The sequence below is a fragment of the Bombina bombina genome, chromosome 4 (genome assembly GCF_027579735.1).
Source record: "Bombina bombina isolate aBomBom1 chromosome 4, aBomBom1.pri, whole genome shotgun sequence".
Taxonomy (NCBI): Eukaryota; Metazoa; Chordata; class Amphibia; order Anura; family Bombinatoridae; genus Bombina; species Bombina bombina.
In genome coordinates, this window is record NC_069502.1 from 697720471 (window position 1) to 697792559 (window position 72089).

The window sequence follows — 72089 nt, forward strand, 5'->3', positions numbered from 1 at the left end:
TGTGGGGCAAACATGTCATAGTATGAACAGACATTATACCATTTTATAAGTATGTAGTTGCCTCTGCATATGTAAATAGAAACATACCACCCTTTTGGTCTATAATAGTGAACTGTAGACTTACTAGCAAGTTTTTGGTTGTACTATATAAACATAGAATATTCGTCCAACCTTAAAATATAACGTAACTACAGGTATAAAATGACATAAGAGAATAAGGACTTGGCGATGTCATGTATATTATATTTTGTAATACTATTGTCCAGTATACAATAGGAATACATGAAAAGATACATGGAAACAGATTAACTACTAATCTTAGTTATGACAAGATTATGTCCAATAATAAACTATTAATCAGATTCAGTGTTCAGCTAGAGGCCATAATATAATTGTAAACTGAATAATAAGGTTCTCACCAATACCTATATAGGGAGTCTAAGAAGGTAAAAACAATTGCTTATTATACTAACTAAGCCCTGTGTTAAATTCTGACTATGTACAACAACCAGGCAGATTAGGCTATTACTCAGTATTTAAGACTACTTTTTTTTTTTTTTTTTAATAAAAGGGCAACATGCCTCGTGTTTAAACTTAGAAGCTAGAGAAATCAATGCTAGGAGGTTATGTTATCATGCATATGAAAATCGTGGTTCACAAGAGTCTCTTAGTTTATCAGGAGAAACTTTGTCATTGTAAAAAAGCTCTGGATCAGATTCCATAGCATGTTATATTACCAATCTTGATAATTGTGCTGTCGTTAGCCATATTGAATGAGTACATAGTTAAGAACAAACCTGCTCAACGGATCGCCCCTGGGGTAAATTATAAATAACTCTTAAAAATGGGATATGGGCACTATAAGGAGAAAGGGTGTATGGTTAGTCTCCAAATTGAGAAAAGATGTCTTCAATATTAGGTTTCAGGTGGCAACCATTGTTCCCAGTGTGTCTGCACACGCACCCACAATGAGTAAAAGTCCAGAGAGAGAACATGAAAATAGCGCTCCAAGCCCAAAAAATAAGTTAAAAGTTCAGCTTTATTTTAATGTTTGTTAAAAACATACAAAAAATGTATAAAAAGTGGTCAGCACAATAGTGCAAAATACAAGTAAGAGAACAGGTGCAAAAAAGCAGCAAACGTTTCGTGCTCCACGCACTTGGTCACTGCTAATTGTTGCACCTGTTCTATTCTCCTTTTATTCTCACAGTACTTAAAGTGACATTACATGTAGGAAAAACTTGTAAATTGCTGTTTTTAGTAAGGGAGCCTATGACAAGCCCCTGAAGTAAGCGACCATCATGGCCGCCGCCCGGAAGTATCCCCCCACATTTGCCACTTTTGCTATATATATATATATATATATATATATATATATATATATATATATTATGTATATAAGATATTGAATAACACAACTCTGTTATAGTGGGACGTTATGTTGACAACTAATCTGTATTTTCCATAAATATTTACCTAATACATGCCCCTGTACCTTAAAGGTTTTGAAAAATGTTTTTACCAATCAGAACCTGGAGAGGGGTTTTAAAGTTTAGCATGTCAGCATGTTTTTAAGGACTATGACTATGGCACTTTGCCGAAACGCGTCAGTCTTGTCTGTCTAAGGGGTACTGTCCCTCTATATTTTAATATGAAAAAATAAAAGTTATTTTTACAAATTACTGGCGATTCTTCTCTTTTTTGAAATTGTACATTATATTTTTGTCCAAAAAAAAAAATTAAGAAAAAGTTGTTGAAATTGAATCTGAATCAGGAGTTGTATATTTCCTACTAATAATGCTAATCTGCTGATAAGGACAATGCCCATAGTGCAATTGGTGGGGAGGGATATGCCTCTGCAAGCCTAGGAAATTTTTGATACATTCAGGACCGTAACACGCATTTCATTTTTTTATCTGTAATACATTTTAAAATGCTCTCTTTATGATTAAAGAAAGAAACCAATTTACTATATTGTAAATTAATTTTACAGTAATTGTAATTTGGGGATTACCTTATCAGTAAAGAGGGGGTACACTTAATTAAAATGAAAGTGCTAACTGAATTCATTCTGGTTCAGATACGTATACTATTCACTTTGAAGATGCAGAAAAAAATACACTCAAGGCCCGCACTATGGCCCCAAGCCTTAGGTTGGATGAGTCTGCTTTATATTGAGCAGTTAAAATTTTAACAGCTTGTCTCCCTACAAAAAACAGTATTGCCAATGTGAAATAAATACAGCAAGTATTTAGCAGATAAACAATAAAGGCCAGATTATGAGTGGAGCGCTGTTACGTGCAAGTGATAATGGGTTTATTGCGGGTGTTTGTGAATTAGTTTGACCTCAGAGCTCTGGTTAACAATTATGCTCAAATAAAAAGTGTCACAATAACACTGTCTGATAAAAATGCATTTTGTGCAAGCGGTAACCCAAAAAGTGCAAAAATCCTAATTTAAATTATTGTGTGCTCGTGCATATATTCCCCAATAGAAATCAATGGTGAATAAAGTAGAAAAATAACATCCCGACTATCGCGCAAACATGATCCCATTTTCGCATTCCCCATAGGAGTCAATGGAGAGAAAAAAATTGTTGAAAAAAAACACCCATCGCTCAAACAACATAGCATATTCGCATTAGCAAATGTAAAATATTTACAGTAAATACACAGGTAAAATCTTTATTAAATATGAATATTGCATATATATGCTTTGTTATGTTTTCATCTACTTAATGGCAAAGGGCTCTAATGCACTTATATATATATATATGTTTATATGTGTGTGCATATATATATATATATGTTTTTATATGTGTATATATGACTGTAAATACATATACACATATAAATACAATAATATATATGTACACATATATAGACAAATCTATATACATACAAATACATCTTTAGAAATTGCGGCTTTTTTTTTATAACACCCACGATCTCATATCTTTGAGCCCTTATTTCTTTTTTGTCCAATTTTTTTGAAAATTATTTTTATTAGATGCATAACTTATTATCAGTGAAACTGTACTTTGTAATATATTTTTGATATGTTTTGTGCCACTTTTTAGTTTCAGAATACAGTTAACAGCTCTGAGATCGCGGTAAGGATTTAAGCGCAAATCGTGATTGCTCTAGCGCAATCACGATTTCACTCAACTTGTAATATCAGCACAATGAAAAATGCTTGCGAAAAGACAATATCACTTGCGCAAAACAGTTTGCGCCTCACATGTAATCTGGCCCTAAATAAATAAAGTTTTAGATACCTAGAAATCACCAAGATTCCTTGTTTAACCTCTTAGGACATTTTCCGTCATAAAACAATTGAGCAAACTGAAAGCTGTGTCCTTAAAGGGTTAAAAAAAAAAAGAAAAGAAACAGAAGCCCCACTTTAAAATAAAGCCCTATACAAGTTTAATAACCAGTAGATCACTTAAAGGGATAACCTGACAGGAATAAATGTAAATTTATTTGAATAGAGGCTAATGGGATCCTCTATGTGTAGGGCAGTGTTACATAACTTTACCAAAAGGCTCTTATATATATGAGGAAAATTCCTTTTAATTATAGCATTTAGGGAAAAACAAACACACACTATTGTTTATAACACTGTTTATTCAAATTTGAATAAAAAAAAAAAAAATTCACACATTATGTTGCAGGTTTCTCACATCATGAAATGTTCATAAAATAATAGTTTAGTTTAAATCTGCTGGGTTTGCTGAAAAAAAGAAGATATACTGTATGTGTCAGTTTCTCACTGAAAAAATGTCCTATAGTAGGGCAGCATCTACAAACTGCAAAACAGCTCAGCACATGGGTGGAAAGGGTGCAGCAGTTAAATGGCTAAAGTCACTTACTTTGATTTTGCAGCTATTGGTATTCCTACAGATTAATTTCACATTCATTTTTGGTGTGTTTAGGACTCACACTTATATATATTTTTTTATCAACCTCACAAATACATGTATTTTTTTTAATTCTAAAACTAATACAGTCTCATATAATACACCAATATAATATTTTTGTTACATCACTGCTGATTTAACCTTTTGGTTGCAGCACTTTGAATAACAATGCATTGCAGCTACATCTAGTATGTAATAAGTTAAAGGGGCAGTCTACTTGAAAATATTTATCATTAAAATATATAGATAATCCTTATATTACACATTCCACAATTTTGCTCAACGAACACTGTTATATTAATACACTTTTTACCTATGTGATTACCTTGTATCTAAGCCTCTGCAGACTGCCCTCTTTTCTCAGTTCTTTTGACAGAAATACATTTTAGAAAATCAATGCTGACTCATAAATAACTTCATGGAGTGAGCAAAATGTTATCTATATGGCACCCATGAACTAGTAGCGTCTAACAGTGAAAAACTTTCAAAATGCAGAGATAAGAAGCAACCTTCAACAGCTTAGAAATCAGTTTATGAGCCTACCTAGGTTTAGCTTTCAACAAAGAATACCAAGAAAACAAAGCAAATTTGATAACATTTTTTCCCCATCCGATACAGAGAGAGCCACTCTGTGGCCCTCTCTGCACCTGACATCGATGGCCGCAATCGTTGGTGGGTGGGAGCCGACGTGGGAGGCGGGTGGGCGGCCATCGATGGCTTTCTGTCTGCAGAGGTGGGCGGGATCATGGGTGGGGTAGCCGGGGGCATGCACGGACACGTGCACGGGGGAGGCAGGCGGGCGCGTGCACGGGGAGGGAGCGGATGGGAACCATTACACTATGGAACAATTTTTTTTAAATTAAGTGGGAGAGAGGGGGAATACATTTTTTTAAAATTAATAATCTAAGTGATCTGGGAGGGGGTTTAGTCTTGGGGGGGAAGCTACACTACAAATATATGGAAAAAAAATAAAAAAATATATATTTTTTTGTAAACTGGGTACTGGCAGACAGCTGCCAGTACCCAAGATGGCTCCCAATAATGTAGAGGAGGAGGGTTAGAGAGCTGTTTGGGGGGGGATCAGGGATGTTTGGGGCTAAGGGGGATCCTACACAGCAGCGTATGTAAATATGCTAAAAAAATATATACCTTTTATTTTAGTACTGGCAGACTTTCTGCCAGTACTTAAGATGGCGGGACAATTGTGGGGTGGGGGAGGAAAGAGAGCTGTTTGGGAGGGAAGGGATCAAGGGGTCTGATGTGGGAGGCTGATCTCTACACTAAAGCTAAAATTAACCCTGCAAGCTCCCTACAAGCTCCCTAATTAACCCCTTCACTGCTAGACATAATACACGTGTGATGTGCAGCGGCATTTAACGGCCTTCTAATTACCAAAAATCCAAAGCCATATATGTCTGCTATTTCTGAACAAAGGGGGTCCCAGAGAAGCATTTACAAACATTTGTGCCATAATTGCACAAGCTGTTTGTAAATAATTTCAGTGAGAAACCTAAAATTGCGAAAAATTTAACGTTTTTATTTAATTTGATCGCATTTGGCGGTGAAATGGTGGCATTAAATATACCAAAATGGGCCTAGATCAATACTTGGGGTTGTCTACTACACTACACTAAAGCTAAAATGAACTCTACCAGCTCCCTACATGCTCCCTAATTAACCCCTTCACTGCTGGGCATAATAAACGTGTGGTGCGCAGTGGCATTTAGCAGCCTTCTAATTACCAAAAAGCAACGCCAAAGCCATATACATCTGCTATTTCTGAACAAAGGGGATTCCAGAGAACCATTTATTCCATAATTGCACAAGTTGTTTGTAAATTATTTCTGTGAGAAACCTAAAGTTTGTGAAAAAATTTGTGAAAAAGTGAATGATTTTTGTTATTTGATCGCATTTGGCGGTGAAATGATGGCATGAAATATACCAAAATGGGCCTAGATCAATACTTTGGGATATCTTCTAAAAAAATATATATACATGTCAAGGAATATTAAGGGATTCCTGAAAGATATCAGTGTTCCAATGTAACTAGCGCTAATTTTGAAAAAAAGTGGTTTGGAAATAGCAAAGTGCTACTTGTATTTATTGCCCTATAACTTGCAAAAAAAGCAAAAAACATGTTAACATTGGGTATTTCTAAACTCAGGACAAAATTTAGAAACTATTTAGCATGGTTGTTTTTTGGTGGTTGTAGATGTGTAACAGATTTTGGGGGTCAAAGTTAGAAAAAGTGTGTTTTTTTCCATTATTTCCTCATATTTAAAAAAATTTGTATAGTAAATTATAAGATAGAATGAAAATAATGGTATTGTTAGAAAGCCCATTTAATGGTGAGAAAAACGGTATATAATATGTGTGTGTACAGTAAATGAATAAGAGGAAAATTACAGCTAAACACAAACACAGCAGAAATGTAAAAATAGCCCTGGTCCTTAAGGGAAGGAAATTGAAAAATGGCCTTGTCCTTAAGGGGTTAACTTAACGGACCACAGTAAGTTCAACTTATTGCGCTTTTTTTTTTGCTTTTTTAAACCTTTATAAACATATTTGTCATAGGATGTATTTATGTCTTTCCTACCTGATCGCTGCAATCCGATTTCTAAAAAATTTGTTTCCGAACCCACTCCGTGGGTAGCTGACGCTCCTAGCCAATCCAGTGTGCAAACCGCAGTTTGAAGATGGCGGCCACAATTTCAATTGCGCATGCACAAGATTGTGCAACGTCATCCACAACAATAGCATCGATTGCTATTGACAATGTGCATGCGTTATTTCCTATGATGTATAAAATGATAGGTAGCGCAAAAGAATTGCTGTTCCTAAATTGCTGTTCCTAAATTTGTTTTAATGTGTGCTAGTTTCCTACTCTGATTTTGACAGTCATATATTCTTTTATTCATTTGAACTAGGGGTAAAAATACAAAACTGTAAAGATACGCTTGATAAAAATTGTTCCAAAGATATATTTAAAACTAGACAACAGGAGATAATTAAAAACTTGGAGGAACTTAAAGCGGAAGTACTTGAGAATAAATGGAAAAAATACAGTAGAGATTTGGAAGATTATCAACCACTCAAAGACACTGAGGATGATTTGAATACCAATAAAGTGTGCAATATGTATTTATTTAGTAAGAAACAGCGAAACACAACTGATAACCTACAACACAAAATGAATGGAGGACAACAGAGAGAACAACAAACGAACACAGGGAGCCACATAGAAGGCTTTGAAAGGAACATAGATAGACACAACAACACTCAGAAAAATGAAAGGCACACAAGACACTTTGGGAATTACAGATATAGAAGACAGGGTGAAGTATCATATGAAGGAGAAAATGGTTATTCAAATAGTAACAGGAACAATTGGAATCCATAAAGGAATGGAAGAAACTGGCAATATAGAAATAGAGGAAGCCGAACCTGATAATCACGCCAGCTGATTGCTGGTCTAACAGAAGGGGAGACAACTACATACCCGGGATACGAAGCGTGTAAACATACGCTCACTCAGGAAGTGTGGAGGATCTATCTCTGACCCAGGAAGAGAACAAAGATTGAGACCTGGGACTTAGAAAAGAACAAAGAAACCATCTGGTAACTTGACAGTTATAATTCCAGCGGTCCGACAAGGTAACCAGAAAATCATCCAGTTCACCCACAGGAAAAGAGGACATCTCGACAACAGTGCACTGTTGAACGGTTTGAAACATCATCAAGGAGAGCGATATTACTCTTTATCCACTTAAGGTACTATTAGGCCACACAGGCTGAAGATTCACGTAAGTCACACGTGTTTTACCTTTAGGAAATCATTTGAACTTATAGCGAAAATCAGCTACAAATACATATATCTATAAGCCCAATTGATAACATCACAAATAAGACTGGTTTTCAGATATATCCACCAGTCCATAAAATTGGATTACAATTTGTGGTTACTGCACATACCAAGCCTGATCACCTATAGGTTTGATACAAAGTATCTAAAAGTGACTACTAGTATCTTCATTTTAATTATATCGGTTTTTAGATATTTAGCATTAGAAATGCTTAGGTAAGACACCTGTATCTGTTTTATACTGTTTTATATTGTTTCAGTATGTCATTTTATTTTATCTGTTTGAAAATACATTGATATAGAATCAACGGGTATGACTCAAGTGTATAGTAATAAATAAATATTGATTTGATACAAACATATATATATATTTTGTGTTTTTATGGTGCTAAGCAACATTGCATATCCTACTTAGATATCAAAGATATTTTATGATATATGAACACACTAAATTACATTTGATTACGTATGTGTTTTTATTTTTACAATTTAGGAACAGCAATTCTTTTGCACCACCTATCATTTTATAAATATTTTAGTTTTAGTTTCCTACTCTGATTTTGACAGTCATATATTCTTTTATTCTATATTCCCTACGATGTCCAGTAAGACACAATGCGCAAGCGCTATTTTGTCCCGGTTTCGTGCGCATGCGATTGTCTACAAATTATTATAATTACATGCAGAAGCGGCGAAAATGATTGGTTGATTGTTATATACAGATAGGGGCTAAAAAAGTTGGCTGGATTAAATGACGTTATAGACGAAAATTTAAAAACGGGTTTAAAAGTTTATGAGGCTTCGTTTTGAAAGAGTTTGAGGTTGGTCATTTTTATTTCATCAAAGTAATATGAAATATGTGTTTTAATAAAAAAAAAACAATAAAAGTTTGTAATCCTTTAAATTCCTCAATCCCCTGATTAATTTTGTAGCACTTGTCTGAAGTTTTTCCAGTTCTGCAATGATATATATATATTTTTTTTTAAAAGGTTATGACAACTATTATTTATACTAAAGGTAGATGCTTATAAGATATTTATTTAGGGCAAAATAATATATTTAGTGAAACTCATTGTTAATGAATATAGGAACAATGGAGATTGTAGAAGGATGCTTTGTAATCCCATTTTTTACTCTAGGAAGAAAGTTTAATTTTAATTTGACTGTCCCTTTAAGAAATATTTAAAATAATGCACATGTAGCTTTTAAAAATATCCAAAAAAGTAAAATTTGCTTTGCTTTTAAATTAATTAGATGACTAGAAAGATAGCTTAATATTATATTAACCAAAACAGTTGTGTCTTCTATAAATTTGTACTGGAATTAGGTTATGTTGCAATTGAAAATGATATCAACATTAAGATAACTCTTTTGAAAAGTGTTTGTAGGGGAAAAGAATCCTTGTCATGTTGAGAGCAGCATTTTCTCAGCACATATCTGAAGGGCAATTTATTTAAATACATTGAAATACTTTAGTTACTTTCATGTAGATTTGGCATCTTTGCTGCCAAAGAACGCTATAACACTGAATATAGATTTATTGCAGCAGCAGTAGAGCCGGCTGCCTTGAGAAATGGACACATTTTGAGTGAGTTCTTTAAACCCAGTCTTTATAAAGGTCATTATTAACCACTTCAGGGACACCATAGAGCAATTATAAACAGTTTGCTACACTACACAAGTGCACATTCTCCATCTTTGATCAGGTCACTTCCATTTAGTCAACTGCTGAGAGTAAAAATAATTGAGAAGGATGACAAATTGGCTGCAGGAAATAGGGGATAGATTTGTAGAGAGGGGCTATCCATGTACAATGATTGAACAAGCAATCATTGTACATGGATTTTTGTCTCTAAATATAATGATTTTAGTCCATGGATACAGAAATTAATGAGAAAACACTGGCACATTCTAAGAGAGTATAACCTTGGAGTTGAATTATTTAAGCAGTTACCTATGCCAGCCTATACTAGATTACCAAGTCTAAGAGACCAACTTATTAGGGCTGATGTAGGGAGTCAGAAAAATATTAAACAGGGCTTTATTAGCTCTAAAAGCAATGGTTGCTTCCAATGTTTGAATTGTTCAAACTGCAATAACATGATCAAAGGGGATACTTTCTTGCACACACAGGACAGAAATTTAAAATCAAGGGATACTTTAATTGTAAGGCCACATTTGTTATTTATTTAATTAAGTGCCCATGCGGCATAATTTATATAGGTGAGACGACACAAAGGGTCCATGATAGGATCCTGCAACACAAATCCAATCATGTTTTGCAAAAAGGTCATACAATTTAACAATTTAGGTATCAGATTATAGATTATATTCCAATTCCTAGACGTGGGGGCAATAGAAAGCTAATCCTGAAAAACATGAGGCATTTTGGATTTATAAATTAGAATCACTAATCCCAAAGGGAATGAATAGGGGATTGGAGATGAATGTGTTCATTCAATAGTTGATGGCTTAGACATATTACTTCTGTGAGGATATAATGTTATAAGGAGAGATGTATATGCCATGCCTGTATTCATCATGCTTGGATAAGGACTGCTTCTTTGTCTGTATTGCTGTATTTTACATTGTAAAATACAGCAATAATGTTGTGTAATTTTAGAGATTGTACACAAGGTGGCACTATTGCAAAAGATTTGGACACATAGCTGTTTCTCAGGTGTTAATTAAGGGGGAGTGGTTTACCTGGCCACAGGTATATAAGTAAGCAGATTGAACACACAATGTATTAAACATGACTAAGGGTGTATAACCCGAAATGTAGTTCATTTGTACCTGCTCCTGTTTCAATGATGAAATAAAGGAATGAAAAGATACCGGTGGTTGGGCTGTTCCCTTGTTTGCTGTTTATGACTTTGAAGTTTTGAAGTAGCACTATTTCAGCTAGCACACTATCCTGAGTTTGATTGTGCTAGATATACTTTGTATTTGTGCAATTATAAATACCCAGCTGCTTTAGAAATAGCCAATACATGAACATACAGCCTTGGACACCAGGAAGGCTCATGTGATCGTATCTTAACTTCTGAAAAACAATGCAGTGAGCGAAATGCTATTGGAGCCAGTGGACTTTCTTCAGCCATCATTGTCCTCCCCTCCTTTTATGTGAGGTCTGGTTGAGAAACCATCAGAGTGATCCTTACTCTGGAAGTCAGGGAGTGCCAGGTGTGGTTTCATGCTGCAAGGGATGACACCTTAAGTCAGAGCATTCTTCCCTTCTCGACTGTACTGCTTAGTTGGAACAGCATCAGAGTAGCCCGGCTCCCTTACAGGATTGGCATTGATTTTGGCTTACCTTGCTCATATGGCCTAACTGGAGTCCATAAGACCTGCATAGATGTCTGCATCCTTCACAGGAGCAGCGCCAAAATAATAAGCAGATGCTCCAGCCATCAAAGCAACATATTATCGCTATAGTGTCACTCACATATAGCGGCTGAGGATCAAATAATTGGCACACCATGTCAGTTGGTTATATAGTCCTGGGATCTTAAAAGGAGAAGGGCACTTACTGTTTATTTATACTAACTCATTTACAACTTTAACTTGGGAGCTAAGTTTACAATACAGGCCTTCATCCCTCCTAATTACTTAAGAGTCTGATTAGAGTGCATGTTAACTCCGTAGCATTCATCTCATTTTCAAATGTACTCCACTGTTAGTAATATTACACATCAGTCACTTTAAATGGTGATCTTTAATCTTTTTATGCTATTGCTAGATAACTAAATTTGTATATAGAGACATAATCATAGCGCTACTGTTGGAGAATTCTAAATTCAACTATAGGATATTTCCCTCCCTTTGTATACCAGGGACTTCTTGAATCCACATTATTGTGCTATGTTGCAATATCATTGAACAAGTCATATACCCACTATATCACTATTTGGTATTCCACCTGGTATTACACTTTTGCTGTAGCTTCTGTTCTCTACTTGTTTGATCCTATTATCTCTTGGCTACTGCTCAGATAAGTCACCTAAGAAGACATACAAAAGTTAAAGGATATAGAAATAGAAATAAAAAACAAAATTAGGATTCAACTATATTACACTAAAATCAGTTAAATGCCAATGACAACACATTTAAAACCATAGAAAAATAAAGGGCATATGCTATACAAGGGAAGCTATAACATCTCTTGCTTCCTTGCCAAATAAATTAATGTGGTCATCATCCTAATTCATAACTCGGTTCCTTTTCAGTTACATCAGGTGGGCCAGGACTCTAAGGGCAGGTATTTGGGTGCATGAGGTTTACTGTTTGGGTACACAGTCACTTATAAATGTATACTCCCCAAATACGTACCATGCACCATTTATTCGTAAAATCCCAGTTTTGAATCTTTTATTTATTAAACGTACTTTAATATTAGCAAGAGACTTAAATCTTCCATTAGACTCCAATGTAGATAGCTCTAATATCCAAACCCAAATAGCAAAACGTGCGTATAAGTACATATAGAATGACCTGCATCTATTGGGTCTACATGAATCTTGGCGGTACTTACATCCTCAGGTTCGAGAAAATACTTTTTTGTTCTAAGCCCAATCACAAATACTTCCAAATTGAAAATATTTTCATAGACCACATTAGTCCTTTAAAAAGGTCAATAATCCTCTAAATTGTATGCTCAGACCATTCTTTATACAGTAGCACTGTATATTGGCCCCTAGCACCCTTTAAACGTTTTTGCTGGTGCTTGGACGACACTATGTTATCAGATAGAAATTTTTTTCAAACAAACAAACAAATGTGACCCTAGTTGCTGATCCCTGTACTTCCATTTCAATATTCATAAGGAAGATGATCCATGCTCCATTAAACAACTATTGCCAATTCCCCATTATGTTTTCTGAGGCCATTGATTTAGTTTCTGAAAACAGTGGGGTCTGTCCTCTACATGCAATGCACTTGAGTTGTCAGTAATAGTAACTGTATTCCAGATATTACTATTGTTCTGTCTAAATGACATTACTTCCTAGTTGTTGCGGGAGGTTAATGGCTTTTATAAAGCATCTAGCACAGTAGAAAGCAGGTTTTCTAGCTTCATGAAGTAACTGTGTAGCATCTTCATAACTTTCTGCTCCCGCCGATCCATTGCAGCCATGATGGATCTGCCCATGTTGCGGAACACTGTACCTTAGAATGAGATGTTTTAATACTATTTAAAAAGCCCACCCTTAATGCAAAGTTAATGATATGAAATACTAGGTCAGAAGAAAAAGATGGGAGCCTAATGCAATGCTTGAAATGACAGTCTAACCACGTCTGCATTAACCGGATGACTGGAAGGGTGGGTTGCTGAGATCTCTTGTTCTGGAACAGGGCTCAATGGTCATTTATATAGAACATAAAGTATTAATCAAATCTTAGGCTTATAATACAACTGCAAGTAAAGTTTATTCTAGTGGATGCTGTTTTATTACTGTGATAAGTCACAGATTAAAAAAGTAGAAAAAAGGAAAGCACAACAGATAAATAGGGATGCAATTCTGTCAGAGACTCCAAACCAAGGCCCCTATTTATCAAGGTCTGGCGGACCTGATCCGATAGTGCGGATCAGGTTCCGCCAGACCTCGCTGAATACGGTGAGCAATACGCTCGCCATATTCAGCATTGCACCAGCAGCTCACAAGAGCTGCTGGTGCAACACCGCCCCCTGCAGACTCGCAGCCAATAGGCCGCCAGCACGGGGGTGTCAATGAACCTGACCGTACTCGATTTCCGGTGATGTCTGTCCGCCTGCTCAAAACAGGTGGGAGCAGACGGACAGGTTATGAAGCAGCGGTCTTTGTGACTGCTGCTTCATAACTGCTGTTTCTGGCGAGCCTGCAGGCTCGCCAGAAACACGGGGCATCAAGCTCCAATCGGAGCTTGATACATATGCCCCCAAGTCTCTAAAAAAAAGTCCAAATCCAATGAGACAGCAGCACTCACCACTTACTTAAGCATATATATGTTTATTGGAGACACCAAGGTGCACAAAAAAGACAATGTTTCGGTCCTCTAGTCCTTAGTCATGTCATGTTTAGTTAGTGCATAATGAAAGAACTTTGCAATATATTCTCAGAAATTCAAATGTACCCTTCTGACTTCTCTATCTCAAATGCACCCTTCTGACTGATATCTCTATAGAGGAATCAGTTTCTGATATCGCTCTGTCTACATATATGTAGACATATGTACCAGTATGCCAGGTCATTCAAATATGTGAGAATTGTATACCTCAGAGTGTACATACAAATCAGCTGCCACCATCCACTTCCCAGAGGGAAGTTTGCCCTGTACTTGTCACTTAGGGGGAAATTATTGATTTTACTCCCGAAGCTAAAAATAACATGTACAAAATAGTGACAGTTTTTTAGCGGCTGTCCCCAAATAATCTAGGGATTTAACTCAGTCTCCTGAGGTATATGTGCTAAATAATTCTTGTGCTGATAACCTAATAGTTCAGATTTGATAATATCCTGTATGCAGGTGTTTTGTTCAAGGACCTTTAGGCAGCTGTACACCACAGCACATTCTAATGTGATCTACAGTTTACCCAATTTACTATAATATATGCAATTATATATTGTACTGAACATAATGACACATGGTCCAATTATCATTTCTTACAACGATCTGAGCTAATAATACTTATTAATGAGTCAATAAAGCATTGTACTCCCATCATTGCCAGGGGATGTAAACAGATATATTTTTTTTATGTCTGTCTGCATTTTATATACTCTTTTACTTTGTATGCTCTTTAAAATATTATTTGCAGTAATGTACCTCACATAGATTATGAACACTATTACAATATACAAATTGCTAGAAGCTGTTTATGTTCATTGCATGTTCAGCAGCACACGTAATGATTTTACATTGGCAGAACTATTTGTCTCTCTAGATATTCAAGACATTATACAGTATATCTTATGCTATTAGTGTACACCATTCTATCGTATATTCCCCTATAGTTATATAACTTTAATGCATTATACTCTGCATAGGTACTTTCAAATTAATTTGTGCAGGATTTTTCTGTATTTTAGTACAACAGTGGAGATCCCTTAGAGATAAAATCTATTGGTATCTCTTTTATACCTATGTCATGTGTTATATATTTCTCTTCACAAACGTTCTATCATGCAGATACTAAACATTGATTATGAATATTTTCACTATCAGTAAAGATCCTTTAGATTTAAGATCTATTGGTATCTCTTTTATACCATTGTATGAGTTATTTACTTGTATGCACATACATTTATCATGCACTGAACATCAATCATGAATATTTTTACATTGTGTATTAATTTGTAAGTATATACAGTCTTTGCTTATTCTGGACATGTATTTACAAGGAGAGAGAGAGTTTTTATTTGTTCTTGATAAGTTTTGTCCTGAAGTATTCAAAATGTGTTTAGCAAAAGTTTGATATTTCCCAAGCCTTTCCCCTGCATCACATTTCTTTTTCGTTGCTCATTTTCCTCACTTACTTCAAACTCTCATAGCTTTACCTAACTTTTCCAACATTTCCTTAGTGGACATTCCTGCCATAACTGTCTATAGTTTAATGAGGTTCAGAATACATTATATCTTGGACATCAAACAAGAACTGCTAGCAACATGAATAAACAATTAGGATTGCAAAACGGTTTATGCAAATGTGTGTAATTGTAAATATTCACATGTCTATTTTGTTATGATTAAATAGTCATGTCGGATAGAATGGTGTCTAGGTTTTTTCCCCCTGTATGTATTGAAAGTTTATTATCTCCAGACAGATAGCCTAGAAGAACAATCGGCTAGATTACGAGTTTTGCTTTATGAGGGGTGCAGTGCTAACTTGCATGTTATTGTCACCGCTCACTTACCTACAGCGCAGGCAAGAAGTGAGCGTAGAGCAAAATTGTGCTCCATACCGCACTCCAATACCAGCGCTGCTTAAGTCAGCGGTGAGCTGGTTTTACGTTCTCATGAACGATTTCCCCATTGACATCAATGAGGAGAGCCGGCTGCTAAAAAGCCTAACACCTGCAATAAAGCAGCGTAAAGCTCCATAACGCAGCCCCATTGATTTCTATGGGGAAACTAAATTTATGTTTACACCTAACACCCTAACATAAACCCTGAGTCTAAACACCCCTAATCTTACACTTATTAACCCCTTATCTGCCGCCCCCGACATCACCACCACCTACATTATACTTATTAACCCCTAATCTCCTGCCGCCAATGTCGCTGCAACCTATCTACACTTATTAACCCCTAATCTGCTGCTCCGGACACCGCCGCCACTATAATAAACATATTAACGTGTAAACCGCCGCACTCCAGCATTGCAAACACTAGTTAAATATTATTAACCCCTAATCTGCTGTCCCTAACCTCACCGCAACCTACATTACTGTTATTAACCCCTAATCTGCTGTCCCTAACATCGCCGCCACTATACTAAAGTTATTAACGCCTAAACCTAACCCTAAGTCTAACTCTAACACCCACTAACTTTAATGTAATTAAAATAAATCTAAATAAAACCTACTATTAATAACTAAATAATTCCTATTTAAAACTAAATACTTACCTGTAAAATAAACCCTAAACTAGCTACAATATAACTAATAGTTACATTGTAGCTAGCTTAGGGTTTATTTTTATTTTACAGGCAAGTTTTTTTATTTTAACTAGGTAGAATAGTTACTAAATAGTTATTAACTATTTACTAACTACCTAGTTAAAATAAATGCAAATGTACCTGTAAAATAAGACCTAATCTGTTTTACACTAACACCTAACCTTACACTACAATTAAATAAATTAAATTAATTAAATACAATTACCTAAATTATAAAAATACCCCACTAAATTACACAAAATAAAAAACAAATTATCAGATATTTAAACTAATGATATCTAATCTAATAGCCCTATCAAAATAAAAAAGCCCCCCCAAAATAAAAAAAAACCCCTAGCCTAAACTAAACTACCAATAGCCCTTAAAAGGGCCTTTTGCGGGGCATTGCCCCCAAAAAATCAGCTCTTTTACCTGTAATTTGGGGGGTTGGTTGTGTGGGTGGTGGGTTTTATTGTTGGGGGGTTGTTTGTATTTTTTTTTAGAGGTAAAAGAGCTGATTTCTTTTGGGCAATGCCCCGCAAAAGGCCATTTTAAGGGCTATTGGTAGTTTAGTTTAGGCTAGGGTTTTTTTTATTTTGGGGGGCTTTTTTATTTTGATAGGGCTATTAGATTAGGTGTAATTAGTTTAAATATCTGATCATTTGTTTTTTATTTTGTGCAATTTAGTGTTTTTTTTGTAATTTAGGTAATTGTATTTATTTTATTTTATTTATTTAATTGTAGTGTAAGGTTAGGTGTAGTGTAAGACAGCTTAGGTTTTATTTTACAGGTACATTTGTATTTATTTTAACTAGGTAGTTAGTAAATAGTTAATAACTATTTAGTAACTATTCTACCTAGTTAAAATAAATACAAACTTGCCTGTAAAATAAAAATAAACCCTAAGCTAGCTACAATGTAACTATTAGTAATATTGTAGCTAGCTTAGGGTTTATTTTACAGGTAAGTATTTAATTTTAAATAGGAATTATTTAGGTAATGATAGGAATTATTTAGGTAATGATAGGATTTTTTATTTAGATTTATTTTAATTATATTTAAGTTAGGAGGTGTTAGGGTTAAGGTTAGGTTTAGGGGTTAATAAATTTAGTATAGTGGCGGCGACGTTGGGGGCGGCAGATTAGGGGTTAATAAATGTAGGTAGGTGGCGGCGATGTTAGGGGCGACAGATTAGGGGTTAATAATATTTAACTAGTGTTTGCGAGGCGGGAGTGCGGCGGTTTAGGGGTTAATATGTTTATTATAGCGGCGGCAATATCCGGAGTGGCAGATTAGGGGTTAATAATTTTTTTTTAGTGTTTGCGATGCGGGAGGACCTCGGTTTAGGGGTTAATAGGTAGTTTATGGGTGTTAGTGTACTTTTTAGCACTTTAGATATGAGTTTTATGCTACAGCTTTGTAGCGTAAAACTCATAACTACTGACTTTAGAACGTGTTACGAATCTTGCGGGATAGGTTGTACCGCTCACTTTTTGGCCTCCCAGAAAAAGCTGGTAATATCGGCGCTATGAAAGTCCCATTGAAAAAAGACTTTACGCAAATTGCGTATGTTAATTTGCATTAAGGCCAAAAAAGTGTGCAGGACAGCTGTACCTACAAGACTCGTAATAGCAGCGGTAGTGAAAAAGCAGCGTTATTACCCATAACGCTGCTTTTTTACTCATAACGCAAAACTCGTAATCTAGCCAATAGTTATTTAAGGGGAGACAAATGAGGTAGGATAGGAAAATAGAAAATAAATAAGGTAAGGAAGAGAGGAAAGAAAAAAATAAGCAGTAGTAGAGAAAAGGAAATGTGAGAGAGAAGAGAGAGATTTTTGATGCAATGGATATTTACATGGGTTTATTTAGATATATGTGGATTCTTTTGCTTAATGCTCAAATGTTTGATATTTTTGAGAGAAATATAGCTAGGTTATGTATTATTTTATAAGGCACAAATAATTGATATTTGTGTGATAATTCAAATTGAAGAGGTGGGGGAAAATAGTAGACGATAAAGAAGTGATAAGACATCTTGATATATTAATTTTATTATTTTAGTGTTGTTTCTTCTTTTGCCTTAAAGATAGTCTGTCTTTTCTCTAATATTTATTACTAATTTATTACTAATTTATATAATTGTTAAAAAAAAGAGCATTAGCGGTTCACATGATATTTGTTAATTATGGATTAATGATGAATGATTTTTATCTTCATGTTTTGTTTCTGATAGTCAATAATATGAATTATATTGTTTGTGGTGTAAATCTTCTCTATGTATATATAAAAAAACAATGTTATCTAGGGGTTGGCCATAAGTGTTCTTGAGGTGTGATCTGAATGTTTCACCTACATCTTGCCCAATATGTAGAATTCATAAAGATTCTATCACCCCAGTAAAGTACTCTTGAAGTCTTGCAGTTGTGCCTCACTATTTCAAAACCGAAGAAGTTTTCTCATTATTTATTTTTCTTTATCTTTTTCCAAGTTTTATTGAAGGTGTATTTCTTCCTGTTTTAGTTAGTTTATTTTGAAGATGTTTTTTTTTTTAAAGCTTGCATCCTTCACAGTGGAATTCATATTATGATGAGAGTTGTGAACGCTTATCTGCTTCATTGATTTTAATAGAGCTGAATTCACAACTCATGGCTCTGATAAGGGTTGGATACTAATCTTTATACATTTTGCAGCATTTGAATTGTGATGTTGAGCAAGTTTTTCAGTGACATATTAGTTTCATAAACTAGTTTTTAATGAAAATAGGCCTAGGTGGGAAATGACCAAATAGGGTTGCAGTGAAAAACAAATATAGAACAAACCAGAATATACAAACCATGTGAAATTCATGAAAAATATGATCAGATTCAAACATCATACCAGTTTTAAAGGGACAGTAAACACCTTGTACTTAAACAACATTTCTGTTGTGTTGCTATAAATTAACATGTCAGTCAATAACCAAACTCCACTCACCATTTGCCTTATTTTGAAAAGCTAATTAGTGCTTTAGTCTGCAGACAAGGCTAGTCACTGTCATACATTTAGTATAAAATGACTGTTTTACAGTTGCTGTCTGAAAATGTCAATTGGGGACATATATTTGGTAGAGTAAGCCTTGATAATTCAGAAGGGTGCATTTGAATTTCTGAGAATATATTGCAAAGTTCTTTTATTATGCACTAACTAAACATTTTATATAAAACTCTCAAGGCGTTTACTGTTCCTTTAACATATATGTAGTTTTTTTTAAATATAGGAAATGTAGAGCAGAATCTGTTGGCGGTCTACAAATAACCGAGAATAATAATTATAATAATAATAATGAGGAAAATACATTTAATGAAAGTTTGATGGAAACCTTAAATGTTGCATCCACAATTTAACTTAACTAGCATTTAATTTTAGTACGCTCTCGGCATTTATCATTGCACCAGCAGTTCTGGTGAACTGCTGGTGCAATACCACCCCCTGCAGATTCGCGGCCAATTGGCCGCTAGCAGGGGGTGTCAATTAACCCGATCTTATTGGATTGGGTTGATTTCCGGTAGCAGGCGGACAGATTATGGAGCAGCAGTCTTTAGACCGCTGCTTCATAACTTGTATTTTTGGCGAGCCTGAAGGCTCGCCAGAAACACAGGGCATCAAGCTCCATACGGAGCTTGATAAATAGGCCCCTTTGTATTTATTTCCTCCCCTTGGTTTCACAGTGGCTATATCAATCATTTTTATGATCATATTAGCTACATTGGTGAGGTGAAAACTGTTAACATGAATAGCCACTGCAGATTCCTTGATGTAATTTTTCACCTCTCTTACACATCTTTTTTTAACTTCTCTAGTCGTTTTTCCTACATATTGACATTTACATAGATTGCATGTTAGAAGGGATATTGCAAATGTGGTTCCACAGTTTGCATAGAAATTGTTGTCAAAAATAACAGAAGGAAATTGATGTTAAAACACTGGTTTCTAGACCCTGAAAGAAAGTAGTTTCTTAGTAGCATGTGCCCACATTTGAAATGACCCTTTTTGTTTATACAATTCAATTATATTTTTCTGGGAAATTCTAGCAAGAAAGCTAGGGGATAGAGGCTGTGCTAAAGTCTTAGGGGGATATCTATCAAGTCGTCAACTTTGTTGCATTCAACGGCACCAATGCGCTTGCCTAACATTGCCTAACATCGCGGCCGCCGACCTGAATACAATCTCCATATTTATAAAAAAAAAGCCGGCAAAAATTCGCGCACCAAGTACGGGGCGATGAGCATCGGATTGTTGTTAACTAACAGTCATCGATCTCGCATCTATTTGGCTTTTTACCAACTTTATTTATACCCTGTCACTAAACGCTGCCACTATACTAAAATGTTTAACCCCTATTCCGCCGCTCCTGGACCCCACTGCAACTAAATAAAGTTATTAACCCTTATTCCTCCGCTCCCAGACCACACCGCAACTAAATAAAGTTATTAACCCCTATTCCGCCACTCCCGGACCCCACCGCAACTAAATAAAGTTATTAACCCCTATTCCGCCGCTCCCGGACCCGGCCGCATCTAAATAAATGTTTTAACCCCTAAACCAGGGGTCAGCAACCTTCGGCTCCCAGATGTTTTGGAACTACATTTCCCACGATGCTGAGACACTCTTTAGGCTATCTGAGCATCGTGGGAAATGTAGTTCCAAAACATCTGGGAGCCGAAGGATGCTGACCCCTGCCCTAAACCACCAGCCCCCACATCGCCATAATCCGGGTCAATAACTTTATTTAGTTGCGATGGGGTCCGGGAGCAACGGAATAGGGGTTAATAACTTTATTTGGTGGCGGCGGTGGCGGGGCGGCAGATTAGGGGTGTTTAGACTCGGGGCTTATTTTAGGGTGTTAGGTGTAAATGTTACTGGTTTTCAACCATAGAAATCAATGGGATATTTGGCAGCATCGAACATAAGCTTTCGCTGCTTTTAGACTCCCATTGATTCTTATGGCATCCGCAGCTTCCAGGGTGGTGGATTGAAAACCATGTACGCTGGGCCGGAATAGCCGCGAGAGTACCGGTTAACTATTTGATAACTTTGAAAAAGTGTCAAATAGTGCCGAATGTGTATTTGGAACATCTGTAATGACGTAAGCATCGATCTGTGTCGGATTGAGACTGGCGGATCGTATGTTTCGTCACAGATTTCAAGTTTTGCCGGTCTGTAGGCTTTGATAACTAGGTCGAATGAAGCTTGCCACAATTACGCTGCAGAATTCCAGCGTATTTGCGGTTGACGGCTTGATAAATATCCCCCTTAGGCTTTTTTGATACAAATCTGCAGTTTCTAACAAAGGGCTTTAAAACCTCATCACCATTCAGTATATGAATGTGCTTTTTTTCAAGATTTTTACAATGCTCTCATATTGTTGGGTATCTGTAGTAAAACTATTGCATTGTCAAAATCACAAGATGGTGCTGTATTCTTTTTGTTCTTGTATTTGAGCCAAACATCCGATGTTTTAATCTCTTTACAGCAATTTTCTAATTCCTTAAAATTGTAACCCCTGCTTACCAGCCTATCTCTTAATTCACTAGATGGTTGTTCATAAATCTCGTCCGATTTTGTGTTTCTCCTCAATCTGATGAACTGTCCTTTTGGTATGGCCTTAATTAGGTGTTGAGAACCTTCATGTCATTTACCGGCTATGGGTTTTCTGAAGGTTTTAGTTACTATATTATTATCTATCACCTAAATTATGAGTTTTGCACTTATCAGGGTGCGAAACTAATGCCAAAAAAGTTGTGTTATTTCACTCTCCGTAGCGCTGCTGTTATGAGTTACTGAAAAGCCTACTTGTGCGTGCGATATGGTGGCGTTAAGCTCCATACCGCACACAATCCAAGGGCTGCTGTGACGTGCGCATGCACACTTTATCCCATAGACATCAATGGGGAGAGCGTGTTAGAAAAAAAAACCTAACACCTGAAGTGCGGAATAAAAAATCTCTGTAACGCAACCCCATTGATGTCTATGGGGAAAAAAAGTTACGTTTAAACCTCTAGTCTAAACATCCCTAATTTGGATTTCAGTAGCTCTCATCCTATTGGCTGTTTTGAACAGTCAATAGGATTTCATAAGCTCTCATCCTATTGGCTGATTTGAATTTGAAGAATCAAATTAGCCAACAGGAATGCAAGGTACACTATTTTAAAATCGCTGCCTTGCATTCAACTTCAGTGTACAGTGGTGACCGTATAAAGAGAAGGTTCTGCGCAGGATGGGACCGGCTTCCAGGATTGCTCCGCTCCGTGCCGCCTGGATGAAGATAGAAGATGCCCCCGGGATGGATGAAGATATCGCCGCCTGGGTGGAGATGGTTATTCGGACTTCAGGAACCGTGAGTAGATATTCTGGGGTTAGTGTTAGTTTTTTTTTTTTTTAAATTAGGGCTTTGGGCTTTTGTAAAAGAACTGAATGCCCTTTTTATGGCAGTGAAAAAGAGCTGAATGCCCAATGGGTAGCTTAAGGTTTTTTTAGAGTTAGGTTATTATTTTGGGGAGTTGGTTGTGTGGTGTGTTTACTGTTGGATGGACATTGTATTTTTTTACAGGTAAAAGAGCTGTTTAACTTAAGGCAAAGCCCTACAAAAGTTTATTGTAGGCTAGGGGTGTTTTTATTTTGGCGGCCTTTTTTATTTTTATAGGGCTATTATATTAGGTGTAATTGTTTTTATTTTTGATAATTTTGTTTATTATTTTTGTAAGCTTAGTATTTTTTATTTTTCGTAATTTAGTGTTTATTATTTTTGTTAATTTTAGATTTTTTTATTTTTTTCGTAGTGATAGGTTTTTGAAAATTTGTTATTTAGAATTTTTAATTGGTAGTATTTTTTTTATTTTATTAGAATAGTAATGTTAGTTTAATTTATAGTTTAATTTTAGGTTTATTTTTATTTCACAGGTAATTTATTTAAATATAGTTATATTGTAATTTGAATTTAAAGTTAGGGGGGTGTTAGGTTTAGGGGTTAATAGTTTAATTTAGTGTTTTGCGATGTGGAGGGCCAGCGGTTTAGAGGTTAATAGGTTTATTTAGTGGCGGCGATGTGGGAGGCCGGAGGTTTAGGTGTTAATAGGTTTATTTAGTGTGGGCGATGTGGGAGGCAGTAGGTTTAGGGGTTAATACATTTATTATAGTGGCAGCGATGTGGGAGGCCGGAGGTTTATGGGTTAATAACTTTATTATAGTGGCGGCGATGTCGTGGGTGGCTGATTAGGGGTTTCTAGGTTTATTTAATAGTCACAATGTGGGTGGGCGGCTGATTAGGGGTTAATAGCTTTATTATAGTGTTTGTGATGCAGGAGGGCTGCGGTTTAGGGGTTAATAGGTAGTTTCTGGTTGTTAGTTTACTTTGTAACACTTTAGTTCTGAGTTTTGTGAAACATATTTGTTTTGCAAAATCCATAACTACTGGTCTCAGATGGCGGTATGGATCGTGTCGGTATAGGCTGTAACACAAGCTTTTTAGCCTCAACGCACAACCTGTAATATCAGCGCTATGAAAATCCCACACAAAACCATCATTTTTTTGAGTGCAGAATGGACGTTGCGTTATAGGCTAAAATGCTTGCATTATAGCTATACCGACACGACTCGTAATATGCTCTCCTGGCCATTACGCTGGAATGGCCATTTTTGCAGCGTTAAAAGCCGTACTGCAACACTTGTAATCTAGCTGTAAATTAGTTAGTGTTAAATCTAAATAATCCACTATTTCTTGACTATATGTACCTTTATGGACCTGTAAACGATAAACCTAATTTATTGTTGTTTAGATAATCCATAAACACCTGAAAATCAGAATCATTCAATGGTTTTTTGATTATAAATAACAAGTCGTCAATGTAGCGTCCAAAAAACACAATATCATCTCGCCATGGATTCAGCAAACTATAAACATATGTAAGTTCCCAAAAGGAAACAAATATATTTGCAGAGACAGGGTCAAATTTAGCCCCCATGACTGTGCCGCAGGTTTGTTGGTAGTATTTGAGAAAGGAGAAATGTAAGTACATCTCTGTAAAATGTTTAATGATTGTGTCTAATCCCAATTCTCTGTCTAAAAAGAATTCTACTGCTTCTATTCCCTACTACTCGGAGGAGAGGCAATGTCTTTGTGAACTTTTGAAACATGATAAAAAATGGGAATGCTTGGGTATTCTGGTATTAGATTTTTGAGGTCCCTCTGTTCAAAAACTCCTATTGCTCTAAAACCAATTGATGTAATTTTTCTTTAAATTTACTTATTGGATTATTCAGTAAAACGTTATATGTTTTTGGTATTCCTGAAAGTAATATTCTTTATTCATGATGACTATGCTTCCTACTTATCCAAACTCTTCATAACAATATCCTTGTTTTTTTGTAAAGATTTAATGGACATACATTCTTTATAATTCAGGTTAAAGGAGGGAGCATCAGCATGTACTTCATCATTTAACTTAAGGATGTCTTCCTGTACAGCTTTCTGATAAGCACTGATAATGGGACCCTTGAAATGGATAGGATAAAAATCTGATTTTACTTTCTGTGGTTTCTTTAAATCACTTGGTGCAGTATGTATTCTTTCACCACTATAAAGTAACCAAAGTACAAGCATCACTAAATTCTATATGTGAGGCAAATTCTTGTTTGTTGACTTTCTCTTTCTCTGCTGTGGCTGAATCCTGTTCAAAAGACTCGGATTCTGCCATAGCAAAAAATCTTTTTAGGGTTAATTTGCAGACAATAGCAGGAACTGTTCTATCACTCACAGAGCCAAGTTGTATATCACCTTGAGAGCAGATTTTATTACTCTGACCTCTGGTGTTTCAGACTAGCAGACTAAAGGATATTGGCATCTGCTTATTAATCTCTGAAGTTTCTGCCATTGTCTCTACATTCAACAGTGTTTTTTTTTTTGGATATATAATTGCCCCCGTGTATCTGCTTTAGTTCAACTACTAGAGCTCCACAACTCATGTTCCTCAAATTAGTTCCTGACATTAGAATTGTCTCGCTGTCAATTCCAAGTAGAGCTGTTCATCTCTTTTGACCGATGATTAGAAATTTGCAGGTAGGGTGTAAGACCCCTAACAAGTCTTGACCCTATATAAGGCAATATACGCAATAAACACAAATAATTGGGTTATAAAGGCCGCAGATCAACTTTATTTAACATATTAAAACATAGAACTATAAATAAATATTTAAATAACCTTAACCCCTTAAGGATAAATGATGGAATTATTTCGTCATGGTTGTCTGTGCCATAAGGACCCATAACGGAATAATTCCGTCATGCGCTAAAATTAGCCCCAGATCGATGTGGTACTGGCGATCATGGGGTTAATGCTCTTGCTAGCTGCCTCAGCATCTGAAGCAGACTAGCAACAGCAAATCACTATGTCCCAGCCCATCACAGCGGTCACAATGTTGTTGGGACATCAGATCCGCCTCACTCCACCTCTGTTCGGTTTGTGAAGTGGAGAGAGACAGATCTTTGTTACTTTGAATGCTGTAAAAAAATCCAATTTTTTAATAAAAGTTAAAATATCCCCTTATATTTATTTTGAATTACTTTTCTTAAGCTGCACTAAGTATGTACACATTATTATCACCAAAACTGTGTTGACAAATTTACAACATAATGATAATATAATCATTAAGCAGACAAGGGTGGCAGTGTCGTAGTCATGGACAAAGTCAGCTATATTGCTGAGGCCTATAGGCAATTAAATGATCTTGAAACATATTCACGGCTTCCAGTGGACCCCCCAATGGTGTTCTCTAGGGAACATAGTCACCTCTTGGATGAGGCAGTGGAGGATGGATTGATGGACCAAGTGACAGCGGATCAGTTGATGGTCAAACATCCGGTTATCCCTATCTTCCACCACCTACCAAAAGTGCACAAGAGTGTAATGAATGTCAGGGGCAGACCCATTGTTGCAGGAATAGGCTCCATGTTGGAACCATTATCCCAATGGTCCCGAGATTGCCAAGCTATATCAGGGACACTACTCAGGCCATCTGCGTGATGGAGGAGGTGATATGGAAAGAAGAGTACAGTTGGCTCACAATCGATGTTGTTTCACTATACTCCTCTATCCCTCATGCATATGGCCTGAGGGCTATTGAATTTTACTTAGATCTATTTACTGATCTCACATCAGGTATGAAGGAGTTGATTGTACACCTGGTAAAGTTCCTTTTGGAGCATAATTTTTTTATGTTTCAGGGTAAATACTACCTCCAGAGACATGGGACCGCTATGGGGGCTAAATTTGCCCCTTCCTACGCCAACCTCTTTATGGGGTGGTGGGAGAGGTCCCACGTCTATGGAGGTAGTGATACCCACCAATCTGGTTATGTTGTTAAATAGTTCCGTTATATAGATGATTTGCTCATGATTTGGGCAGCTGATCAGGTAAGAGCGAATATCTGTGTTGAAGAACTAAATGTAAACGAGGTTGGTATCAAGTTCACTCATGAGTGGAATAGGGATGTCATTTCTTTTTTGTACATCTTGTTTAGAGGTTTGCCCAAGGAAAACAAGACAGTTTCTTCACTATACAGGAAACCAATTTCTGGGAACAGCCTGTTGCATGCCAAAAGCAATCACCCTAAACATGTGTTTAGTGGTATAGCTAAAGGTCAGTTCATGAGGGTACGACGTAATTGTACCCAGGAGGCTGTTTTTCAGGAGGAGAGTTATGATCTTAAAAACAGATTGAATGAAAGAGGGTACCCTGCAGATTTGTTTGAAAAGGCCCACAGGAGGGTGAGTAATATGGATAGGCCTAGCCTTTTAAGGGGCAAGATTAACAAGAAGGATACCTCTGGGAAACACATGAAACTGAAGTTTATAACTTCATACTCTAACCAATATAGTGAGGTTTGTGAGATAGTAAAGAAGAACTTTCCCATACTTATGGGTGACACTAAATTGAGAGACAAGGTGGAGGGAGGTTGTATGTTTGTAGCGAGACGAGGTACATCCTTAGGTAACATACTCTCCCCTAGTATGCTTGAAGACAAGCAAATGAGCTCATGGTTACATCACAATGGTACGTACAGGTGCGGTAAACGTACTTGTATGTCCTGTGACCACATTAAGATCGGTGGAACATTTGAATCTTATGACACAGGTGATTCTTTTTAGACCAAAGGTTGTGTCAATTGCAGGAGCACTTTTGTCATTTACTTGATAAACTGTACCCAGTGTTCAAAATCCTATGTATGTAGAACTACTAGGGAGGTGGGGGTCAGAGTAAGGGAACATTTATCTTACATATCAAGTGAGAGGCTCTGTTCTGCACTATCAAGATATTTTCTTGAGGTCCATAACCAGGATGTGACAAGTTTCAGGTGGCAAGCCATTGAGCAAATTCCTAAGAAACCAAGGGGTGGAGACAGATTGTTCACCCTGTGTAGGCAAGAAACCTACTGGATTTTCAAACTTTATTTTTTTTATGCTAGTAGGTTTCAATTCTGAATATGAAATAATTAACTATTGGCATAGGTAGTTAGTAACTGGTATTACTAGGTGATTTTTAATTTGTGATTAATATCAAGGGACTAGTCAGTGAATATACAAGAGTTAATATTGGTTATTATAGGCACATGCCATAGCTATAGGCAGAAGACTTTAAGATGAAATTTTGTATCTACCTTTTTTGGTGTTAACCGTACAAGTAATCCTATGAATGTATATCACTACATGTTTTATTTGTAGTCTGATAATATGACTATGACTACAACTATGACTACAAGATAACCAGTCAATTTATCCACAAATATTAGAATGTTTCCTACACTGTAGTGTTCTTATTTTGTATATGAATGGTGTATCACAATGTGTTAAATGTTCGTAATGAGCATATTTGGATATTTCTTTTTGCCTATGTATATACAATCTTTTCATATATAGTGCATGTTTCCTTTTCCAGTACTCTTTGTATGTAAAAGTATGTGTGTGTCTCATTTAAAATGAAACAATTAGTGAGTCAATATATCTATTGTTTTTAACCAATCGTTAAGCTACCTTCCTCTTTAAAAGGTGCAAACAGGTACTTTAATTTAGGTCTATGATTACGGTCCTGTGGACCGAAACCGGTCAGACGTTTCTTTGACTCCTTATTGGGGATTCATATCCCATGCCTATTTCATTTTAAAGGATATCTAATAAAGTATGAAGCATTTTTTACTATGAAGGTTGGACTTTTTTACCTCTTTTTTCCTATTTCGCTTATTGTGGATTACAGGGATCCGCTATTTAAAGGTCCTGCTTATTACCTCATTTGTTTACTGTGCTAGCCCATTACGCTTCCACCCTACGTACAATTCTAGAGGCCGGTCTTGCAGGGAATAGTTGTCCCTTGGTCACATGATGGATCATCGATCAAGAAAACACAGCACTTTCTAAAGTTTCTCTCCAGAGCGCTGTAACAGGAAGTTACCACTTCAACATTGGATGTGGAAGGCTGTGACTTCGAGATGCAGGCATTGGTGGTCGTTAGTGAGGGTGAGTGAAGCAACTCTAGCTGGTCACTATTGACGAATGGAAGGTTGGCTCTAAAATTGTTATCGTAGCCTGTCAGTAGCTGATAACTGCAGCCATTTAAGTTGTTGTATACTTAAGCATTGTGCATGGCACGATTTTCTGGGGAAAGTCTGCATTATTAAGTGGCCATGAGCTATGGTGATTGATACCTGGGACTATTCAGAGTTATTCTAGTCTTACCCTCACTATGAATGTTATGCTAACGGGCGGAAAAGTTTGTCAGTACTGATCCTCTGTATTGAAGCTCTTTATATCTGCCACGGCTTCACACATATGTTTTGTTTGTGCATTTAAAAAGTTAAACTTGTTCCTTATTTTTTTATTTTTTTTGGTATTTTGTTTATAATAAATGAGAACTTATATAGATATATGTCACTTTGTCCTTTAAAAAATGGTATATAATATGTGTTGGTGCAATAAATGTGAGAGATGAAAATTTAGGTTGAACACACACATAGCAAAAATGGAAAAATTATTTTGGTTCTTAACCGAAAGACAAGCATCTGAAGCTTGGTCCTTAAGGGGTTAAAAGAAAAAAAACAAATACCGCAGAGGTGCTTGCCCACCACATCTCCTAAATTTTACTCAACTCAATACCAAAACCAACCTCTCCTGATTAGCCAGGAGGTACACCCCTTCAACCTCAAGATAGGTTCACCCAGCAAGAACCCCTGCCAAAAGCTGCGAAAGGAGCAATAAAGGTGTGGGGGGGGGGGGGAGGGAGCTACTTCAGGCATGTTATCTCCTGAGCAAAGAGGCCCCACTTCGTGTTCGCCTTCTTTACATAACCCCCTCATCCCACAACCCTACCTCTAACCCCACCTATCCTTGCTCTGCCATATTGAGGGTTCAAAAGCCCTCCCCATGCATTCACAATTCCCGGGCTACCTTTCTAATCAAGCTGCATAGTTAATAGAACTAGAAACTTACCTAGAGAGTTTGTGCACTGTTGTAATTATGTTTATTTAGCTCCTAATCTTGCTCACATAAATTTCCAGCTGGAGTTTCATTTTATTCAAACACCCTTTAAAAATTGGCAGTTCCTTTCATTTAGTGATTGACTATTCCTGTGCAACAATCCTAGCTACTGTTGCTGTATGTTCTGCCTGGCTTCATCATGGACTGGTTACTGGACTTTGCACTTTGCCTCAAACCTTGTTTATATGGCTGATTCTGAACTTTGGCTTATGAAATACGGTTACCCATTTGAATTATCCTCAGGCATCCCTGCTGCTATACTCACTGATGTCTTGGCTACTGACCCTGGCATGCTTCTCTCCTGTAGTTGCCTTCTCATCTCTGCACATTTGAATTCATTAGCAAAAAAGGTAAAAACCTTTATTTACCATTACACATGGAGAGAAATCACACAAAATCTTAGGCCTAGATTTGGAGTTCGGCGGTAAAAGGGCTGTTAACGTTCCGCGGGCTTTTTTCTGGCCGCACCATAAATTTAACTCTGGTATCGAGAGTTAAAACAAATGCTGCGTTAGGCTCCAAAAAAGGAGCGTAGAGCATTTTTACCGCAAATGCAACTCTCGATACCAGAGTTGCTTACGGACGCGGCCGGCCTCAAAAACGTGCTCGTGCACAATTCTCCCATAGGAAACAATGGGACTGTTTGAGCTGAAAAAAAACCTAACACCTGCAAAAAAGCAGCGTTCAGCTCCTAACGCAGCCCCATTGTTTCCTATGGGGAAACACTTCCTACGTCTGCACCTAACACCCTAACATGTACCCCGAGTCTAAACACCCCTACCCTTACACTTATTAACCCCTAATCTGCCGCCCCCGCTATCGCTGACCCCTGCATATTATTATTAACCCCTAATCTGCCGCTCCGTAAAACGCCGCCACCTACGTTATCCCTATGTACCCCTAATCTGCTACCCCTAACACCGCCGCCCCCTATATTATATTTATTAACCCCTAATCTGCCCCCCACAACGTCGCCGACACCTACCTACACTTATTAACCCCTAATCTGCCGAACGGACCTGAGCGCTACTATAATAAAGTTATTAACCCCTAATCCGCCTCACTAACCCTATCATAAATAGTATTAACCCCTAATCTGCCCTCCCTAACATCGCCGACACCTACCTTCAATTATTAACCCCTAAACTTCCGATCGGAGCTCACCGCTATTCTAATAAATGGATTAACCCCTAAAGCTAAGTCTAACCCTAACACTAACACCCCCCTAAGTTAAATATAATTTTTATCTAACGAAATAAATTAACTCTTATTAAATAACTTATTCCTATTTAAAGCTAAATACTTACCTGTAAAATAAATCCTAATATAGCTACAATATAAATTATAATTATATTATAGCTATTTTAGGATTAATATTTATTTTACAGGCAACTTTGTATTTATTTTAACCAGGTACAATAGCTATTAAATAGTTAAGAACTATTTAATAGTTACCTAGTTAAAATAATAACAAATTTACCTGTAAAATAAATCCTAACCTAAGTTATAATTAAACCTAACACTACCCTATCAATAAAATAATTAAATAAACTACCTACAATTACCTACAATTAACCTAACACTACACTATCAATAAATTAATTAAACACAATTGCTACAAATAAATACAATTAAATAAACTAGCTAAAGTACAAAAAATAAAAAAAGAACTAAGTTACAGAAAATAAAAAAATATTTACAAACATAATAAAAATATTACAACAATTTTAAACTAATTACACCTACTCTAAGCCCCCTAATAAAATAACAAAGCCCCCCAAAATAAAAAATTCCCTACCCTATTCTAAATTAAAAAAGTTACAAGCTCTTTTACCTTACCAGCCCTGAACAGGGCCCTTTGCGGGGCATGCCCCAAGAATTTCAGCTCTTTTGCCTGTAAAAAAAAACATACAATACCCCCCCCCAACATTACAACCCACCACCCACATACCCCTAATCTAACCCAAACCCCCCTTAAATAAACCTAACACTAAGCCCCTGAAGATCTTCCTACCTTGTCTTCACCATCCAGGTATCACCGATCCGTCCTGGCTCCAAGATCTTCATCCAACCCAAGCGGGGGTTGGCGATCCATAATCCGGTGCTCCAAAGTCTTCCTCCTATCCGGCAAGAAGAGGACATCCGGACCGGCAAACATCTTCTCCAAGCGGCATCTTCGATCTTCTTCCATCCGGTGCGGAGCGGGTCCATCTTGAAGCAGGCGACGCGGATCCATCCTCTTCTTCCGATGTCTCCCGACTAATGACGGTTCCTTTAAGGGACGTCATCCAAGATGGCGTCCCTCGAATTCCGATTGACTGATAGGATTCTATCAGCCAATCGGAATTAAGGTAGGAATTTTCTGATTGGCTGATGGAATCAGCCAATCAGAATCAAGTTCAATCCGATTGGCCGATCCCATCAGCCAATCAGATTGAGCTCGCATTCTATTGGCTGATCGGAACAGCCAATAGAATGCGAGCTCAATCTGATTGGCTGATTGGATCAGCCAATCGGATTGAACTTGATTCTGATTGGCTGATTCCATCAGCCAATCAGAAAATTCCTACCTTAATTCCGATTGGCTGATAGAATCCTATCAGCCAATCGGAATTCGAGGGACGCCATCTTGGATGACGTCCCTTAAAGGAACCGTCATTAGTCGGGAGACATCGGAAGAAGAGGATGGATCCGCGTCGCCAGCTTCAAGATGGACCCGCTCCGCACCGGATGGAAGAAGATCGAAGATGCCGCTTGGAGAAGATGTTTGCCGGTCCGGATGTCCTCTTCTTGCCGGATAGGAGGAAGACTTTGGAGCACCGGATTATGGATCGCCAACCCCCGCTTGGGTTGGATGAAGATCTTGGAGCCAGGACGGATCGGTGATACCTGGATGGTGAAGACAAGGTAGGAAGATCTTCAGGGGCTTAGTGTTAGGTTTATTTAAGGGGGGTTTGGGTTAGATTAGGGGTATGTGGGTGGTGGGTTGTAATGTTGGGGGGGGGTATTGTATGTTTTTTTTTACAGGCAAAAGAGCTGAAATTCTTGGGGCATGCCCCGCAAAGGGCCCTGTTCAGGGCTGGTAAGGTAAAAGAGCTTGTAACTTTTTTAATTTAGAATAGGGTAGGGAATTTTTTATTTTGGGGGGCTTTGTTATTTTATTAGGGGGCTTAGAGTAGGTGTAATTAGTTTAAAATTGTTGTAATATTTTTATTATGTTTGTAAATATTTTTTTATTTTCTGTAACATAGTTCTTTTTTTATTTTTTGTACTTTAGCTAGTTTATTTAATTGTATTTATTTGTAGCAATTGTGTTTAATTAATTTATTGATAGTGTAGTGTTAGGTTAATTGTAGGTAATTGTAGGTAGTTTATTTAATTATTTTATTGATAGGGTAGTGTTAGGTTTAATTATAACTTAGGTTAGGATTTATTTTACAGGTAAATTTGTTATTATTTTAACTAGGTAACTATTAAATAGTTCTTAACTATTTAATAGCTATTGTACCTGGTTAAAATAAATACAAAGTTACCTGTAAAATAAATATTAATCCTAAAATAGCTATAATATAATTATAATTTATATTGTAGCTATATTAGGATTTATTTTACAGGTAAGTATTTAGCTTTAAATAGGAATAAGTTATTTAATAAGAGTTAATTAATTTCGTTAGATGTAAATTATATTTAACTTAGGGGGGTGTTAGTGTTAGGGTTAGACTTAGCTTTAGGGGTTAATCCATTTATTAGAATAGCGGTGAGCTCCGATCGGAAGTTTAGGGGTTAATAATTGAAGGTAGGTGTCGCGATGTTAGGGAGGGCAGATTAGGGGTTAATACTATTTATGATAGGGTTAGTGAGGCGGGTTAGGGGTTAATATCTTTATTATAGTAGCGCTCAGGTCCGCTCGGCAGATTAGGGGTTAATAAGTGTAGGCAGGTGTCGGCGACGTTGAGGGGGGCAGATTAGGGGTTAATAAATATAATATAGGGGTCGGCGATGTTAGGGGCAGCAGATTAGGGGTACATAGGGATAACGTAGGTGGCGGCGATTTGCGGTCGGAAGATTAGGGGTTAATTATTGTAAGTAGCTGGCGGCGACGTTGTGGGGGGCAGGTTAGGGGTGAATAAATATAATACAGGGGTCGGCGGGGTTAGGGGCAGCAGATTAGGGGTACATAAATATAACGTAGGTGGCGGTCGGCAGATTAGGGGTTAAAAATGTTAATCGAGTGGCGGCGGTGTGGGGGGACCTCGGTTTAGGGGTACATAGGTAGTTTATGGGTGTTAGTGTACTTTAGGGTACAGTAGTTAAGAGCTTTATAAACCGGCGTTAGCCAGAAAGCTCTTAACTCCTGCTTTTTTCAGGCGGCTGGAATTTTGTCGTTAGAGCTCTAACGCTCACTTCAGAAACGACTCTAAATACCAGCGTTAGAAAGATCCCATTGAAAATATAGGCTACGCAAATGGCGTAGGGGGATCTGCGGTATGGAAAAGTCGCGGCTGTAAAGTGAGCGTTAGACCCTTTAATCACTGACTCCAAATACCAGCGGGCGGCCAAAACCAGCGTTAGGAGCCTCTAACGCTGGTTTTGACGGCTACCGCCGAACTCCAAATCTAGGCCTTAGTGTTTTTATTTAGAATTATATAGTTTATTATGCTGCGGATGCAGCTGTTTCTGTGTGAGCCTTAACAAAAGTTAAGAAGCAGCGGCCGTAAGAACACTGCTCCTTAACTCATCCTCCACCTCATCCCTATCGGATATGATTGGTATTATTGACATCCCCTGCTAGCGGCTGATTGGCCGCAAATGTGCAGGGGGCGACATTGCACAAGTATTTTACCAGAAATGCTTGTGCAATGTTAAATGCCGACACCGTATGCTGTCGGCATTTAGCAATGTCGGGCGGACATGATCCACTACAGCGGATCATGTCCGCCTGACACTTGATAATTCTACCCCATAGAGTAACTTCATTTATGTAGTCTACCCATGATTGTTAAAACATAAAATATATGGTATCTATATGTGTACAAGAACTTCAGACTTTTCCCTCTGGACTAGGAGCAATCAAAGCTTTTAAGTTCAACTTCCTTTTTTTTATTAAAGGGACAGTCTATCCCAGAGATCGTATTGTGTAAAAAGATAAATAATCCCTTTATTATCCATTCCCCAGTTTTGCATAACTAACACGGTTATATTAATATACTTTTTACTTTTGTGATTACCTTGTATCTAAGGCTCTGCAGACTGCCTCCTTAAATCAGTTCTTTTGACAGACTAGCATTTTAGCCAATCAGGGCCGACTCCTAGATAACTACACGGCATGAGCACAATGTTATCTATATGGCACACATGAACTAACGCTCTCTAGTTGCGAAAAACTGTAAAAATGCATTCAAATAAGAGGCGGCCTTCAAGGTCTAAGAAATTAGCATATGAGCCTACTTAGGTTTAGCTTTCAAATAAGAATACCAAGAGAACAAAACTAAATTGATGATAAAAGTAAATTGGAAAGTTGTTTAAAATTACATGCCCTATCTGAATCATGAAAGTTTATTTTCTTACTAGACTGTCCCTTTAAAGCATTAAAAATCCATAAAATAATGTAAAGTATGAATTTTTGCAACGCGTTACTCGGTCTACTTGAGCAAAGCACAGCTATTTAATCAGGCAAAAATTGAACTGAGTTGTGTACAAGCACATAATACCACTTATACAAAGAAAAGATTTGAACATGTTTAAATAGGGCTCTTTCATCAGCATGATAAAGAGTTTTTGAGTGAAATGTCCTTTTAGGCACAACGTGATATACATTTACACACGGAAACAAAATATCTATTACTTTTCATGTTTCAGCAGGATTTTCATAGCACAGCACAGCTAAACAAATATCACTATTAATCATACCTTCATTTTCATTTCCTAGTATAATATATATTTTTTATTTCTATAAATACGTTTAAGATACTTACTTTACGTCAGGGAGAAGGGGATGGTGTCAAAGAGTTTAGAGATCGCTAGAGATTAATGAAAAATGTATTGTTTTCCAACCAGATTATCTTTTATTCATTCTGGGACCCAAGTTCAGAACAATAAATGCTCTTAGAGATGCAGCTGCAATAACCTAATTTATTAGTTGTGCTCCTACTTGTTATTATATGGAAACTAATGCAATCTTCTTTAATAATACCCACACACACACACACAGTCACATTATTCAGTATTGCTGTGATATATAAAATATCCATGAAATATTTCTAAAAATACACTGCATTTGCTGCACAAATGAAAATAACAGGTTCAAAATCATTAGCAAAGTTTTTTTTATTGTCAGTTGAAATTCCCCTTTACTACTATAATAAACAGGACTAGCCTTGTTGTCTACAGACTCAAGCCCGGATTGGCTCCTCCAAGTAAGGCGAATAAAAGGTGGAGTTTTACTATTGATAATCAATTGCCGTAAAAAAGGATGTTAATTTGTTTTAAAGATGTTAAGACTTGAGCCTAGACCACAAGTTTTGTCGGTAAGGCTGTGCGTTGCTAACGCTCCTTTTTTTCTTACCGCTCCCTTAAGACAACGCTAGTATTACAAGTTTTCTGCAAGCCGGCGTTAGTCTCAAAAAAGTGACCGTTGAGCAAAATTTAGCTCCACATCTCACCTTGATACCAGCGTTGCTTAAGTCAGCGGTGAGCTGGTTAAACGTGATCGTGCACAATTTCCCCATAGGAAACAATGGGGCTGAGCTGGCTGAAAAAAAGTCTAACACCTGCAAAAAAGCAGCGTTCAGCTCCTAACGTAGCCCCATTGTTTCCTATGGGGAAATTAATTTTATGTCTGCACCTAACACCCTAACATGAACCCCGAGTCTAAACACCCCTAATCTTACATTTATTAAGCCCTAATCTGCCGCTCCCAACATCGCCGACACCTGCATAATATTATTAACCCCAAATCTGCCGCCCCCAACGTCGCCGCAACCTAACTACACTTATTAACACCTAATCTGCTGACCGGACATGTATTAACAACTAAACCGCCGCACTCCCACCTCGCAAACACTAGTTAAATTTTATTAACCCCCTAATCTGCCGTCCCTAACATCGCCGACACCTATCTAAATTTATTAACCCCTAATCTGCCGACCCCAACGTCACCGCTACTATAATAAATTTATTAACCCCTAAACCTAAGTCTAACCCTAAGTCTAACCCCCCTAACTTAAATATAATTTAAATTAAACAAAATAAATGTAATACAATTAAATAAATTATTCCTATTTAAAACTAAATACTTACCAATAAAATAAACCCTAAGCTAGCTACAATATAACTAATAGTTACATTGTAGCTATTTTAGGATTTATATTTATTTTACAGTCAACTTTGTATTTATTTTAACTAGGTAGGATAGTTATTAAATAGTTATTAACTATTTAATAACTACCTAGTTAAAATAAGTACAAAAGTACCTGTAAAATAAATCCTAACCTAAGTTAAAATTACACCTAACACTACTCTATAAATAAATAAATTAACTAAATTAAATTAAACTAATTACAATTAAATTAAATAAACTAAATTACGAAAAAACCCACCAAATTACAGAAAATAAAAAAGAATTACAAGAATTTTAAACTACTTACACCTAATCTAATCCCCCTAATAAAATAAAAAAGCCCCCCAAAATAATAAAATTCCCTACCCTATCCTAAATTACAAATAGCCCTTAAAAGGGCCTTTTGCGGGGCATTGCCCCAAAGTAATCAGCTCTTTTACCTGTAAAAAAAAAAAAATACAATACCCCCCTGTCAAGGTATTTGAAATATTATTAAATAATATATAGAAGTATATTTGTCTTTATTTGGTAAGTCTGTGGATGTGCACACTGTTTGTAGAACAAAGGATTGTTTCTGGGAGATCTCACACACTCAATATGCTAAATTATGCAATTGTATAATTTAGCAAGGAACTGAAAATTAACACAGTTTCAGAAACCATCTGTATGATTGCCTGGGAACCAATGTTAAATGACAGCATTCTGATACCTAGAACAGGATACATGCCCATATATGGGTTTCCTCCAAGGGAGATGCCGATCCGTCTGAAGAGATGTGAAAAATGCAAGCATTTTTCAAAAGGGACTGGTAATTAGCACAGATTTGTTTGAGTGGCTCATGCTGTGTGGTTACTAACCCTGGAATATACCAGATGTGGTGATTAAGATAACACAGAGAAAACACATGACTTACATTATGATTTCAAAGCAACTGTACTTAGACTTTAAATAAAAATAAATACATTTTTGCAAAGGGAACAACACTAGTTTCATATGTGTTTGGAATAATTCAAATAACCCAGATAGGTATATATATATATGGGACTGAGACATTTTATATTAAATGAATGATTGCTATGTTGAGTAATGACTACATCAAATACATATGAATGCTTGGATCATTTCTAATAATTATTTCTATTTTTATTGCAGACAACCATTGGTCATGGGCATCAATCTATGCACTTAGAAAGAGATGGAATGCCTGCATGAAATGAAATAAGTCATATCATATGAATGCGCAATAAATGTTTATAAAGTTTTAAATACATCTCTTAAAATATAGTGAGATGAAGATATGGAAGTTACTTTGATGTGATATGACTATGAAATATAAATTTTCTGTTAGGCTAAATGAAATATAAATTATTTTAATATAATGTTAGATGTATTTGATGTCTCATATCAAAACGATCAGGAAATTGATCTGATGCTGCTTCACCTATAAATAATATTGGGAGAGATTAATACAAGAAATTATGGCAGTTATTACATAGTTTAAAGAAATATTTCACTGTCTAAAAATGTTGGTTAAATGAATTTGTATGTATTGTCATGCTGAATTGTTTTGTCTGGATACCTGCTGCCACCTAAGGGCCAATACTGGTAGGACAGTTAAAAGAATTTAACTGTCCAAAAGATACATTGCCATGGTAAACATGTTTCAACTCTAAGGGCGGACCAGGGACCAGCACGAGGGCCAATCCAAAACAAGGTTTCCGTTTTGGGGCATTTCCAATTCACCAGTGAGGAGAACCCATATAAAGTGATTGCAAACATAAAGAGGAGAGATTTCTGCTGAGCTAAAGTTGAAAACTGGTTCCTGCTGGGCATGAAAAAGACCATTTTACTTTGGCAAAGCTGATCTACCACTTTCTCATTGACTGCAAATTATACTTTTTGGAATTCTGAGGTGAAACAATTCCTATTAAGGAATATTGGATATCAACTGCTCTTTACCCTGGTAACGTATTCAAGGTTATTGGCAAGACTATTAGTTAAATTCTAAGTCACTGCAGTTTAAAGTGCAGTTAAAAGATTTAAAGAAGCAGTGTGTTTTTCAAGTTAATATTTTATAAGCCTAGGTATTGTTTAAATTCGTATCTGGTAGACTAAGTGATTTATCTATGAAAGTTCTGGTGTTTTAAGTCAATATTGTATTAGGATAAATTGCAGTTAAATAGCAGAATATATATATTGTCCTATTGTTTAAGAGCACAGTTTAGAATTGTAATGCTTGGATGTTAAAGGCTATTTATAAATAAGGTTGGTTTTAAAGATACAGTTTTCTGGGCTTTGTAAGAAGGATAGCATATCTTAAGAGTTGGTTTTAACGCATATAAATTTTGTGTCATATTCTAATATTGCAAATATATTTCAAAAATGTTCATGGATATTAACTAAATAAAAGACTTCAGGTATTTATATTAATTTTATTGTTTCTAGTAGATGCATGTTGATTAAGGGTTTCTATTTTTAAGGAAAATTATTGTTTGTATTGTGTCATAACCCAGCCATAAGCTGATATATTATTTGGATAGCACTACTAAGATTTTCATAAATATACTGACATAATAATTGGAGGCACTGTTTGAGATTTAATAATATTCATCATATTTGATATAATATATTTGTAGTAAATAGAAATTATTATAAAAGAGAAAAAAAAAATCAGATTTCGATATTAATATTTTGAAGATATAATTTTTGAAAAGTTGAAATATTGATTTTCATATTTCAAGATTGATATTAAAATCTTGAAATATTATTAAAGATTAATTTTTGAAAAATTAATAAAAATATAAATTTTTCATATTTAAAAATTAATCAAAAATATAAATTTTTCATATTTTCAAAGTTAATCAAAAATATAAATTTTTCATATTTCGAAATATTAATTTTTCATATTTCAAAATTAATAATATATATTTTTTTTTAAATATAACATTTTTTCTTCTCTCTTTTTATTGGCAAAAATTGTATTAGCGTTTTAATTTAACTGAATACTAAACCAATACAATAATGTCTGTAGCCAGAAGTGACTCATTTAATTCTATACATAGCGATGAAATTGGTCCCATTACAATACCCATTACTAAAGGTCAGGTCCTTAAGAAAGATATCTTAAGTTACATTAAAGGGAAGTTAAATATTGCTGGTAAATTAAATGATTTTGTGGATATGCTTGAAACTAGAGCTAAAAATATTACCGTTAATAATAATAATAATATGTGGAATGAAGAGAATGAATTCTTCCAGGAATTATTAATGATTAATCAATACAAAACTCCCAAAAAGCGAGAGGAACTAATGCTAAAATCTTGGCCCCTCTTAATATGCATTATTGACGAAATGTCGTTTTGTGTCACAGACAAACGATTGCAAATACAGGAGCTAGAAAATAGTATTCGTTCCTCACACAGACGCAAAGAGGATTTAAAAATAGCCAAAAATAAGATGGATGAATTTGCCCAAAACCTAACCGCCTTAGATAAGCATAATATGGACTTACTCGCACAGATACAAGATTTAAATAAACAGCTTGCGCAAAGCCAGAAGGAATTAAGCAATTTAAAAAGGTCATATCGCCATAATGAAAACCCTTATATTGATAGTGAGAATAATGCAGATAATGCTAACTCCTTTAGCGAACGCGTCAGGAACGAGGTACAAAAATATATGGAACAGTATAGACAAATGACCCCTAATGGGTCAGAAATAGATTTCCCAAATAGGCAGTCACCTCATGATATAAATCCAGAGGACTGCTGTAGCGCAGATGGCGCGAAGAAGGGAAACTCTAACAAAGAAGCCCAAAGTAAGTCTGATAAAGTCTATGATTCCCATAAAATAATCACCTTCGTACAGCGCACAGTACCTATATTCTCCAATAAGGGAACAACATCTGTAATTGATCATTTAGAGGCTTTTGAAAATGCGTTAGCTATAATGAATGTTACAAGTGAGAAATTGAAAATTGAATTTCTGCCCTGGGTATTTGACAGTAAGCATCACAAATTCTTTGCTTCACTAAAGGATATGAATATTCATTCCTGGAATGGGATAAAACGACAATGCAGAAAAGAATTCGGGCAATATCGCACTAAAACTGCCGCAAAAATAGCGGTATATGGTTTAAAGTGTCGTGCGAATCAGAGTCCAATCGAATTCCTTTCTGTATTGAAAAATGCGTACAGTATGGCTGAAGATAATCCCAGATTTGATGGCTCAGAATTTGTAAATTTATTTTTTGAAGCATTGCCTACACCCATCAAAATTAACTTAGCCAGAGATTTTGATGAGGACAGCTCATTGGAATGGCTGATCAAAGAGAGTACAAAATTATACTCTATTCAGCAGTCCAGTGAGCAGGGGGTTAAAAAGGAGTCAAAACCCAAAATTGTAGCAGAAACTAGGGTGTCACCTAGCCCCCTCAATTTGCAGTCTAAAAAGAGAACTTATGCGGAGGTGGCCAGTCAAAACAGACCATCTCCACAGAGGTTTAACTCTGCCCCCTCCCCTACACAGGTTGAGGCGCAGGGAGACTATAACCAAAGTGGGGGACATAGTCAGGTGAATAATTACTCACAAAGAGAATACTCACCAAATAATTGGTATCCGCGCAAGGGTAGATACAATAGACGGCGAAGATATTCTCAGGGTAACCAGACACCCCAGGTATATAATGCTCCCCAAAGTACTAATACTGAGCAAGCTGAACCCCAGGGGAAACCACGCCAGAATAGAAATAGCGGCCCTGATTCTGAGGGAACCCAATGGTTCAGGAATCATTATCATGGGGCACCAAGAGATAGGCCCAGGGGTAGAGGTAACTAGTACAATCAAGTAGATATGCTGTTTACCCAGTTAAATCGGTTGAGCGAACAATTCGCTAATATGAGTCAACATTCTATGGCTCAGCAACCGAACAATACTTTTTTAGGGGTACAGCCAGTGGTCAGCAGTGGACCACAGGCACAGTCATAAATACTGCAGCATCACCTGAGGGGGAGGGGAGAGATATGCAAAATGTAATAATAAATATCAATGGTACTAATCATGTTCTCTCCCCACAGACCAAAAACGGACAATTTAGCTGTGATGACAGGCAACCTCATCCGGGAAAAATTAACAAATCTCTTCCTTTGCAGCACTCTCTTAACATTATTTCCACAGATGCAGTACACAAGAATCCAACCGACCATATCATAGAGGATACCGGTAGGTATGAAGCTTCTTCTGCATCGGAAAACACGGCGAATTCAGGTAACACGTGGCAAAGCCCACAAATGTATGATAACGCCAACTTTATGTGTGAAATGGTAGAAACTGCAGGAAGATATTATGTATTAGTTGAGCTGCAAGATTCAGTCTCCAACCCTATCAGGGGATTGACACTGGGTCACAGACAACTATCTTATCCCACAAGTACTACACACAGCTAAATGAGCTAACGCCCCACAAACCTAAAATAAGAGAATTTGATGGTTCTCTAATAGGTGTTGGGGGTGACTCCCTAAAAGTCTACGGTACTGCCTGGTTAAAATTTAAATTGGGGAACAGGGTCATAAGACACCCTGTCATTATAGTGGATCTGCCAACTGATCGTTTAATTATTGGTAGTGATCTCCTGAAGTGATTAAGCACCATAATTGATTGCATAAATGATGTAATTTGGTCACAAGTTAAACGGCCTATCAACTATGAAAAATCTGGTATATCTCGCACCCGACATAGCTGTCACGTGGTGGAAGAGAAACCAGATGCTGTGGAGATTCATTTCAGGAATAACTCTGTACCTGAAATCACTATTCTACAAATGGATGATCAGACTCCTTTTAGTGGCTCTGATGGTAATACTTTTAAAATATCGCCTGGAAAGATAGCGAATATTTCCCTAAATGGTGATGTATTAACCATATCACTCCACAAGGGGATCATAAAATCCCTAAGGGGGGAGGCCACGCTCAATACCTCACAGGGATTGAGAGAGTTAAAGAGGATCTATTTATCCCTATACAAGTACATGACCTTGGTAAAACCAAGTATGCTAAAATAGGCTTAAAACAGGAAGCTAGCTATATAAGCGGAGGTTTATTAGCGCAAATAGCTGAACCTAAAGTGATTAAATATCTTTCTCCCCAAGACCACTGTGTCAACGGCCTGGATGACAGGTCTGAAAGCTATAACATCACAGCTAAGTGCTTATTATCTATCTCTATTGGTAATAAGTCAGTGAAGCACCTGTTTTTAGTTTTAAATACTCCCCATAATCAAATATACATTGGCAATGATATCTTACATAGATATGCCATACAAATAGATTTGATTAACTCTTGCCTCTGGAGCAGGTTAAAGGGGGACCCTGAAGTATTTCAGGATGAAAATGCAGCCCTGAAATCAAACCAGCAATTGCCATATGCTGTGAAAATGCAGATGTCTAGCAATGTTATAATTCCTGCTGGGGCTGATAAGTTTCTTTTACCCTTACAGGTAAAGAAAGGTCAGAAATTAAAAACTTCTGAAACACTAATTTGCCTCTCCCATAGAATACAAAATCTGGGTGTCACAGAAACCTACACTCCTATGGTGAATATTGGAACTGTTCCAATACATATTATTGTGCATAACATGACCCCACAGGATATAACATTATCCAAGGGAACTACCATAGGATATGCACTGGAATCAAGTTATTACACTTTTGGATTCCAGAATAATGTAATTGGGCTAATACCTGAAGGATACTTAACTGAAGAACAATTAATAGAACAATCCTTTGCATCTATGCCAGAGGGTCTATTTAATATTCAGTCTATTTATCCATTCAGCTCAGAGGAAGGCATCTGTAAAATTGAAGAAGCCTCTCTAGTGTTTGATCAGCCAATCAAACAGCAAGGTTACCCCAATACCCAGAGTCATGGGAGCAATGTAAACTATAACCAAGGGGATCTCACCTCTAGGTTGGAAGAAGCCTATGAAATAGGACAGTCTGAAATCTTTCCAGGATTTCAGCAAATAGTCGAAGAGCAAATATCCTTAGCTAATGGCTGTTCCAGCGATGATGAATGCCAACAGCTGCGAGAACTCCTGATGGAGTACAAGGATATTTTTGCTAAGGATTCTTATGACTGTGGTACTACAGACTTGCACATTGCAAGGATACAAACAGATTCCGATGCACCACCTGTATTTGTCAAACAATACAGACTTCCCTTAGCCTCGTATGATTCTCTTGCAGAGATCATAAGGAATTTGGAAGAAAGAGGTATTATCAGACAGGTGCACAGCTCTTATAATAATCCTATTCTAGGTGTCCTTAAGCCCAATGGACAATGGCGTTTGTGTGCTGATTTAAGACAGCTAAACAAACGAGTGTACATGTCTGGCTGGCCTGTACCATACATTGACCAGTGCCTAGCACAAATGCAGGGATCCAAAATATTCACTGCCATTGATTGTGCACAGGGATACTGGACCATAAAGGTACATGAAGAAGACCAATATAAGCTGGCGTTCTCTTTCCAAAAGGTCCAATATGCATTTCAAAGGCTTCCTTTTGGATACATAAATTCTGGACATGAATTTGCTGTATTCATGCATTAGGCTATGCCTGGTGCACTAGAAAGGGGGACTTTATCTTATGTTGATGATGTTTTAATCAAAAGCACAGACTTTGAAAAACACGTCGCAGAGCTTAAACACGTCCTCAGCCAACTTAAAAGGGCAGGTGTCAAATTATCCCTACAAAAAAGCTCAATGGTGCCGCACTCTTGTAAACTTCTTGGGACATGAAGTTACCTCTGAAGGATTAAATCCCCAGAAGAAAAAGGTGGAAGCTATAGTGAATTCCAAAAACCCCACTAACTTAAAGGAATTGAGATCATTCCTGGGTATGACAAATTATTCTCGCAACTTCATTGATAATTATGCGGAATTAGCTAAACCACTACTACTTCTTCTAAAGAAAGATGTGAAATGGCACTGGAGTGAGTCTCAAGAGACAGCCATCAAAGAGCTGAAGAGAAAACTCACAGAAGCACCTTGCTTAGCATACCCTGAAGCTGGTAAACCTTTCTTCTTAGAAACAGGTTACACAGACATAAGCATGAGTGCTATTTTATACCAAAAGCATGATAATTTGAACAAAGCCATTGCTTATGCGAGCAAAAATCTATCCCCAGTAGAAATAAAATTTAGCGATTGCGAAAAAGCCCTCTTATCTACTGTATGGGCTCTACAAAATTTCTGCAGCTATATACAGGGCGAGAAAATTATTGTAGAAATGGCCCACCAGCCTTTGCTATATTTGCAAAGTGAAAGAATAAGAGATGGGAATTTGTCGAATAGCCGCGTAACAGCATGGACTCTTTCCTTACAAGGCTGGCCACTAGAAATTTGCTACAAGCAGAATAAAAAGAATCCAGTCACACAAGGGCTTGCTGAGCTCCACGACTGTACTGCTAGAGATCCTGGGGAAGAATTATCAGAAGATGATTTTCTGGAGGAACAATTGCTTTCCCCTTATAAAATGTACAATGAGGACCATTGTCAAACATTACCTTGGGTGTATGTTGATGGTTGTTCTTACCATGCCACTATTGATAATGAGCGCAGATTAGTCGCTGGCATTGGTATAACTGGGGCAAATGGATTCCCAAATATATCTATAGGTTTCAGCATTGGACCAAGATCCAGTCAAGTTGCAGAACTAACTGCTCTTTTCAAAACTATTGAAATGGCTATTGAACATGGTATTCAAGAATTTGTGATCATAACTGACTCAAATTATGTGCGTGACAGTTTTGTTGAATACCTGCCAACTTGGAAAAGAAATGGCATGCAGAAAAGGAATAACAAACCAGTCAAGCATGGCAAATTGTTCTGCGAGATTGATAATCTGGTGGTATCCAATGATTTAACCATACACTGGAAAAAGACCAAGGGTCATTCCAGAGTTCTAGGTCCTGATAAGGAAGGCAATGATCTTGTGGATTCATTAGCAAAACAAGGAGCCATAACTGGAGAACTCCTTAATATTGACCACTTAATGGGTGCAATTCAGGTGGAAGCCATTACCAGAAACCAGGCAAAACAACAAAGTGAGCCTAACTTGGTACAATGGAGTCAGGATTCTCCTAATGAGGACCTGATCACTAGTCAAAAAGAAGACCCCATTGTAGGCATCTTCTATAAACACATAGAAGATCCTGAAAGCAACCCCATCTCAAAAGATGATTGTATTGGCAAAGAAGATCTTAGAATCTTAATAAAATCTAGATCACAATTCAAGTTACAGGATGGTTTATTAATTAGAACCTCCAAAACTGGCATCCAGCAGTGGGTAGTACCCACCAAGTTCAGAGGTCTAATGCTTCAACATGCCCATGATGCTCCCACATCTGGTCATCGCGGTGCCAAACTCACATATGAAATATTGCGTGATTACGCTTTTTGGCCACACATGTTGAAAGATGTTCAAACCTACAGTCAAGGGTGTTTAATCTGCCCACAGTTTCAACCCACTGCACCATCACATAGAGCACCATTGCAGAAAAGGGGGATGGTAATGCCGTGGTCAGATATACAAATTGATTTTATTGGTCCGGTAACAAGGTCATCAAGAGGTAACAAGTACATGTTAACAGTGACATGCCTGTTCACTAAATGGGTAGAGTGCATTAGTGCACCTAACAATAGTGCTGAAACATGTGCAGCATTGCTCATCAACCATGTATTTTCCAGATTTGGTTTGGCCCAAAGAATCGAGTCAGATCGGGGGACCCACTTCACTAGCGAAGTGATGACCAAAATGTGGAAAATACTAGGGGTTAAAAGAAAGCTCCATATTGCTTATAGAGCTGCCTCAAGTGGTGGTGTAGAGCGTTACAACTAGTCCATTGTTAAAATCCTCAAAAAGTTCGTGAGTGAGACGGGTAAAGACTGGGATGTAAAACTACCTCTAGTCTTAATGGCATTAAGAGCAACTCCAAGTAGTGCTACCAAGATGTCACCTTTTGAACTGATGACTGGTAGAAGAATGGTTCTACCTCAGCATCTGCTGTACCGTACATCAGACCAAAACTTGATAAACGCTGCCAATACACATCAATATGTGGAGAACCTAAGAAAGCACCTGCAATATGCCTTTGCATTTGCTCAAAGGACTTTAGAAAGAGCCACAACTGCCACCAAAACCTATTATGATCTCAAAACGTCCAAAAAGGAATATGAAATAAATGATAAAGTTTATCTTTATAACTTTGGAAAAGATCAGGTTAGGGAGAAGAAATTTCTTCCCTTTTGGAAAGGTCCTTTCGTCATTACTGACAAAATATCTCCAGTGGCCTATAAAATAAGGATCCCCAAAAATGAAAGTTTCATAGATAAATGGGTCCATATCAATCAATTGTGGGCATGTCATCCCAGATCCCAACTACAATTCATAGAGGGAGAATGAAGTGTCATATCCCCAAATGAACTAAAGACATACTGTAGTTCAAAGATGCCCAACTGATAAACATGAAGGCTCAAAATAATGGACTTTCTACTTAAAGGACTGCCTATGATGTATACAGCCAATATCCTCACCGAGTACCACTGACTTTGATCCAATTCAAATACATGTGTCCTACATATTTTTGAATTTGAAAGGGGGATTTATGTCAAGGTATTTGAAATATTATTAAATAATATATAGAAGTATATTTGTCTTTATTTGGTAAGTCTGTGGATGTGCACACTGTTTGTAGAACAAAGGATTGTTTCTGGGAGATCTCACACACTCAATATGCTAAATTATGCAATTGTATAATTTAGCAAGGAACTGAAAATTAACACAGTTTCAGAAACCATCTGTATGATTGCCTGGGAACCAATGTTAAATGACAGCATTCTGATACCTAGAACAGGATACATGCCCATATATGGGTTTCCTCCAAGGGAGATGCCGATCCGTCTGAAGAGATGTGAAAAATGCAAGCATTTTTCAAAAGGGACTGGTAATTAGCACAGATTTGTTTGAGTGGCTCATTCTGTGTGGTTACTAACCCTGGAATATACCAGATGTGGTGATTAAGATAACACAGAGAAAACACATGACTTACATTATGATTTCAAAGCAACTGTACTTAGATTTTAAATAAAAATAAATACATTTTTGCAAAGGGAACTACACTAGTTTCATATGTGTTTGGAATAATTCAAATAACCCAGATAGGTATATATATATGGGACTGAGACATTTTATATTAAATGAATGATTGCTATGTTGAGTAATGACTACATCAAATACATTTGAATGCTTGGATCATTTCTAATAATTATTTCTATTTTTATTGCAGACAACCATTGGTCATGGGCATCAATCTATGCACTTAGAAAGAGATGGAATGCCTGCATGAAATGAAATAAGTCATATCATATGAATGCGCAATAAATGTTTATAAAGTTTTAAATACATCTCTTAAAATATAGTGAGATAAAGATATGGAAGTTACTTTGATGTGATATGACTATGAAATATAAATTTTCTGTTAGGCTAAATGAAATATAAATTATTTTAATATAATGTTAGATGTATTTGATGTCTCATATCAAAACAATCAGGAAATTGATCTGATGCTGCTTCACCTATAATTTATATTGGGAGAGATTAATACAAGAAATTATGGCAGATATTACATAGTTTAAAGAAATATTTCACTGTCTAAAAATGTTGGTTAAATGAATTTGTATGTATTGTCATGCTGAATTGTTTGTCTGGATACCTGCTGCCACCTAAGGGCCAATACTGGTAGGACAGTTAAAAGAATTTAACTGTCCAAAAGATACGTTGCCATGGTAAACATGTTTCAACTCTAAGAGCGGACCAGGGACCAGCACAAGGGCCAATTCGAAACAAGGTTTCTGTTTTGGGTCATTTCCAATTCACCAGTGAGGAGAACCCATATAAAGTGATTGCAAACATAAAGAGGAGAGATTTCTGCTGAGCTAAAGTTGAAAACTGGTTCCTGCTGGGCGTGAAAAAGACCATTTTACTTTGGCAAAGCTGATCTACTACTTTCTCATTGACTGCAAATTATACTTTTTGGAATTCTGAGGTGAAACAATTCCTATTAAGGAATATTGGATATCAACTGCTCTTTACCCTGGTAACGTATTCAAGGTTATTGGCAAGACTATTAGTTAAATTCTAAGTTAAAAGATTTAAAGAAGCAGTGTGTTTTTCAAGTTAATATTTTATAAGCCTAGGTATTGTTTAAATTCGTATCTGGTAGACTAAGTGATTTATCTATGAAAGTTCTGGTGTTTTAAGTCAATATTGTATTAGGATAAATTGCAGTTAAATAGCAGAATATATATATTGTCCTATTGTTTAAGAGCACAGTTTAGAATTGTAATGCTTGGATGTTAAAGGCTATTTATAAATAAGGTTGGTTTTAAAGATACAGTTTTCTGGGCTTTGTAAGAAGGATAGCATATCTTAAGAGTTGGTTTTAACGCATATAAATTTTGTGTCATATTCTAATATTGCAAATATATTTCAAAAATGTTCATGGATATTAACTAAATAAAAGAGTTCAGGTATTTATATTAATTTTATTGTTTCTAGTAGATGCATGTTGATTAAGGGTTTCTATTTTTAAGAAAAATTATTGTTTGTATTGTGTCATAACCCAGCCATAAGGTGATATATTATTTGGATAGCACTACTAAGATTTTCATAAATATACTGACACCCCCCAACATTACAACCCACCACCCACATACCCCTACTCTAAAACCCACCCAATCCCCCCTTAAAAAAAAACTAACACTAACCCCCTGAAGATCACCCTACCTTGAGCCGTCTTCACCCAGCCGGGCACAAGTGGTCCTCCAAAACGGCAGAAGTCTTCATCTGATCGGGGCAGAAGAGGACATCCAGACGGTAGAAGGCTTCATCCAGGCGGCATCTTGTATCTTCATCCTTCCGGAGCAGAACCATCTTCTATCCAGCCGACGCGGAGCCATCCTCTTCAATCAAAGTCCTAACGAAGAATGAAGGTTCCTTTAAATGACGTCATCCAAGATGGCGTCCCTCGAATTCCGATTGGATGATAGGATTTTATCAGACAATCAGAATTAAGGTAGGAAAAATCCGATTGGTTGATTTAATCAGCCAGTCAGATTGAAGTTCAATCTGATTGTCTGATTGGATCAGCCAATAGAATTGACCTCGCATTCTATTGGCTGATCCAATTTTCAATCAGATTTTTCCTACCTTAATTCCGATTGGCTGATAGAATCCTATCAGCCAATTGGAATTCGAGGGGCGCCATCTTGGATGATGTCATTTAAAGGAACCTTCATTCTCTGTTAGGACTTCGATTGAAGAGGATGGCTCCACGTCGGCTGGATAGAAGATGGCTCCGCTCCGGAAGGATGAAGATAGAAGATGCAGCCTGGATGAAGCCTTCTGCCGGTCTGGATGTCCTCTTCTGTCCCAATCCGATGAAAACTTCTGCCGGTCTGGAGGTCCACTTGTGCCCGGCTGGGTGAAGACGGCTCAAGGTAGGGTGATCTTCAGGGGGTTAGTGTTAGTTTTTTTAAGGGGGGATTGAGTAGGTTTTAGAGTAGGGGTATGTGGGTGGTGGGTTGTAATGTTGGGGGGGGGGGGATATTGTATTGTATTGCAAAAGGCTATTTGTAATTTAGGATAGGGTAGGAAATTTTATTATTTTGGGGGGCTTTTTTATTTTATTAGGGTGATTAGATTAGGTGTAATTAGTTTAAAATTCTTGTAATTCTTTTTTATTTTCTGTAATTTAGTGTTTTTGTTTTTTTCCTAATTTAGTTTATTTCATTTAATTGTAATTAGTTTAATTTAATTTAGTTAATTTATTTATTTATAGGGTAGTGTTAGGTGTAATTGTAACTTAGGTTAGGATTTATTTTACAGGTAATTTTGCCTTTATTTTAACTAGGTATTTATTAAATAGTTAATAACTATTTAATAACTATTCTACCTAGTTAGAATAAATACAAAGTTGACTGTAAAATAAATATAAATCCTAAAATAGCTATAATGTAACTATTTTAGCTATATTAGGGTTTATTTTATCAGTAAGTAGTTTTAAATATGAATAATTTATTTAATAGTATTACATTTATTTAGTTTAATTTAAATTATATTTAAGTTGGGGGGGTTAGACTTAGGACTAGACTTAGGTTTAGGGGTTAATACATTTATTATAGTAGCGGCGACGTGGGGGTCGGCAGATTAGGGGTTAATAAATGTAGATAGGTGTCGGCGATGTTAGGGATGGCAGATTAGGGGTTAATAAAATTTAACTAGTGTTTGCGAGGCGGGAGTGCGCCGGTTTAGGGGTTAATACATTTATTAAAGTGCAGCGATGTCCGGTCGGCAGATTAGGGGTTAATAAGAGTAGTTAGGTTGCGGGACGTTGGGGGCGGCAGATTATGGGTTAATAAATATAATGTAGGTGGCGGCAATGTTAGGGGCAGCAGATTAGGGGTTCATAAGTATAATGTAGGTGGCAGCGATGTCTGGTCGGCAGATTAGGGGTTAAAAAAAATATTATAGTGTTTGCAATGTGGGGGGGGCCCCGGTTTAGGGGTTAATAGGTAGTTTATGGGTGTTAGTGTACTTTGTAGAACTGTAGTTAAGAGCTTTATGTTCCAGCGTTAGCCAATAAAACTCTTAACTACTGACTTTTATATGCGGTAGGAGTCTGGACAGGAGAGGGTCTACCGCTCACTTCTTCCAAGACTCGTAATACCGGCATTAGGCAAGTCCCATTAAAAAGATAGGATACGAAATTGACGTAAGGGGATTTGCGGTAGCCAAAAGTCATGGAAGAAAAGTGAGCGGTAGACCCTTTCCTGTCAGACTCGTAATACCAGCGGGCATTAAAAAGCAGCGTTGGGACCTCTCAACGCTGCTTTTTAAGGCTAACGCCAAACTTGTAATCTAGGCGTCGGATAATATGTTATTCTACAGCAACACAACAGAAATATATTGTAATTAAAAAGTGTTTACTATCCCTTTTATAAAGACTCTATTGTCCCTATGAAGTATCTAGTCTCATAACTGTGTCTCAATATGGGCCTAATTCTATAAAGCTCTCTGGTCTGGTGATATTCTATATGCTGCCTCACCAGTATTATGAGACCTCTACATGATTGTTTTAAATGCAATTTTTACCTTGGGAGCAGTGTATCTCATTAAGCGGAGCTCGCTAATATTTACAACTTTACAATATAACACTCAGTAAAATAAGCTAATGATTTCTCTCCACGCTGGTGAGTTTTTGAAAATCAGGTCCTATGTCTTGTTTTTATGTTTCTTTCTTCATTAACTGTTTTCAAGATTTTAATTTTTTGCATATGTTAGGCTGGACTGTTTTTTTGTATTGAAAAAATAAAGTTCTCTCCATAAAACCCTGAAAGCATTAAATTATTCAGTCACTCTAGTAAATTAAAGGCCTATAGGTAGTCTAATTGTAATGCTCTTATAGTAACCTCTGAATTTCCAGTCCCATACTTAAAATGCCAATGTCTCTACCATCTTTTCCTAACAGTGCTTAAAGGGACATGATTCAGATAGAGAATATAATTTTAAACAACTTTCCAATTTACTTTAATGATTTAATTTGCTTCTTAGGATTGTGAATACTGAAAAAAACAAGTTGACAAAACCGACCAAGGTTCATAAGTCATTATTTGCCAAAAAAAAAAAAGCTCAAGATTGTATTTAATGATATTAAAGCTTATATCTAACTTCCTCACTGGGACTTTGCCTCTTGGTTACCCAAGACCGAACACCTTGGATTATTTATGAATTATAGAGTTTTAAATAAAATTGCTTTCAATTTAGGAATCTTCTACCACCACTACATAGGACTTTAAGAAATTTAATTTCAGAAGGGATTTTGGTTTGCGTAAAATCCAAAGATTAATTAAATATATATATATATATATATATATACACACACAGTATATACACTTATACAGACATATATATATATATATATATATATATATATATACATACACATTCATTTTTATTTTATTTTTTACTGTGTTTTGAATAGAAATACTTGAAGTTCCCATGTTCTTAACTTAAATACATATTTCTATAAATAAATATCTGTACATACAATATATATCTACTGTACATATACAGTATCTATCTATCTATCTATCTATCTATCTATCTATCTATCTATCTATCTATCTATCTATCTATCTATCAATCTATCATCTATCTATCTGTGAATATATTCATATAGATATGTAGGTGTATAAATATATATATATATATATTTAGAAGAAGAATTTTGTGTATATATATATATATATATATATATATATATATATATAAAACAGAAGAGGGAAGGGCGCACAGCAAAAAAGGCCTTTCTAGTGTAGTATGTCAAGTAACTTGAAAATAGTTCAAAACAATGTAGCCAATTGAACACTCACGTGTAACAACCTCAGCTCTTATGAGGTATGAATGAAGCTCTGTGTGGCATATAGCCACTGTGGATCTCAGCTCCCTTTCCCTCAAGCACCCAATCGTTCGTTCTTTTTTTGCAGGTGTAGTCCTCACCTCCCTAACAGAAGGTTAACTGTTTCAGAAGGGAGGTCAAAATCCTGTTCCCAAAGATCTTTGTGTGACCTCTTTGTTAAAATTGTAGAGGGGATGAGGGGTATGGGCTTACAGGGATCCTAAATGAACCAGTTGATTTAAACAATCTTTATTGTCTTCACATATGTATAAATAAACTTGCACATTGGTACTGTTAAAATTGCTATACAAGCGGTTCAAATAAAAAATCACTCCAAACAGCTGGAGAAATTGAAATTGTGCCGTACTGTTAAAATTGCTATACAAGCGGTTCAAATAAAAAATCACTCCAAACAGCTGGAGAAACTGAAAATCGTGGTGTAGCACCAGTATCTATGTGTAGGCTAGTGAGGGGGCGTGGCCTGAAGCGTTTCACGACGTGATTGGTCGCTTCAGAGGTAGGGAACGCCCCCCCCCCTAAGCCTCCTATTTGTACTCTATTAGCGTCTCTGACTGTTATCTAGTCATATTGCCGGTTGCCATATTTGTTCAGGGCAGGGACCTTCATTTCTTATGTATTGACTTATTACTTAAGGGCAGGATAATTTTCATTTCTAATTTCTAAAAAAACATTCGTATCCATTGTTAATAGTCAGTAACATTTAACCCTTCACTAGTTCCATCAAATACCAAATTGAAAGATTGTGTCTAACTGCTAAATATAAAGGCCAATATGGGAAGTCTGCTAAGTTTCTATCTAGACTAGATAAAGCAAAGAAAAAATCTAACGTAATAGAGGCTATCTATGATGGGACAGAAAGAGTAACAGATCAATCTAAGATTCAAAATGTATTCTTTCAATTTTATCAAAATCTATATGCTGCGAAAGAAATAAATACCAATAATAAAGTCAACTTTTGGCATAAAATTTGCCTTCCTAAATTAGCACAAGAAATGGACACAGATTTAAATAGCCCAATAACCCAAGAAGAAGTAGCGGAAGCCATTAAAAATGCTAAACTTAATAAAGCCCCGGGCCCAGACCAAATTCCGGCAGAGATGTACAAAATTCTTAAAGTGGAGATAATAGATGTCTTGGTACAATTATTCAATGGTTATTTTATTGAGGGGCAAAACATGTCAAAATATTTCTCGGAGTCCACAATCTCACTGATACTGAAAAAGGGCAAATCGCCACTAGACCCTAAGTCATATAGACCTATCTCACTGCTCAATCTAGACTATAAGCTATTAACTCACATTATGGCTAATAGACTGAAAAAATGTCTAGATCCTATTATACATCCCGATCAGGTGGGTTTTATGCATCAAAGATCCCCAACTAAAAATACACGGAAAGTAGCATTATTACTAGAATATTTTTGGAATAAACTAGCGGAAAAAAGAATAATCAACCAAGATATCGCGATAATAACAATAGACGCCGAAAAGGCATTTGATGCTATAATATGGGACCATCTATTCACCACGCTAGCGCAATTTGGTTTTACAGGGCAATTCCCTAAATTTGTTAAATCTATATATGACCACCCGAGGTCGAATATACTAATTAATGGTAGCTATACTGCATATCTTACATTATGTAGGGGGACGAGGCAAGGTTGCCCACTCTCTCCGTTACTATTTAACGTGGCTATAGAACCACTGGCTATAATGCTACGTCAAGAGCTTCAAGGAATTAGGCTCAGGGAACAAAAATCTGTTCTATCTTTATATGCGGATGATCTGCTCTTATACGTTAAAAACACAAAGAAAAGTATACCACAGGTCTTAAAAATTATTGACTTGTTTGGCTCTATCTCGGGCTATAAAATTAACGCTAACAAGTCTGAAATTCTATGGGTTAATAAAAATAAAAACAGTTTCCAAGAACATCCCTTTCAAGAATCACTTAGTATTAAATATCTAGGAATATATTTCCATGCTGACCCCAAACAATGGTACAGACTTAACTATGCTCCTTTCTTTAAAAAAACCTCAGAGAAACTTGTACAATGGAGCGCCTTCCCTATCTCCCTATCTGCCAAAATAATGATTATTAAGTCTATTCTACTTCCCAAATTGATGTATATTATGCAAAACATGCCGCTCTTTATTTTGTCCCACGACAATAAAAGGTTTAACTCAGAATGTGCTAAATTTATATGGAACAACAAAAGACATATGTTATCCATAGCCAAACTCACACCAAGACTGGAAGGAGGAGGCTTATCTTTCCCTGATATCAAAAAGTATAACTTGGCTATATTAGCCCGTGTTGCAATTGATTGGCTATCAGATATTTCTCTCTGTTATCTATAGAGGAAAATCTATGCGCACCCCTCTCTCTTAAAGCCTTATTGCATTGCCCGACGAAACAATTACCAGACCATATCAAACACTTAAAGACACTATCCAATATTATTGAAGCATGGCAAAAGTTAAATACAACTATCAAAGTTAATTTCGAGATTTCCCCATTTCTCCCGATACAAGGTAACCCACAATTTATGCCTGGACTATCCCATGAAGTCTATAAGACTTGGAAGCACAAAGGTCTGCTTTATGTAAATCAATGTTTAAATAATATGTCTCAGATAAGAACGTTTGAGGATATTGCTATAGATTTTTCTTTATCTAATAAGAATTTCTTTGCTTATCTTCAGATCAGACACTATATAGCAGGAATTAACAGATTAAATCCAGACGCGAATGGGTGGGGGGAAGTTGAAAAATATATAGCAAGCTATAAGTCAGGCAAACATAGCATAGCTCTTTTATATAAAATTATGCTGGATAAACAAGCCCAATTGTTTAGGGATAATCTAGTCCAGAAGTGGAATGTTTTCTTTACGGATCTTTCAGCAGAATCATTAAACGCAAGCTATAAATGGGTGCAAGGTGCGAATATTCTGTTAACTTGGAAAGAATCACATATAAAATTACTCAACAATTCTTACCTAACCCCAGGGAAAATATCTAAGTGGTACGCGAATTCTGCAGAAAAATGCCCAAAATGTAATAATTCTTGTGCAGATATTTTTCATTGTTTCTGGAACTGTCCCAAAATACTACAGTTCTGGAGAAAAGTGGAATTTTGGCTTAACAAGGCTTTAGATGTTAGGTTAAAAATCCAAGCTAACCATATCTTTTTTCTCTACAACATGGACCATAATAGAGTTAACACTAACCTGTTTAACACGGCAATTATGCTTGGTCGTTATCTCATATTAAAAGATTGGAAGAATAGAAAAGCTCCTACAATGGGCTGTTTTATAAATACGATACATGCCCAGATAATTTTTGAACAGCTGAATATAGCTCCCTCCGAAGAGAAAAGGGTCAAAACTTTTTTTATGAAATGGTTAAGAGTTATATTGTCCTATCCACCTACTAGTCAGTTCCTACTTGTTCGTAACTTGCGCAGATCGGAATTTTTTGAGACACTAATTCTTTCAAATGTTTTCCCAAATGAATGGTATTGATATATACCAAGACTATAAAAGGGAAGGAAGCGGAAATGAATAGCCTGTCCCAGGTTTACAGTGAGTGGAGGTCAGGGAGGGGTGAGTGGGGAAATTTATTCTTACTTTTTTTTTTTTTTTTTTTTCCTTTGCTCTTTTTTTTTCTTTTCTTTTTTCCTGTTTATTATATCTATCATAAAACCCCTAATTTGGTATGAAATATAGCTACTGGAACTTCACAGAGATACTTTAAAAGTCTGCATTTACATAGATCTTGTACTGATTTCAAATGGCAATAAGATATGTACAAATCGCTGACTGTATAAGGATGTTGTGAAATTGTCTCTATCTGCTACATAGTATTGTATATATAAGAATTTCGCATCCGCTGGATTGTTTTTTTTGTGTGTTTCTTGTAACATGATTCTCTGTGTTTGCTCTGTTATATGAATTATATACCGAATTGGTCAATAAAGATAAATTTAAAAAAAAAAAATAAAAAAAAAAAAAAAAAAAAAAAAGAAAGATTGTGTCTATATTTAAAAACCAAAATGATCAAATCATTAACTTTTCAAATCGATCAGGAAAGAATGGGGCAGGTAGAAAACCTTTTCTTATACATTATGTGCTAGCATGTATAATATTATCCTAAAATTACACAGTTACTTTAACCTATTGTAAAACTTTCCTGAATCTTCATTGTAAAACATTGTATAACCTATCAACTATACTATATATTACCATATATTACCATACAGTATAAAATATGATATGTTAAAAACATCTTGAAAACATCTTAAAATTGTTTTTAAAAAATGAATTAAATTAATTCATAATTATATAGATAATAGAACAAAACAGATAAAAGAACAAACCTTGTGATATACTTTGAGTCTTTATATGTCTCATTCCAACCTTATTGCTACACTAATTGCAAACTTATAGGTTTATTTTTTCTCAAGGGTTTTTCTTTCTTATTAGTGTTACTCACAAAAAGGCAGCCAGATCAATGTCTTTATTGAGACCCCCTGGATCCAAACACTTTAAGGCATGAATCCAGAAGGTCTCCCTTTTCTTCAGTTCTAATAGTCTGCTACCCCCCCCCCCCTTGGTCCTATCTGTACCTGCTCTATCGCTTTAATATAGAATTGTGATGTGTCACTGTTATGTACATTCTTAAAATGTCTTACTAGGGGTGTTTTTAGGATGCCTGCCTCTATGTTTTTAATATGCTCTAAACATCTCACTTTTAGGATGCGTTTAGTTCTACCCACATACCTTAGCGGATTGTTACACTTGCATTCAAGCATATATACAACATATTCTGACTTACAATTCAGCTTTCCCTTAATATTATAGATTTTACCCTTATCATCCATTCCAATGACTTTATTAAAATCCTTTTAGTGATGTGTATGGCTACAACAAATGCATAAAAAGACGGAGGCCCCAATAGATAAATAATAAAAATATTCAATATCTCCTCATATAGTTTGAATAGTATTGAAGAGAAACTCCTGAGAAAAGGTCTCTCATTTGCACCCACACAGACCCCAACTTCTTTTGATTTATTTGTTGACATTAACAAATTTATTAGAAAGCAAACACTTACAAGACATTTTGAGAAAGGGAAAATACAAAGAACAGAGGGCACCCTAACTGGGGATGATAAAGAAACACTAGAAGCCCTGGTAGATCTAGAAAGGGAATATGGTAGTCAAGTTGAGAATTATGCCGATTTGTGGTCAATACATGAAGATGAACATCTATAATAAGAGGAATTCACCTATAGTAAACTAAAACCTAAATCAATATTCTTTCCTGTCCAGTCACAGGAAAAACACATCACACAGTTTAAGGATGCAGTGTTGGAGGAGTGCACGGAAATGTGCAAAAATTTCAAAGTAGAAAAACATAATCTTAGTTTTAAAGAAAAAGAGGTCCTGAAAGGACTGAAAGAGAATGACAATATTGTCCTCCATGCTGTGGACAAGGGGGGCGGTATTGTCATTCAAAATAAAACTGATTATCTGAAAGAGGCGTTATCTATATTTACTAGTGCTGCAAACATAGTAAAAAAAAACCAGACTTTCCAATCAATGGTAACGAAAGAATGTTTCCATATGAAAGAGGCCATAAGATTTCAAGACATGGGAGTTATTTGTCGCAATCGCTCTGCTGCTGATCGCTTTCTCCCCTTGTTTGTGTCGGCACGGTAGCGCTTCCTTGGTTGCCTAGCAACCCTGTTTCTCACCGGCCCCTTCTGCTGACATCAGAAGGTCTTCTTATTCCGGCGTCTCCTCTCCTCGGTGCCTGTTTGTTCTAATTACCCGGCTTGTGAGTACTTTTTGAATCTCTTGTCTTATTAGAATTGCTGGCTCGTTTACCTTCAACCCTGCTTAACCCTACCTGCCTGATTCCTGATAACTGGACTTTGCTTGTTTGACAAATTCTACTGGTTAACCCCAATCTACCTGATTACTCGTTGCTGGAACTTTGCTTGCTAGACTATTCTACTGTTTAACCCCAAACTGCCTGATAACACGTTGCTGGACATTGCTTGTTTGATAATTCTACTGGTTAACCCCAGACTGCCTGATTACACGTTGCTGGAACTTTGCTTGCTAGACTATTCTACTGTTTAACCCCAAACTGCCTGATAACACGTTGCTGGACATTGCTTGTTAGATAATTCTACTGGTTAACCCCAAACTGCCTGATTACACGTTGCTGGAACTTTGCTTGCTAGACTATTCTACTGTTTAACCCCAAACTGCCTGATTACACGTTGCTGGACCTTGCTTGTTTGATAATTCTACTGGTTAACCCCTATCTGCCTGATTTCACGTTGCTGGATATTGCTTGCTTGATTACTCTTTTGGTTTACCCTATCTACACAAAGTTTCTTCTCCTGACCCTGCTGTGCCAACTTCCAGTTTATTTCAGTGAGTATATTACTGTAGCTGTCGCAGGGTCAGGTCCTGGAATATACTCACAGTGCTAGGGTGTTTTCAAACTTCATCCTAGCATTTGGGTCTAACTCTGGACTTAACCTATCCTGACATTACAAACAGGCCATATAATGGACCCTGGTGAGTTATCCAGAGCTGTGGCTCTCCAGGGACAGCTTCTTGGTACCCACTCTGCACACCTGCAATCCCTGGATTCTAAGTTGGATCAAATTACTGCTCTTTTGCACAATCTCTCTCCACCTTCACAAGTCTCTGCAACACCTGTTGTTCCTGCGGCCAGTTCTAACCCTGCATTTAATCCGCCACAACATGCAGAACAGTTAATTCCCAGAATTCCGCTACCGGATAAATATGACGGCAATCCTGAAGACTGTCGAGGATTTCTTAATCAGTGCCGCCTTCACTTCAGAAATAATCCTCAGATGTTTGTTTCCTCTTCCTCCAAGATCATCTTTCTAATATCTCTTATGAAGGGTAAAGCCTTGGCTTGGGTTTCTCCACTGTTGGAAAAGGATGATCCTTTGCTCCACGATATTGACACTTTTGTATCCATATTTTCTTCCATATTTGATAAACCTGGAAGATCAGCGGCTGCCGAAGCTGGACTTTTAGATTTAAGGCAGGGATCTCTTTCTGTAGCACAATACGCTATAGAATTCCGGACTTTAGCTGCTGAAACTATGTGGAATCATGGGGCCCTGCGTGCAGCGTTTCGTAAAGGTCTTTGTGATCGTTTAAAAGACGAACTGGTTTATAGGGATCTTCCTGACTCTCTAGAAGAACTCAACAACTTATGTATCAAGTTAGATGCTCGTTACTCTGAGCGTCTCCATGAACGTGACCGTAACAGAAGATCCTTTATCAAATCTACTTTCTGCCTATGCCTCGTTCACCAAACCTTCCTACTCCAAATACTTCTATCTCTGAATCAAGTGAACCCATGGAGGTTGGTGCAATTAAGTTATCTGAAGCTGAACGTCTCAGAAGGCGTAATCTTGGACTATGTCTTTACTGTGGTGTTAAGGGGCATATGTTAAAAGATTGTCCAACCCGTCCAGTAAAAGCCAGGGCTTAACTCCAGAAAGAGGGACTGAGTTAAGCCAAAGATCTTTTTCTACCCTCAATCCCAAGCTGTTTGTTCCAGTCACCTTCCGCTTTGGCAACACCAAATTCCAGGCTCAAGCACTCATCGATTCTGGAGCTGCAGGAATGTTTATGGATTCGGATTTTGTCAATGCCTTTCGGATTCCTTTGCTTTCCAAGAGCCAAGTAATTAGGGTCACTACTGTCAGTGGTCAACCCTTAGGTTCTGGATTCATTCAACATTCTACGATACCACTTCTCATGTCTGTAGGAGTACTTCATTCGGAAACCATTTGTTTTGACATCATCTCTTCTCCTCAGTTTCCTCTAATTTTGGGTCTCCCTTGGCTTCAACTTCATGATCCGTTTTTTTCCTGGTCTAAAGGGGAACTTGTTACTTGGGGATCTTCTTGTTTCAAACAGTGTCTTCAGAATACTCCCAAACATTCTAGTACAATTGTGGCAGTTTTGGACATTCCTGATTCTTTGCCTGAACAATATCATTCTTTTTGTGATGTCTTTTCTAAGAAAGATGCTGAAATATTACCTCCACACCGGACCTTTGATTGTCCCATTGACCTACTACCTGGAGCACCTCTTCCTAAGGGTAAAACATACCCGCTTTCTCGTCAAGAAAATGTTTCACTTGAAGAATACATCAAGGATAATTTGGCCCGAGGTTTTATTCTACCTTCTTCCTCTCCGGTAGGAGCAGGTTTTTTCTTTGTTGAAAAAAAAGATGGAGGTCTTCGTCCTTGCATTGACTTTCGTGCTCTTAATCAGATTACAATCAAGAATTGTTATCCTCTTCCTCTTATTCCCGAATTATTTGATCGTCTCCAGGGTGCTTCCATCTTTACCAAATTGGATCTTCGTGGGGCATATAATTTGGTCAGGATTCGTAAAGGGGACGAGTGGAAAACAGCCTTCAACACTAGGTTTGGGCACTATGAATATTTATTTATGCCTTTTGGGTTATGCAATGCCCCTGCAGTTTTTCAACATTTTGTTAATGAAATATTCAGAGACTATCTTAATCAATTTGTTATTATCTATCTTGATGATATTTTGATTTATTCTCGGACTTTACAGGATCACTTTCATCATGTTAAACTAGTACTCCAGAGATTACGTGAAAATTCTCTCTTTGCCAAGTTTGAAAAGTGCTCTTTTCATCAAGAATCTATTCATTTCTTGGGCTACATTATTTCACCGTCTGGATTTAAGATGGATTCTGACAAACTGTCGGCCATTATAGATTGGCCTAGACCAACTTCCTTAAAATCTCTTCAGAGATTTCTGGGGTTTGCCAATTACTACCGTAAATTCATAAAAGACTTTGCTAACATCTCGGCACCCCTTACAGCTCTTACTAAGAAGGGTCAGGATTGCAACCATTGGTCTGATAAAGCCTTACAGGCCTTTGAATCTTTGAAGTCTGCATTTACTTCGGCTCCTATTCTTTGCCATCCAGTTCCGAGTCTTCAATTCATCCTTGATGTGGATGCTTCTCTGATCGCTGCTGGGTCTGTACTATCTCAGTGAAATCCTGTTACTAGCAAGATCCTTCCTGTGGGGTTTTTCTCCAAGAAGTTTAATTCTTCAGAACTGAATTATGATGTCGGTAACAAGGAACTGTTAGCTATTAAGATGGCTTTGGAAGAATTGAGACATCTGCTTGAAGGCAACCATTTCTTATTCTCACGGATCTTAAAAATCTTCTGTATCTTCATACTGCCAAACGTATCAACTCACGTCAAGCCCGATGGGCTCTGTTCTTTTCCAGATTTAATTTTGTCCTCTCTTATATTCCTGGTTCTAAGAACACTAAAGCGGATGCTTTATCCAGACAATTTCTGGCCTCTGATTCTACATTATTGGATTCTGAACCCATTCTCCGTCCTGCTAAAATTCTAGCTCAGTTATCTACTTTTCCTTTCCAAGCATTACAGTCTGCTCAAGCCTCTGTTCCTTCATCCTATAACATACCTCCTGGGATATTGTTTGTACCTACAGAATTCCGCCTCAAACTTCTTCGTTGGGCTCATGATAATATTTTGTCTGGACATCCAGGAGTACGTAATACTTTGTGGAGACTCAAACAACATGTCTGGTGGCCTTCCATGGTCAAAGATGTTAAGGATTATGTTGCAGCTTGTCATTCCTGTACCTCTAATAAACAGTCTTCTTCTTTACCTCTTGGACTCTTACAACCTCTGCCTGTTCCATATTATCCCTGGTCTCATGTTTCCATGGACTTTATTACAGATCTTCCTAATTCTGCCAGAAACAAGACCATATGGGTTGTGGTAGACAGATTTTCCAAAGCAGCTCATTTTGTTCCATTACCTGGATTACCATCTGCCCAGAAACTCGCTGAACTGTTTATACTCCATATCACCAGATTACATGGTTTTCCTTTGGACATTGTTTCTGATCGAGGAGTTCAATTTGTCTCAAGATTCTGGAAATCTCTGTGTAAACAGTTTGGAGTTACCATATCCCTTTCTACTGCCCATCATCCTCAATCCAATGGTCAAACTGAGCGGGTAAATCAATCTCTTGAATCCTATCTCAGGCACTATGTTAATCATCAGCACTCCAATTGGTCTCAACTTCTTCCTTTAGCAGAACTTGCTTACAATTCCCGTTTCAATTCTTCTTTACAGACTTCTCCTTTCAAGGCAGCCTATGGATTTGTACCTAGAACTTTTCCTATGTCTTCTGGGGGTTCTGGATTTCCTGGAGCAGATCGAACTGTGAAGAATCTCTGTAAACACTGGAAGAAGATTTGGGAAATTCTTCTCCTCTCTTCTCAAAAGTATAAACGATTTGCTCATCGCAAACGCCGTAAGGCACCCTCATTTCGCACTGGAGACAAGGTTTGGATTTCCACCAGATTCATTCGGCTCAAACAACCTTGTGCTAAATTGGGTCCTAAATACATTGGGCCATTTAGGATTGTTTCCAAGGTATGTTCTACTGCCTACAGGGTGGCTTTACCGGAAACCTTGAAGATTCATCCTGTATTTCACGTATCCCTTCTTAAACCAGCAGTCTCTAACTGGTTTTCCACCAAATGTAAAGTTCCCTCTCTGTTTCTTGTGGATGGTACTTCAGAATTTGAGATCAGTCAAATTCTTGATTCCAGATTCCGAGGTAACAGTTTATATTATTTGGTCCATTGGAAGGGATATCCCATCACTGAACGTTCCTGGGAACCTGCTTCTCATGTCCGCGCTTCTGCTTTGATCAAACAGTTCCACGCCAGGAATCCTTCAAAACCTGTTCGTGCTCCCCGGAGGGGTCCTTGAGAAGGGGGCACTGTCGCGATCGCTCTGCTGCTGATCGCTTTCTCCCCTTGTTTGTGTCGGCGCTGTAGCGCTTCCTTGGTTGCCTAGCAACCCTGTTTTTCACCGGCCCCTTCTGCTGACGTCAGAAGGTCTTCTTATTCCGGCGTCTCCTCTCCTCTGTGCCTGTTTGTTCTAATTACCCGGCTTGTGAGTACTTTTTGAATCTCTTGTCTTATTAGAATTGCTGGCTTGTTTACCTTCAACCCTGCTTAACCCTACCTGCCTGATTCCTGATAACTGGACTTTGCTTGTTTGACAAATTCTACTGGTTAACCCCAATCTACCTGATTACTCGTTGCTGGAACTTTGCTTGCTAGACTATTCTCCTGTTTAACCCCAAACTGCCTGATAACACGTTGCTGGACATTGCTTGTTTGATAATTCTACTGGTTAACCCCAAACTGCCTGATTACACGTTGCTGGAACTTTGCTTGCTAGACTATTCTACTGTTTAACCCCAAACTGCCTGATAACACGTTGCTGGACACTGCTTGTTTGATAATTCTACTGGTTAACCCCAAACTGCCTGATTACACGTTGCTGGAACTTTGCTTGCTAGACTATTCTACTGTTTAACCCCAAACTGCCTGATTACACGTTGCTGGACCTTGCTTGTTTGATAATTCTACTGGTTAACCCCTATCTGCCTGATTTCACGTTGCTGGATATTGCTTGCTTGATTACTCTTTTGGTTTACCCTATCTACACGAAGTTTCTTCTCCTGACCCTGCTGTGCCAACTTCCAGTTTATTTCAGTGAGTATATTACTGTAGCTGTCGCAGGGTCAGGTCCTGGAATATACTCACAGTGCTAGGGTGTTTTCAAACTTCATCCTAGCATTTGGGTCTAACTCTGGACTTAACCTATCCTGACATTATTTACTTGATTGAATGTGGCTGTGGAATTTAATACATAGGGCAAACATCAAGGAAACTTAGAGATAGGATACGTGAACATCTACTCCAAATTGAATGGAAGAAAGATGACTTCCCCCTATACAAACATTTTAAAGAAGTCCACAGCAGCAACAGTAAAAGTCTCAGATATATGGGTATATGCAAACCTTTAAAAAAATGGAGAGTGGGAGATTTTGAAAAGTAGCTCTAAAAGTAGAATCAAAATGGATCTTCAATTTAGACTGCACATTCCCAAAGGGTCTTAACAGTAACATGGAGATATTCCATCTGTTATAACATCAATTTTGATGTAACCCATATCCTCTTAAAGATTATTTTAATAAATCCATTTGAAATATACTTTTTTTTAAAAATCCATCTAAATATGATGTCATTAAAAACCTAATTGGATTTAGAAATATGTATTTCCATAAGCTCTCTCTGGACTGGCCATATTATTATCAATACCTCACTTTTGAGGGTGGAACCAAGCCAAATCAATAATATCAATTAATTTACTCTTTGGGTTTTACACATTCCAATGAGATCATCATATTGAAACAATATGGTTTTGTCCTCCTTGTATTACGAATATGTGAGATTCACCTATTTCTCTATATACCACCATATTGTGAGTCAAATATATATGTTATTCCAGTACCAATCGCACATTTAATATTCCATTTCATTTTATTACCTTGTTTTTATTATTTTTCTAAATCCCCCCTTTGAATGATTTTTTATATATGGCATTGAGGTATACCATTTAAAGATATCCTCTGTATATATGAATGTGTGTATATATATATATATATATATATATAGACCTGTTTTATATCTGATACTTACACCCAAGGCACTGCGTTTATTATACTAATATTCTACATTGTATATTAATAAGTGTAGTTAGGTTGCGGTGACGTTGGGGGGGCAGATTAGGGGTTAATAAATATAATGTAGGTGTCGGCGATGTTAGGGGCAGCAGATTAGGGGTTCATAGGTATAATGTAGGTGGCGGCGATGTCCGGTCGGCAGATTAGGGGTTAAATCATTTTATTATAGTGTTTGCAATGTGGGGGTGGGGCCTCGGTTTAGGGGTTAATAGGTAGTTTATGGGTGTTAGTGTACTTTGTAGCACTGTAGTTAAGAGCTTTATGTTCCGGCGTTAGCCCATAAAACTCTTAACTACTGACTTTTATATGCGGTAGGAGTCTTGGAGGTAGAGGCTGTACCACTCACTTCTTCCAAGACTTGTAATACCAGCGTTATGCAAATCCCATTAAAAAGATAGGATACGCAATTGATGTAAGGGGATTTGCGGTATGGAAAAGTTGCGGAAAAAAAGTGAGCGGTACACCTGTACCTGCCAAACTCGTAATACCAGCGGGCGTTAAAAAGCAGCGTTAGGACCCCTTAACGCTGCTTTTTAAAGCTAACGCCGAACTCGTAATCTAGGCGTATATTAATATAACTGTGTTGGTTATGCAAAACTGGGGAATGGGTAAAAAAGGGATTATCTATCTTTTTAGACAATAACAATTCTGGAGTAGAATGCAACATAGTTGAATGCTCAAAATGGACGCTCCCTGCTGATAAAAAATAAATAATTTATTGAATCCTGTTAAAATGTCATGGGTTCACAAAAGCATAAAAAGTGCAGAGAGTCCAACATCAAACATTGTTTTGTATGAAAGCAGTAGTCATAGCCTGAATGCCTTGCCACAATAGTGGTAATTTATAACAGATAAAAAAATGTCATTGGGTAATACCCACATTTAGCCTACACCCTCTGCCTAATTAAAGGGATATGTTACAGCACGCTTGACCTCAAACATTACATAGAATTTTACAAGTAAATGCTGACAAACATTAAAACTACAAATGTTCCCCACATGGTACATACTAAATATATACCTTACATACAGAAGGAGAAGCGCACTCTCAGGAACGAACACCAGCTCAATAACATGTTCGTTTCTTTTATGGTGAATTACCACATGGGTGCAGCTTCAATTAGCCCAATTATGTTTTTCACAGTGAAAGACTTTCCTAAAATGTATCAGTCTGATCACGCCTAAGAAGATCAGTACAGCTCTGAAATACCAGACAATCCCTCTCCAAACAAGGAACATGCCAACCCCAAATGATTGCTTGTTTGTTTTTGTGTTTTTTATTATAAAATATAAAGAAGAAAAAATACATACAATAAAATTAAATAAAAAATACTAAATTCTTAGAAAACAAAACTGGATAACTTCTCAATATAATCAAAAAAATTAAACAGCTCATTAACATAATTTACATAATTTAGAGAGAAAAAGAGAGAGTAATGACTATCCCTTTCACTAAAGAAATCCCTAAAAAAAAGTCCCTATAACCTGCACCTAAAAATAAACTAACACTAAGCTTCACCACACCAACTAATCCTTAACACTAAACTATATCTGACCCTAACTCTGATCCCTAAGCTATCCCCTAGTCCCTCTATACTTACCCTATAGAAGAAAAGGGGGAAAAATTAATAAACTAATAACATAAAACAAAACCAAAGTATTAATAGTACCCCTAATAAAGCAAAACTATTTATACCAGTCCTTCCATTTTTTAGTCTTCTAGATGCCCTCAGAATCTTTAGTTCCAAGCCTTTTCCTGTCAAGGTAAAAATTAAAAAAGAGCCTTCACGGATCAACCTAACACAGCCTGCCACATCAATCACATCCTTTCTGAATACTAAAACATTCCTAACATCCCACAAGCTTTCCTTAATACAACACACTAACAATCATAACACTCTTGCGTTAAATTTATCCACTTTACATAAAACATATATCATCATATCAGATGTCACCAACTGCACCAAAGTTATACCCATAATCATTTTCCCAAGCACTTTCCATAATTCTCTCACCTACTGACAACTCAGAACACATGCACCACAGTCTCCATTGCCCTGTGAAGGGCCCTCAGACAATATTCATTCTGGACCAAGCTTCTTTTATGTTGAAACTCACGCATTGGCAGACACCCCTGCAATACCATTCACGTCACATCCTTCTGTCTATTCACTATAACCTTATCATTCACTCTCTTCCAGACACGCTCATGAAAAGACAAAACCCCAATCAGCTGCACTTTCTCTTGCAACAAAGTCATCCCTTTTCTACTTTCACACCATAGTTCTCTGGACACCCTTTTCAGACCATATTTCTGAACATACTTGTCCACCAAATCATAAAACCAATGAGCATTCTATCACTTTAGCATTCCTTAAGCACTGCAACAAAGGCTCAATCAGACATATAAACAACATGGGTGTCAGTAGATACCCCTGATGCACTTCAGACTTCTCAAATCAGTAAAACACCCATACACTAAAACAGGACTCACAATATCATCAAAAAACAATCGCCCAACATTATACGCTGCACATCAAACTTCTCTAATACGCCAAACATAAACTCATACGCCACCCTATTAAACGCCTTCTCAAAATCAATAGTTGCAATTGCAACAGATTGCTTCCTTTCTCTACAAAACCACAGCACATCTTTCAAAGATACCAAACTCTCAGCAATCTGCCGAACAGGCTCAGTACACACTTGCTCTTCACCAACAGTCTTTCCAATCACAATCTTCAGTCTAACTGCCACAATTTTTGCAATCAACCTTCAGGCTCGCCGGAAACAGCAATTATGAAGATAACTTGTCTGCCTGCTCTGATGTTGCGGACGTCAATCCGCCAGATACTATACGATAGGGCTGATTGACCCCCCGGCTAGCGGCCAATTGGCCGCAAATATGCAGGGGACGGCATTGCACAAGCCGTTCACAAGAACTGCTTTTTGTTTGTCTTTTTGTTGTTTACCTGTATCCCGGGGTGGGTGCTGAGATCACTCTCCCGGTAGGCCACCAAAAGGTCTCAACTGTCCAGCCTGGGGACCAAAAGGTCTCAACTGTCTGGTCTGGGGACTCCTGGGATCTTCAAAATAATTATACGTTCTGATTCAGCACATCAACTGCTACAATGGAAGACACAATATTAGCCTGGATGGCTGAACAATACCCAAATTACAGGCAGATTGTGAATCTGCTTTACAGAGCTCTTAATTTATCGGCCATCTTGGGAGCCAGCCTGGACATGCCCTCCATTTTCATAGTTTTTAGAGTTCTATGCAACTCCTCTACAGGTACCTCACTGACTAATTTAATTTAATTTTTGCATATTTTACTTTTTCTTTGGACACACATATTAATTTTGGACACCATCTTTGAACTTAGACTTTGTATCACAAGGAAGGAATCACATATATATTTTTTATATTTTATATATATTTTTTTATTGTTCACTGAATCCAATTTAGATACCCACACGTATCCTTTTGTGCATTTTATATTTTATATGTCACTATGTTAGGTTAACTGCTATATATATGTTAACATAAAGGTTATACAGGTTTAAAGGGATGTTTTTTATTCATAGTTTTTAGCAGATTTATCCAAATTGCATATTGGCGTTTTATCTGAGAGTAATAAATTAAGCTTTTAAATCACCATACTTTAGCTTTCTCAGTTTTTTACTTTTTTAGCGCTCCTCATACCACACCTTTTGTGATCTAAAAACCTGTCACTTTAACATGATCACAGGGTCTACATATTGTGTGATCACATCTGAACATGCCTAAATGTCTCAGCCATTAATTTACAGTTTGACTGATCGGTTTCAATTGCGAGGAGGAAACCATATTGCCTATGGTTCTACATTTTCTGCATAAACAGTAACACTGTGTACTAAAACCAGTAACAAAGGTGATTCCCTTAAAGGAAGTTCCCTTCTTGGAGGTTTTCTTGGAAGACAAAAAGTGTTTATTATTGTTGTACCTTTGACCTGTCCCATTGGAATATCCCCTCTCCTTGTGCTTTCTCTCAAGTAGATTAGCTTCACTTAAATAGTCCTCAAATTCTGAACAATTGTGTCTCAATTGAACAAACTGTCCCTTAGCCACTGCAAAAGGGACATGTCTTGGATGGTTTAACTACCAGGGATATCTGGTCTCACATAAGAGAGCATTTTTCTTAATTTTGGCACCATAATTAGAGAATCAATACTTTTAAGTGATGTGCATTTGAAAGAGCACATATACTTAAAAAGGGTGGGGTTGAGCGTATGCGAGAAATTTTCTAGATTTTTAGATTTAGAACTAGGGTACCCTTTAGTTTAAACTCAGTCTATTATCTGATTAATTATTGGGAATGATAGGAACATTATAGAATGATTATTTATATTTACATTGAGAGTAGATATTTATTATTCCCATAATATGTAAAGATTTATGAGACATTTTTTGCAGGTTTTGTTCTATTTCTGGATGTATTCAACTAACGTATATATATTTAGTATCTACCGCGTGGGGAACATTTACGCCAACTATTTTATTGTGTTAATATTTGTCAGAATTTATTTGTAAAATTCTATGTTAATGTTTGAGTTCAAACATGCTGTAACTTATCCCTTTAATTAGGATAAGGGTAAAGTAAATTTGTTTGTTAGCCAATTATATTTGTTTTTATCTATTTTAAACAACCACTACTATGGCAGCACTTTCAGGCTATGACTACGGATTTCAGCTGAAATGCGTAAGCCAGCTCTCATACCGAAATCTTTAATATGCTTATGCTTTTGTGAACCCATGGCATTTTTACTCTGTTCAATAAAGTATTTATTTTAATCAGCAAGGGGGTGGCCATTTTGTGCTTTCAATTGCAGTTTAGCTGTTCTGTCATTTGGCTGCAATGCTACTGGATTGTCAAGGAGATGACATCACTACTTGTAAGGGTCAGATTGTAACCTTCAATTATTCCCTGAAAAAGAGAAATATATGCTGTTGCAGAAGTAACCCAACTGTAGAGTTAATAGTGATAAACATATGAGCTCCCTTACTACAAGCTTTTAAGTTGTGGGAGTAATGATGCTCCAAGTTATAGCGGATGCTTAAGGTTAATGTTACACAAGGTAGTACCATATAGGGAGCAAGATTACTACCATTGCTTTAGGAGAAATTGTACTAATATTCCTCTACGCCATAGGAGACAGCGTATAATCTGGCAGAGGATATCAGTGAACACTCCAGGTAAAGAACCATATAGTACACAGAAAATGTTTAGAAAAATACCAATTGAGGATATGCCAAATGAAATGATTACCGTAACTGAAGGTAGAAGGAGGAACTGAAGGATCCGATCAGACTTGCAGCAGGTTAGGTATGGTACACACAGTGAACAGTCAGAGATCTGTGAGAGTGATCTTGGAGTTAAAATCTTGTGACGTCATGTGACATCACCGCTAGGTTCGATGGCACTTCCGGTAGTCCGTATCGAGAGAGACTGAACAGCTTTTTGTTAGGGGAGAGGTCAAAATTGAATCCGGAGTTGT